Source organism: Helobdella robusta (assembly GCF_000326865.2).
Source record: "Helobdella robusta unplaced genomic scaffold HELROscaffold_12, whole genome shotgun sequence".
NCBI lineage: Eukaryota > Metazoa > Annelida > Clitellata > Rhynchobdellida > Glossiphoniidae > Helobdella > Helobdella robusta.
Window position 1 is genome coordinate 2,745,199 of NW_008703664.1, and position 72,089 is coordinate 2,817,287.

The window sequence follows — 72,089 nt, forward strand, 5'->3', positions numbered from 1 at the left end:
CACCTCCAGCAAGCATTAAACTAATCACACCATCTAAATGAACGTCAACAATTTTTCTCATTTATTATTTTAACTTTTAACTTTTTATTATTATTTCAATTCAGCTGCACAGTCTATATAAATAATTTTAAGCACTATTTATTTTTTTAAAAATTGAATTTTTGGTGGTTTTTTGTTTGTTTTTCCAAAAACTTGAAGTAAAGGCTCAAACAAAAGTTTATTATTTTTTTTATGCTGAATATAAAATTTGTAGAGCCTAGAAGAGCAATATGAAAACTACAAGACACAAGAGAAAGAGCAAATCACAATTGTGAAACAATCTGCCCCTGATGACAAGAAGCTTTCCCTTCTTGAAAAGACAGTCGAGAAACTGAAGGCTGGTCAGTTGTTCCAAAGTTATTTAAACAATTTATAATTATTCAACCATTGAAGTTTATTGCATTCACCTTTTGTTCAATTTAAATATCCTTTTTTATCTTTGGCAAATTCAAATTTCCTACTCCAGTCCATTTTGCAATGTCACCCATCTCTTTCTCTGTAGGTTCAAATTCTTCTTCTCTGCTTTTTGTTGTCAGAACAGTTTAAATAAATCTACCATCCAGCATACTGCAAATATGTTCAAATAGTTGTCTTAGTTTAAACTTTTCATATGTACTTCTTCATTTCCAAGCAGGTTTCTTATAACTTCATTTCTCACTTTCTGTCTCCAACTGATACCCAATGTTATTTTATGTTTGAAATGTTTTCCAAGTTAATTTTTAGTGTGAACATTTAAATTTGAACATTCAATTTTTAAGCCTATGAGAAGGTGCAGAAGATTGCTTCAGATATGGAAGACGAAATACACGAGTTAGTGTTCAATAAAGTTCTTGTTATTGTTAAACCGTCATAGATGATGTTGCTTTATCAACAAATTTGTAATTAGTTATAACAAATGAAAGCAAAATTCAAATGGCAGGATGCACAAGCAGATAGTGGAAGTGGGAGGGAAAGAGTTGAAGTCCATTGAAACAAAGATGGCCCTGTTAGATACGCAGATTGATCAGATCAATAACGTCATCGGCAAAGCAAGTGTCGCCATTACAACAGCTCAAAGGTTTGTTCCATTCATAATGCGTTGACCAATCACTACACCAGCTACACTGAACAAGAGCTGAAATGTTCAAATTTAGTTCGAAATATCAAAAGAAGCTTCGATGAAAACGTTTAAAAAGAAATCTATGATTATAAATATGCGCCAAACATCCGTTACTGAAAAGACCTCACAAGCAACATTATTTACATTCATATGTACCTCTGTAAATACACAGCACAAACTCAATCAAATGAAGATGCACAAAGTTTAAACTCTCAGTTTTGAATGTTTATTTTAAATTTAATGCTATCTTTTAATGTCTTACTTCATTTATTTTGAAATGTTCAATTTGCAACAGAAACGCAAAGAAAAGTGAAGCTAAAGTTGAGTCTTTGAAGCAAGAGGTGGAAGAAAATAAAGAGAAGATGGAGCAACTAGATGCAGAGAAGCAGAAAATTGAAACAGATGCCCACGCTCTGCTCATCTTTCTCAACAAAGCTGAGGTCCATTATTATTTATTTCTTTTTAGCTTCGATTATATCATCATTAACAACTCTTTTTATGTTTTAACTATTAACTATATATTTAACTGTGAATTTTAAACGTTAAAAAGAATTGTTGAATTGAATGTTCACTTTTTTAAATTAATTAGGAAGACATGAAAAATTACGAAAGTGAAGTAGCAAATGTATCTGACATCATAGCAAAGTATGAGGAAGATGAGCAGGCCATCAGGACACAGATAATCAAAGTTACGCATCGCTTAGAAAAGATAGAACAAGAAGAAAAAGACATTGCTGTTCAAATTGAGGGCCTAAAAAATAAGGTCACTTTGTTCTTAAGGAAATTAATATTTAAACTTTTTTTAATTTTTTCAACTATTAATTTTTTATTTTTTTATTGATGGAAATTTGCAAATAAATGCATTTTTTTTAAAGATTTCCAAATTAAAGCTGAACGTAATTGAAGAAAATGATGTGTTGGTGCTGCCTTCTTTCAAGAATCAAGAAGAACTTGGCCATGTTGATGAGAAAGTCTTAGTGGTGCAAATTGATATCGCTAATGAGAAATTATCCAATATGAAACCTAACATGGCTGCTATTGATGAATATAAGAAGAAGGTGAAATATTCAATTTATTTGTGATTATGCATTCATTATGCTAATGTTTGTTCATGTGTTATCTGTATTGATTGTTTCGTTTAAAAAATTATTTTCTATTATTGATATACTCTAATCAATTGAATAATACAGAATTGAAGTGTAAATAGATATAAATTTGATAACTGCAGAACGAACTGTACATGAAGCGTGTCGACGAAATGACCAGAGTATCAAACCTAAAGGATCTGCAGCGAAAACATTATGAAGATTTTTGCAAGTGTCGATTTGATGAGTTCATGTGTGGATTTGCTCAGGTGACAAACAAGCTAAAGGAGATGTATCAGCTGATCACCCTCGGCGGTGATGCAGAGCTCGAACTTGTTGACTCCCTGGACCCCTTCTCTGAAGGAATTGTATTTAGGTTGGCTTTTTATTGCTCTGAAGCTGTGCATAAGGGCTTTAGAGAAATGCCATATTATTATTATATATATATATATATATATATATATATTTATTTATCAATTTATATATTTATTTATCAATTTATAACTATATCAGGATTTATTATCATATTATGGTAGTTATAATATTACACTGTCAGTGTAATCGTAATTATAAGTTATTATAATTTTTAATAATTAAGTGTCTTTATAATGTTACATTGTAATTTTTCTGCTGTCCCCTCGTATTCATGTATTTACATCTTATTAATTTATTAAAAAAATGACATTCATTCAACTTTTAAACACCTTTTATCAGTGTCAGACCTCCAAAAAAATCCTGGAAGAATATATCAAATTTATCTGGAGGTGAGAAAACATTGAGCTCCTTGGCTCTCGTGTTTGCTCTGCATCATTATAAACCAACTCCGTTCTATGTTATGGATGAAATTGATGCTGCTCTTGATTTCAGGAATGTCTCCATAGTTGCCAACTACATAAAGGTTGTTTGATTACAGTTAATTGTGTTGGTTGTGTTATATGTTTTTTTTGGGGGGTTGAGGTCTGAAAAATTTCGAATTTGTCATAAAAATGTAACTCATTAAGAAAAACATTGTTTAGTAATAGAATGACTAACATTTTTTGAATGCAGGAGAGAACAGAGGGAGCTCAATTCATTGTCATCTCATTGAGAAACAACATGTTTGAGCGATGCGATAGATTGGTTGGCATATTCAAAATTAACAATTGCACTAGTTCCGTTGTTATCAATCCTTGTGAAATTGCTTTGAAGAACAAAGCCTAAATTTTATATTAATTTGCCATTCAATGTACCAATTAATAAATTCCCTTGTTTTATTTTTCCGTTTAAATTTTGTTTTAGTAAATATAGCACCAGACTCATTCATCATATGACTTTTTTGTATTTGTATTTTAATTCTCATGAATTTCTTGTAAAGGTTTATTCATAATGACTTGAAATTTTCCGCCTCTTAAAATGCCACAAATAGATTTTTCAATTTTAGTCAAGAGAAGGCATACGATCGTTTTTGTTTTATACAGTTGACCATGTCAACCAGGATGATTCCATGTCACAGCGTTTTGAATTGCTAATTTTTAATAGGAAATACTATTTGAAAAATAAATCTACAATAAAAAGTAAGCGTTGTGTTTTTTAAATATGGTCTCGCGACCCACCACTTTTTTGTTATCTGGGTGTAGCCCGTGCAAGGTTATTTTCTTTTGTGCCCTAATATATTTGACAATTTTTGTTTTCTTACTAAAAATGGTAGCCATTCATGCGAAATTGTAGAGAAATTTTGGGAAACAGGGCAGTCAATTTTAGGGCGGTCAAAGACTCAGGATCGTTATTTTGCAGATCTACATTTTAAAATTGAACTACATCATAAAACCATCATTTTCTATTATTTATCACTTGAATATTAACATTTTCTGCTAAATCCTCTTGGAATAAAGTTACAATAAAAGATATTTGTGTGGTGCTCACCCTGTCAACATATTCACTATGCATTGACCTGTATCAAACAACGCAATTGTTTTCTAGATGTTTTTTGCATGGATATATATATCCATGGTTTTTTGGCTCTAACCAAAAAAAGTTTTTCTTGTATAAATCGACGTTTTAAAATATTGCTGCATCTATCAGTTGTGCAGTACGGACTTCAGGTCAGAAAAATCAAAATGCGCAATTTACGTTTTCTTAAAACGAAATTTGCTCTGGAGTGAAATGGGTAGATGGGAGAAATCAATTGAAATGTCTTCAACAATTGTAGAAAAAAAAGATCATAATTTTCACGCCAGAATTTATTGGAATTATTTCTGTCTTAATCTTTTTTTCTACAACCGTTGAAGACATTTCAATTCATCTCTCAAGTTAAGATATGGTAGTGCACCAACAGTTTTTTCAAGATTAAATATCTAGAAATTTCTTGGTTTTTCAAAAGTGACTAGATAAGGTTACGACTGCAAAAGGTTACGACTGTTCATTGATGTAGCCCAAATGGTGTTCTCGACTTTTCATGAAGCTCTTGGGACAATTTATACCGTTCTTTACGCTGATTAAATGTATTCTTCAAAACTGGCTGCTTTCCTTTGGGACTTAAATCGGCTTTTTTAAAAAAATTGCAAAAAATCTCTCACTCAGGTAGAGTCTCGACTTATTCTAAGTCATTTATATAGAATATATATATATCATTATTAGAATATTTATATGGCGCTAATTAAAAAGTTTTTCATCTGGATAGACTAAAATTCCAACAGATTTATCGGGTAAACCATAATACATACTGTTGCAATAGTCCTCCAGCCGAGAGAGTGAATGAACACGTGCATAGATCCTTCGATCGTTCTTTTGTTCGATTTTCTTATTAAACGTTTTTATTTTATATAGTTGAGCAGCACACATTTTAGTTAGTATTTTGATGTGATCAATAAACGTCAATTTAGATTCAACGATCCTTTCTAGATTAAAGGCGCAATTTCAAAACTCAATGTTATGACCATCTACATGAAATGAATCAATATTGACCCGTGACAACTGCTGCCAACTTTCATCAGTTCGGTTTTACATAGGTTAAGTTTCAGTCAATTTGAGAGTATCCACTCATTTACCTCAGTTAAATAATGCGCTAATTTATTTACAGCATCCTAAAATTTATCGGCTGGACAGCTGACAATCATCTCAATATCATCTGAGTAAAAATGACAAAAAACCCCAGATTTATTTATTGCTTCCAGCACGTCAGACATGCATAAAAGAAAAAGTATCGGTCCCAATACCGACCCTTGCGGTATACCAGATGTGACGACCTTTGTAGCTGACAACTCATCATTGAACAAAACCTGTTTTGTTCTTGCGGTGAGTTAAGAATTGAACCATGAATGAGCAACTTCTGTAATTCCAAAAATTGAAGTTGATTCACTTCAAGAATATATCATGGTCTACAGTGTTCTTTAATTTTGTTTTTTTTTACATTACATTTTTGCTTTTTGATTTGGACCACTGCAAGCCCCATCTACACGGTCATTGTTGTCAAATCATTTTTCATCATTTGTTTAAATTTTGACGTAAAATTTATGTGTACTGTAAAAATAGTGAATTTTTTTAATTTTTGTAGTTTTTCTAATTTATTTTTTCAAAATCACTCGATAATTCTTTGATTTTGTTTATTTACATTACATTTTGCTTTTTGATTTGGACCACTGCACGCCCATTCTGCCTCTGGTCTTGAATGTGTTAATAAATATTGTGTTCTAATGTGTGTGTGTGTTTGTATATATATATATATATATATATATATATATATATATATATATATATATATATATTATTACAATATTCTATAAATTTTACCGAATGTTTGGCGTTAATATGTTTGTAGTTAGTTTTTTCGATTTTTCTCACTAAAGTTTAACTTAAGTTTAAATTAATTTGGTAGAATTTATAGAATATTGTAAAAATTATGGTCTATTATCAATATATATATATATATATATATATCTACAATATATATATATATATCTACAATATAGATATATATATATATATATCTACAATATTCTATAAATATATATATAAATATATATATATATATATATATATATATATATATATGTGTGTGTGTGTGTGTGTGTGTGTGTGTGTGTGTGTGTGTGTGTGTGTGTGTGTGTGTGTGTGTGTGACTTCTCCATTTCTCTCTGATAATGTTTAAATCCATCTCTCTCGAGAATTAGATGTTAAAAAGAATGTAGTTCAAGACTTGTCGAAAAACGCCAAACATTCGGTAGAATTTTTAGAATATTGTATATATAAATAAATATATATATATATGAAGTATAATGGCTCATAAAAATCTTTATAGCTTTAGTCTAACCTTCAAAAATATTCTAACTTGTTTACTTTTTACTGAGCTGAAATCATGAGGTTGTGGGATCTAATTCAAGAGAATTTCCATTCGAAAGCCGACAGACCAGCTGTTTGCTATGAATCCGGTTCTCGATGTTTGAAAATTAACTATGATCGTTTAAAAATTTTTTTAGAACAGGTGAGTTTTCTGTGTGTGTGTGTGTGTGTGTGTGTGTGTGTGTGTGAATGAATATTAATATTTAGTACATATAATTATGATGAAATAATTATAATTTATAATTATTAAATAATGTGGATGGCAGCATTGATAGATTTATTGAGTGAATAGTCCTATAATAATGTCTAAGTAATCATTAAAGATTAAAATAAAAAAAATCAATGATGTTGTTGATAAAATATCAAGAACTTTTATTATATTATAAAATTTATAATTATGTTATGGGTAGACAATAAGTTGCATGCAGTCATTGGTTAATGTTAATCATTAACAGTTAATAATGTAATGACAGTAATGTTAAAAACTATTGTTACTTCAGCTTCATTTCATGCATTACTTTTTAATTTTTAAAGATACTCATATTGAAATATCATTATTAGCATTTTGTTTATATCTTTGGATGCACTATATATTAAATAGGATGGGATAAGATTTTTATTTTAATAGTTTGGTTAGATAAGAAGATATTACAATTACATTATTTATAAGAAATATAATAAATTAAAACATACTTGTTCAAATAAACTATGATATTATTATGGTTAATATTAATTATTAATGATTAGTATTGTTGAACATTCTTTAAATCAATAATTCAATCAAACTAAAGTGTTTAATTTAATCATTTCAGTTTGTGGTGGATCTGGGAGATTATTTAGCAGATGATCAGCACCTTGTTTTTATGGTTTGTATGAAGTCTGGAGTTGATGTGATAACAGTCTTACTTGGGTTGGTTATTCCTTTTTTTTGCTATGTTTAATTGTAATACATTTTGTGATGACTTTGTTTAAAACTTTTTGTTCCTGCTTTTTACAATTTTTAATAAATAACATTAGGTTGCTTCATGAAATCTTGAAATTTTTTAACGTTTACACTAACAGGTTTACCAATTTATCTTTAACATAGAAGATTTATTCACAGATTTTTTAAAAAACACTTTATTGGTTGTCCTAATTTTAAATTCACTATGCTGACAATAATTTGCAATTCTGACAAAAACAAAAAAATCACATCATATGCTCAATAGTTATATAATAAATTTTTAGTTTTTTTTCTCAAATCAAATTACTTTTATTCAATGAAACAAAACAAAAAAGTATGAATGATTATTTTGTTAAGCAGTAATAATAATTTTTAAATATTATGAAACTTATTTTCACACAGAGTATTGAAATTGCAACATACATTTTTTTATATGAATCCAAGAGATGTTGTGGCCAAAGAAAGATTTTCTCATCTAAAGGAGAAAATAGGATTCACTGTCTGCATTACAGATTCTGCCGAAGTCATTTTTCATGTTTTACTGTTAAAATTTTTGTTTACCATTTTAAAACATTTTGTGTAACTTGGTAAGAAGTTTAATGATGAGTTTTGTAAAAAATAAATGATCACTTAGATTGTCCAATTGTTGAAAAAAACATACGATGTGAAAGTTGAAAAGTTCAAGAGCACTGATGCTTACTTACTTATCTTCTCCAAAGATACTTCAGTAAATTGTTTTAAAAACATGAACGAAGTGGCTTACATTGTAACAACATCTGGTTCTACTGGAGAACCTAAAATAGTTTATGTTCCTGACAGATGCATTATTCCAAACATCACTCATATCAGGTACTTTTATTTTACTCTGAGAAAACTATTGTTAACTTCATTCTATTCACATATTCAAATTGGTTTTAATATACATTAACAAATTAAATATTTACATGATCAATTAACCAGTGAAATCTTCCAGCAAACCTCTGATGATGTCATATTGCTATCTTCACCACTGACCTTTGACCCAAGTTATGTACAGATCTTCACATCAATGTACTGTGGCTCATGTTTGCTGGTCGTTGAAGAGCCAATCAGGTGGAATGGCAGTCAGCTGCTTTCAATGGTGGTGGACAGGCACAAGATCACCATTTTACATGTTCCAGCTTTTACATTTCATGTTCAACCATTTTCACAGTGTAAAAAATGTACAATGTAAAATGTAAAGTGTAAAACACATAGATAATCCTTCTTCACATTTTCTTGCCATTTCTTCACAATTATTTTTTTTAAATTTTTTGCATAAAATGTTTTTGTCCTCAATATAAACTTATTTTGATTATACTAACATACTTGTTTAAATATATGTTTGTGTATATATAGATATATTTGTTTTTTATGTCTATAAACATTTTTGCAATGTGAAAGAACTCACATACATATTTAATGTGTTTGCTGCACATGACGTTAATGTACATACATATTTGTTATATTTACAGGCAACCCCTTCATTGCTTTCAACAATGAAACCTGAAAGTTTCAATTCTACATTGCTGTCAGGAACTTCACAATTAAGAATTTTAGCAATAGGAGGAGAGAAGTGTCCCTCGAGATCAACTTTAAAAAGTTGGAAACATGAAGGGAACAGGACGAAAATATTCAATTTGTATGGGATAACAGAGGTTTCATGCTGGGCCACCTGCCATGAGGTGATGGGCATTGATACAGCTGATCTCCAGTTGAGTTCCAATGCATTATTTTGCTTCAATCTATCGATCAAATTAATCAAACTACTTGAATTTGTCTTGTGTGGTGATGTTCAGGCTGTTTGTTATTCATAGAATTTGATAAATTTTTAATATGCATAATTGCTTTTTTTCATTTTAATAAATTTATTTAATATTTACAGGACTGACGAAGAAGTTGAGTTAGGTGATGTTCTGGACAAGACAGTTCTTGAGATAAGAAATTTTGATGAAGATACAAACCAAGATAATTATGGCCAGGACACTAAATCAAACAGGAAAGGCATTTTATGGATAGGTTAGATGTTTTCATATTAATAAGAATCATAAAATAACATTTATCGGTAACTTTGTTATCTGTAGGTGGTCAAGAAAGAACTTGTTGGGTTGACGATGATATAGCCACTGAAAAAAGTGAATCCAGCACGGAACCAACTTCACAAGTGCTGACTACGAGGTTTCATCAAATGTTTTTTGCTATTTCCTTTTTAACTGGCTATATATATTTTCTTAGTATAAAACTAGTGTAAATGTAAAGAGGAAATAAATGCTGCAGATGCTCTGGGGATGTTGTCCAGGAAGTGAATGGCAAGATGTACTACATCGGCAGGTGCGACGATGTCATAAAGAGAATGGGGAAAAAGTTGAATCTTCAAGAATTTGAACCTGTTTGTAATCTTCATTTTTGCTTTTATTTAAAGTTTTCTTGTTGCTTTATATTAAATGATCAAAATAACTTTTTTGCAAACGACGAAATCTATTCATACTTGAAATAGCATTTTTTGGTTTTGTTAATATCTGGACCTCAATCGTTTCTTTACAGATTTTATGCAGGTTGTCAAATGTAAGCACTGCCATTGCATCAAATATAAATTGTCAGGTGGTTATTTTCATCAGATCATCACATGAGAATCAGCTTTCCGAACATGAAAAAACCTTCGATTCTACTGAGAAATCCATAATTTTGTTTAAAAATGAAGAAATAATAAAAAGTGTTTATTCATGTGTTAGTCATTGGCTGCCAGCCCACTACATTCCTGACGACGTTGTTTGTGTTAACATCATGCCTCTAACTCAACATGGTCCGTTTTTAGTTTTGTTGTAAAGAAAATTATTTTTAAATTACTTAAAATGCCTTTTAATTAATTTTCAATGTTTAATAACTATTTATTTACCTTATTATAGGTAAAGTGGACAGGCAGAAGCTGCAATTATTGTATATGGATTACATGAAGACGGCAACTATGTTAAAATATTCATCCTCATCTTTGCAAGAAGTTACTGATTATTTTCTAACTGAGTGCGCTGAAAAACTTAACGTTCTGAAAAGTAATTTACTTTCAAATTACTTCAACGATAAAACGTGGTTCCAAATCGGAGGTGATTCTCTCTTGGCATTGTCCATTGTTAAAGATATTTCGGCAAAGTTCACTTTTATTGGAGAATCGATGTTGGATATGTTGTTGGGTGGCAGATGTATGCAAGATGTTGTATATTACGTTGTACAATGTTATCAGAAAAGGAATGTTGGCTCTACGGATTCAATGGATGAAAGATTTTTCAAAAGTGACACAAATGTTGTTCATCATAATCATTGTAAACCCAACAGAATAATTCATCACAATAAAAATAGTGACGAAAATTCGCCCATTTTTATCATAAGCAGATGTGCAAAACTTATAAAACTTGCCTATTTCAATGAAACTGGTGATAACAATAATGATGATGATGACGATAACAACAGCAATAATAATAATAATAATAATAATAATAATAATAATAATAATAATAGTAATAATCGATTATGTGTTTATAAAACGATGAAGTTCAAAACAACAAAGGAATCATTGCAGTTGCCACGTAACATTTTGAAGCTAACCATTGCGTGGTCATACAACATCAAAAAATGTGTGGATGCATCTCCACTCATAGTCACTACCAAGTTATTTTCATTCATTTGCTATTTAGTTATTTCAACTGATGATGTTCTGTTTGTGTCAGATGTTGTTTTTTAGTGCTTATAGTTTGTTGAGATACTAATAAAAACTGGTTCAGTGTCATAGGCTTTCAAACTGATCAGAATGTTAATAATTAGAACAATTTTTGAAGCAATGATAATCGCTTGTCAATTTTACCAATGCGAACAGGTTTAGTAGTTCAGTGTACATCGGTTCTCACTCACACAAATTTGTTTCTTTGGATCTGCACACCGGTTCAATAAATTGGCTTATTGAATTGGATGATAGAGTCGAAGCATCTGCTTGTTCATCATTTTGTTTAGATTACGTTATCACAGGTGATAAATTGTTTGAACACATAAATATAATAACATTTTATAAGATATTTATTTTGTTCTTCTTAGTCGATTAATTATCATCTGTTCTTGGGATATCATTGTTCGTTAGTGACCAATGACCTGTTCATTTTTTCCCATGTTTATCATTTGCCTTTCCTACCAGTGTTCCGATGTCTTCACTTCTATCTACTATTATTTTACATCATTTTTTTGATAAGTCTGTCATCACACATTATAAAGATTTTGCCAAACAGTTCCGGCATTTTTCTCGTTACTGATTGATAAATATTTTCTTCAAAACGAACTCTGTTTCTTACTTTTTATTTATAATTTCACATTTCACCGATTGCACTTCATTTCAAATGCCATCAAGCACATTCCTGTCACCTTCACGCTCCAGGCTTCACACGCGTATGTGCCAAAAACACACGCTTGAAGCACATTTTGCTTTGAACTAATGCTGATATCTTAACTTTTTCCATGTGACTAAACTACCCAAGTAGACAAATTCTGTTACCTAATCTTGTTATGCCAGCTCTTTTTGCGATTTATCTGGATGAAACAACGTGGTTTCTGTTTTCTCTCGATTCAGTTTCAATCTCACCTGTTCTCCTGCTTGACACATTCTGACTTTATTTTGTAGACCACCTCTAGTTTCACTTTTCAAACCCTTATCATTTACAATATTGGATAATTAAACATTTAATTTTTATTAAACCTTAACTTTTAAAAAGCTTGCTATAGTGGAAACGTTTACAAAATATCGTCAAAAAATGGTGAAATTGTTTGGAAGTTTAAAACTGGCAATTCTGTAAAGTGTTCACCATGTTTGAATGTGAGGAATGCCATCGTCTATACTGGATCTCACGATGGATGTCTTTATGCTCTTGACATCATCGTTTGTATAGCATTTATTTTAATTTTATTAAATATTTAAATTTTGTAAATGTACAATATTTTCAACAAAATTTACTTGAATTATTCTGCTGGTAAATTGGTGACCCTTGAATGAATATGAGATAGGTGTGATTAAAATGCTTTTGTAATTTTTAAAATTTTGCTACTGCCTCTCAGATACTGCTCATTCTGCTTTGTAAATGAATGAAAGTAAAAGTGAATACATTAACAATTACCACAAGTTGACAGACTAACGAATAATTTTGTGAAAACTTAATGTTATTAACAGAATGAACGATGCGTGTGGAGTGTTGACTTGCAGAAAGGTAGCATATTCTCTTCACCCTGCATTGATTATTTTGAAATTCATGAAGAGATCGATAGAAAGATTGAAGATGACAACCGCCACTTTGATGCCCACTCCAATGCGAAAAGGTTAAAATTAAGTGCCAGTAGTGAGATTGATGAGAAAAGAAATGAAGATTGTAATACTGCGGGCGGAGACGATGCTAAAGTTTCAAAACAAGATGGAGTGATTGTATGTACACTCACTGGATTAATTTGCCGTCTAGACGCGGTTATTACATTTTTAGAGTTTTGCAACTCCAATTAATATGATTTTTGCTAAAATTTCGCATTTAACAACCACCACAAACTTTAATTTTCAGACCTCAGGCAAGGTACATTGGAGAGTCAATCTGGCAAAGCCTATTTTTTCATCACTAATTATATCAAAACTGTTTTACGTCGTAGGTTGTGTGGATGGGTTTCTCTACGCCATCGATAAAAGAACGCACAACATCGTAAGTCACTGTAAACGCATATTGGTTCAACAATTTATGTACCATGGGCAAACCAAATATCCCTATCATTTTTTCTTTTGTTTATTAATTCATGAAATATCTTACTGGGCAAGTTTCTAGACTAGCATTGTTGCAATTACTTATAAAATAGATTTTCATCTTACAATATTATGATCACTCGTATGCACATAATCTTATATAAAAATAACATTGATGATTTGAACACATTAAAACAAGATATGGAAGTACGAGACGAACGGTCCCATCTTCTCTTCTGCCATTTCATTCTCATCATTGAACAACGAAGATGAACAATGTGGTGAGATGTTGCTCATTGGCTCATACGATCATTATTTACATTGCATCAATGCCAAAAATGGAACAACGATTTGGAAGTCCAAGTTGGACTCTGAAATTTATGGTACGCCTTGCTTATTTGATATATCTAAATTAAACGATGACACAAGATATTCAGACAGTGTCAGAAACGAGAACTCGAACAGTGGAGTCATCACTGAAGAAGTCAATACACTAGCAGTTTGCAGCATCAAAGGCTGTGTATATATAATAAGTACCTTTGATGGCACAATAATATGTACATACAATTTATGTTCCGAAGTTTTCTCATCGCCTTGCTACGCCGAAGGTGTAATCGTAGTCGGTTGTAGAGATGACTGTATTTATTGTTTTACTTTAAAAACAGCTGATAAATGTCGTGATTAATACGATTTTTTATATTTTGAAATCCAAAAACAGTTTTTTAAAATTTATTTTAAAAACTTCAGTTATTAATCAAATAAATAAAAAAATTAAAAATATATAGAGCGCTTTGGATATTGCCACCTGCCAATAACGGGGTGTTCAAAAGGTTTTTCACCTTTGAAGTTGATTGTAAATTTCGTTTTAACCGGAGATTCCTCATCAGGAAGATACGGCCTCAAGTTTATTTCTCGATCGTGAGGCTTGATAAGAATCGATCTTAACAAGAATTCTACAAACTGTTTACTGAGTGTCTGGGCATTATCTGATGACTTGGAAAGCATACTGACTGGTTCTGATATCCACATGAGGTTTTGTAAAGGGTTGGCGTCATTCCACATTTGCAGTGTGTTCAATTGGTAGCATGCAAATCTTACATATTCTTTATTAACTATCACGCTTTGAGTTGTTATCGGATATGTCAAATCCAGCATGTCACAAAAACCTGGAAATGTAATTTACAAGCCTCATGACACTTCCATGCTTACAACATAAGTTAGAAAGAAATCGGGCTATTTTTTTTCTTATACAATAATTTAATCTAATAAATTAATCTAATTTAATCATTTATGTTTTTTCTTTTCAATATTTGATGCACGAATTACAAGCCATAATGTGTATAAATGGGCAAATGCCTTGGAGAAAACCCACCTTGGTTGTGAGCCTGAGCAAGACATGAGCCAAACATTGTTGTGAGGGCCATGAGCTCTTCTGCCTCCCTCAAATATTCACTACCATATTCGAGAAACTTATCAACAAACTGACTTGGCATCAGGTGAACAGAACACGTTGTGAACTCGCATGGACTGCCTATCCAGTGGCCTACAAAATAAAATAATCACGAATAAGAGTTCTGTACAAACTAATTGAAATGGTAACCTCAAAATCTGTTAGTAAATTTAGTAAAATAGTTTTTAAACTGATCTGTAAATTGATTCAAGACATCTTTCTTTATATTCAACATCTCCTTATACCTACAGATGCGGGACATGTGACTTTTTAAAAAATATAGTTATGATCATCACCTACCAAAAATTCTTTTCTGCGAGCATCAAATCATTAAAATTTTCACATTTTATAAATTTTACTTGCAGGTTTCTATTGATATTGTGCTATTTGAAATAAGCTAGTAGGTAACAATTTTCTAAATCACTTTCACTACGTGAAAAGGATTTACTAGAATATATCTAAACCAACTGATTCATCATCATTTAAAATTTATATATAACAAGCAGCAGCAATAACCTGGTTAGACATTCAAAAAAATAATTAAATAACATTCATGTTTCATTGAAAAACATTTGATAAAAGTTTTAGAAAATGCCATTAAAGAATCAGTTATCATTTTATATGCATTGCCAAAATGAAACAATTTTCTAAGTGAACAGTGAAAGTCTTCTAGTTTAGCAAGTTAAGGAAAGCATCATTTAAAAGTCAACTAATGTCTAACCAAAGTTATTTTCATAAAAAGCAAAAAGTTAATAAGTTTGAAATGGTATGAAATACTGTATTTCATTTAATTTAATAACAGAATGCAAAATTTGCTAACCAGAAACATTGACTGGCCTATCTTTGATGGATTTAATCCCTACAAATTCAGGAGCATGCATGGGAATGTATGGATCCTGTGCGATGCAAGTGTTGTCATCCATTGACACAAACTATGAAATTAATAATTTTTAGATATTGTTCAGTTATGGTTGCATAATATTTAATACATGTAATGACAAATCAATTTAAACCTGGTTTAGCGGCAGTTCAGTTCTGATTTGTAAATTAGCATTGTGTCTGTACTGGAACTGTAAGACTCCTGCATCAATATCATTCACTGTCTTGACTATATCCCAGGAACCATCACAACTTTTTTTATCCCCTTCAAACCCTGTCACTCTCCAAAATGATTCAACTCTAACATTTTCATCAATTTCACATCTCAATAAATGTTCATTTTTACCACTTAAAAATGCAACTAATGATTTGATAGATGAAACAAGGAAGTTGTGTAAATGTTGATCATCAAAGTTTGGATTTATAGTCCTAGATAATTTGCTGTAGCCATGGTTCACAGAAATACTTTCCAAGTGATGAAGGTCATCTATCAAAGACATGCTCTCACTAAGAATGTCCCCATTCACGTTTACTGATTTGAGCAAATTTGGATAATCGGGCATTATGTGTGATTTAGTGAGGATTTTTTGATAACTTAAATTATTAGGCCTGGGAGCTAACGGTGCAACAAGCCACAGCGTTCTATCATCTTCACCTGCTAAAAATTCCAGACGTTCTTTAGCTTTGGGTATTTGAAGAATACTATGTGAAATTTCATGTATTTTCCATGCAGATTCCTCACTTATATTTTTCCATCTACCCGCAGGATACTTTGGTTTAATAGGGGGGTACAACGACTCTTCTTCCTGAGAAACATGAGACACATCAGATACAGATGGGTCAGTAGGATTTGCTAGGGTTGAGAGGCTTTGGCTCTGCTGGTTACATGCCAAAGTCCTTGAGGGGTTCGAAATAAAACTGTCAATTCTGGTTTTAACCGCTTTGCGACAGAAAAAATTTAAACTCGTATTACTAAATTTAAACATGCTGCAAACTTGCACCCGTCAAAGAAAAATTAAAGTAATTAAGCCAAGAAGTGTACAGAAGATCAGAAACTTTATATCGTTCAACTAATCCTAAACATTGAAAATCAAAAAGTTGTCCGTAATTTATATATCTATGTTCGATTGCGTACAATCCATATACTTATATATAAAATTATAATTATTCGAAACTTATGCGTACAATTAATTAAAGGTTTAAAAAGGGTGAAGGTTTATTACACTTTTCCTAGGTTCAAATCACATATGAAGAATGATAGGTGAGGATCTATTTGTTATATTCGAACCCGGTCACTGCACGCAATGCAAAACATCACCAAGTGAACCACCTTAACCCCAAATAATAATTCTAAGTACAATACATACAACACGGCACACAGCTTCAAACTTTGCTGCTACTGGCCGCTTTTAAGTTATTGGACTTCATGCAATAAAATCAGCTTTCAGCGGCGGATCTTGACAATTTTAACCGGGAGGGGCCAAAGTTTTGAAAATGTTTAAATTTTTCAATTTTAACAGGGCCAAGGTTTGTTGTAGTATGGCAAAAATTAAGCTGACGACTGTTTTTTGTCGATTTTGTACATAAAACCGAGTTTTACTGGTATAAAAATTTCAATGCAAATAATGCTCACAACAGGGGGCCAAGCCTTTCTCGGCCCCCTAGATCCACCATTGTCAGCTTTACCTCCACATCATCTCACGCAAAAAATTAAATGAGTTTTTTTAAATTTTTTTTTATAAACATTCCAGTTGATTCAACGACAATTTTGTTATCGAAACTGAGCTATATAAACAGAAACTAATGTCGAAATGTTTTAATTTTTTGTATCGTCATGTTTTATGTTTTGTATATTACTTATATAACCGATCGCAACCAATATCTACACTTCATTCTATTTGATATTTCCTATGGTGAAGCTTATAATTAGGATAGGATAGGACATTTTCAGTTCGAGTTAAGGAAGAAAAGGCATAGCCATCTCACTGATATCTACCCGGGCGGCCCGTGTTGGCGCTAGCGGTTAGACAAGTGGAGTGGATAAGACATATGTTAGTTAGTGAATACTGTCAGTCAACTATAACATCTCTACTATCAGAATTTATTTTTTGCTCATTGCAGCAGCAAAAAAGCATCAAATACAAGTTTTATTCAATCAGTCTTTATAAAACATGGGAAATACATTTTTTGCTTTATATACACACACGTAAATTAGCTGGGAAATGTTTGCGTGAAATTTAAGGTGCTCCTTTGAAAATGTGCTTTACATGGAAAATAAGAAAATTTAATAAGAAAATTATCAAATAACTTTATAAAACCAAAATCAAATTATAAAAACGCATAAATTAAATTCTTTGCAACAATCAACATAAACGCGAAGAACGTTGAGTGAAGAGGATCGAATGATTCAGCGACGAGTATTGAAAACATTTCTTACAAAACACCTTATGATTTCAAATGATTGGAATTTCTCAATTATTTTTATTACCTACATACAATTTCCAAAAAGCAGGACCATTTCCTCAAATGTTGAGTAGCACAATATTTGCGAGTTAAACAGATAAATGGAAAAACTCAATTAAATAAAATTGCCAGTGTCTTAGTTAACATCAATGAAGATAATTCGAACTGTTTCACAAATGATCAAAATTTACATTACAATGATAAATAAAACTATTTAAATGAATAATTTGAAGTGGTTAACAGATGGAAGCATGGTTAAGTTAATGCTTGAACAACCATGATAATCCTGGTACACAACTAAATAATCAAAGTTGGATGATGAACGTTACAAAACAAAGTGCAGAAGTGGCACATGGAAAAAACAGCTTTCCACATTAAAGCCTAATAAACGCTGCATAACAACTCTTTATCATTAAGTGGGGTTCTGCAAACAGTATGCTACAAGCTGCACAACTTGAGAAAAAATAATATAGCGATAAATGTAATAAATATGCATAAATGTAGAAATATCGAAGAACATGAAACTTATGTGGCACAGATGGGTTAATCAATTCATCGGTGATCATATTGTCACGCCAATGTGTGCATCTATTACATTTCAACATACCGAGGAAAGCAATGAAAGATTATATTTGCACCAGTGGTATGCAGATTAGCCGGCGATAACACGAACTCTCACACATTGAAAACTAGCAGTAACATATTTGAATGCAATCATGGTTCAGACGAAGAGAACAACAAAAACAATAATAATATAATAATATGAATAATATGAATATTATTATTAATAATAACAATTACAATATAATAATAACATTATCGAGAATAGTGATTAGAACGAGAGCTGAAAAACAAAAACCAGGCAGCAACCTCTCCTAATTGAGACGGAGATGCAAATTTGTTAAGTACATACAACGAGACAGACGAAAAAATGCGGATGAATGTTTTGAAAAGAACTATCAGATGGATAATAATTATACAATGAGTGAGTCTCCTTGATCAACAATATAAGTCTGCTGTTAGTAATGCCAACTAGGAATAAATAAGGTCAGCCTCCAGTTCATATCAGCAATTACATTTACATTAAAACAAATGAAAATAAACAAATATTTAAATAAAGAAATACGAAAAAACTAAAACACCATTTAAACCGAAATAAAAAGTGCATCATGTTAAACAGTTATCAATAGCTTACCTAATGGTTTTTACAAGTATTAAGAATTTTCTTTTTTAATAGTTATAAAATAAATTAGACTATCCAAAGATAAAACCAAAAATAATAAGTAAAAATTTTTTCTTTGGGCGAAATAAGAATTAAAGTCTAATTTTTAAAAACAGTGACTGAGCTAATTCATTAAAATCTTATTTTCAATTTATTTTTATTACACACACACACAACACATACACAACACACACAAACACAAGCACATCAGCATCATTAGCATTACTGTTACTTATGTCAGCATTAATGCCTTTTAACGCAAGACTGATCATTTGCAATTTCATTACCAATACTTGATATCATAATAGTGGTCATCGACAGAATATATACAGCATCATCCACCCATCCTTACAATCATCACTGCCAGCATCCTTCTCTGCAGCATTAGTTTCTCTTGCGTCTGCACATCCTCTTGTGCTCAGTGTGCCAGTGATCCTGCTGGCACTTGATGGAGCAGTAACTCGTATTCCAGCAGCAGTGGTACATGGCCTCCTCCTCACAGTGGTAACACTGAATTGTTTGTTTCGTCGGGTTGGTGTAACTTTTACTTGTCAGTTTGCATTTCAAATGATTGCGTTTTTTTTGCGTTTTTATAACAGGTAGTTGCGTTGCATTGTGTTTGAATGATATTGAGTTGCGTAATGTTTTGAATTTTTATCAAGTTTCTACGAATCATTTTAATAATTTTGTTTTCATGAAAGTCTTCATCTAAATAATTTGATTAATTTGTAGATTCAGAGAGAACAATGAAAACTGAGATGTAATCAAACGTTCCCCACAAAATTGCTCAGTCAATTTTAAAAGTTGACATTTAATACTTTTTTATACTTATATCTTTTTGTAATAGTGATAGCAAATATCAAAACAAAATTTTAAGCTAACCCATTGTTTCTTCTTAGCTAAAGAAATTTCTTTTTTATGTTTGATGGAAAGTTGTTTTAATTCTTCCGCATGTTCTTCCTTCAATTTCTCCATCTGATTTTGAATCCTATCTATCTCCCTCTGCTGGCTGGTCATAGCTCGATTCAAAGCTTTCTGCTGCTCTTCACTTGACTCCTTCCACAACTGCAACGTAATTTTGCATTTAAAACACCTATAAACATTTATTAATGAGAGATATAAATAAAAAACCGCCTAATTTGCAATAAGAGATTAAGATGTAACCAGAAAGTAAAAGAAGAAACGAACCCTCTTTTCAAGTTCATCGAGGGCATCTTTTTTATCTTGTTGGTGCTTCCTCTCCAGCTTTTCCACCAGCTCTCTCATCAGACGATTATTTTTCACCTCACATTCGCACTTTCCCGGCTCACCCGTGCATGCCACTGACGAAGGTTCGTTCGGCAGGAGTGATGAAATATCAAGAAAATCAAAATTGCTGGCCTCGGTCTGTGTACTTTTTGTTGGAAGTCGTACTCCCAATGCCAGCTGCATGCCATGATCGGTTGATATGTAATTTTAATCAGGTAATTATTATTTAAATCTCTGTAGGAATCTGCCGTCAGTTTGCTAACATCATATTGTATGCAATTCTATCAAAATTATGATATCAATGTTGAGTCGCAGAAAAAAGTTGAAAGCAACTTTAAATAACAATTAAATGCATAAACAACATATTCGTAAATAAACAATGATTTTAAAATAAATAATAAAAATTAATGATGTAGAAAAACTTTTTTATAGGAACGAAGAGAAGCGTTAGATGTGTTGTGATCTGTGTTGACCTTGTCTTCACTCGAGGTCACCATGTGGTTGTCTTCAAACTGTCCCAACTTACATGTGTTTACATAAACGAGATTTAGAGATAATCATAATCAATCAATCAATCAATCAATCAATCAATCAATCAATCAATCAATCAATCAATCAATCAATCAATCAATCAATCAATCGATCAATCAATCAATCGATCAATCAATCAATCAATCGATCAATCAATCGATTTGTATTGAAGCGCATTTCCGCAATGTTCGAAACCGCTTTTCAATGAATCTTATAAAAAGATGAGTCTTAAGATCCGTTCTGAACTTCGTAAGTGATGGAGAAGTACTTAGAGAAGTAGGTAGAGAGTTCTAGGACTAGAAGAAGCAAACACAGATTTAGTGTGAAAGTGTTTAACAGGAATGAAGAAAAAGTGAGAACGAGAAGGTGATCGTACGTTTAATAAATACTTGTGAAATAATTAGATTGAGACTTGTACATAAATGTGCAAATTTGGAAAGTTATTATATATTTTATAGGTAGACAGTGCAAGAATATTATAAGTTTCCTGAACCATCACACTTCTGGACAACTTTCATTTACATTATTATCAATAAGAAGTCTAATGTTAATGGCACTATTTTCAACCTCATTTTACTAATTTTTCCAGTTAAATGTTAGCAAATTTCTAAAAGCATTTTTCTAAAAAATGAAGCAAATTTACTTCATAAATCTAAAAATCTCAGCCTAACTAAGACTTTGAGGAGACGGCCAAGCAATAGCAAGCAACTTAAAATTTTATAACATTTAAGTTAACAATCACTATTTCAATCGCCTTACAACAAACGGCTCAATAAGCTTACACTTTTACACCTAAACATTAATTGACCATCTCAGAAGTATAAAATATTCTGTAACAACTTAAACCTAGGTGTCTGACTCACAGCGTTAATTAAATAATTAGGAAATAGATTTGAAAAAATATTGTATAACTAATAATTAATTAATTAGACTAACGGAGGAGCATCTGTTGTTAGATTTTAAACTAGAGGATACAGATGTCTGTTCAGAGTGGCGTTTCTTATGAAATTTTTTGTGGTGGACCTTGGGCATTTTTTCAATTGGCTCATCTTTATCCTTTCATTTGTAAAAAATAACATCAACATAAAATAAAAACAAGTAAATTAAAATTCAATTTTCTGAAACTAATGTTTTCTATTTTGTATAGATGCTAACTGAACAGACCTGGTCATCATCAACGTCATTTTCACCATTGCTCTGATCATCTGCTTCATCCTGGTCTCCCATCTGCTCGAGAAGTTCCTGGTGGCGCGACAATTCCTTCATGGCCTTCGTGAAACCCATCGTTCGTTTCAGGGCCAAACTTTTTTGATTGGTTCCAATTGGTTTGATGTTGTTCTCAGGTATGACGGCCCTGGGAGTAGACAGAGCAAAATGATATTGACAATAGAATAAAAAAATTCATATGAAAATAATAAAGAGAAAAAAAATGTTAATAAGTGGGAATAAAGAGAATCCATTATTAAAACTCAACAATGATGATGAATAAAAGAATGACAATAACGACCATGACTTAAAAGTGACGACGATGATGAAGATGATTAAATAGCAACAATAGTTATATAATGATTAAAACTAATTCAAATTGAAATAAAAAACAGGATACATCATTTCACCAGAAGACTTCACTTTTGATTCATTAAAATTACAACTCAAGGATTAAGATAAATTTAGCATAGAAGACGCTGGGAGCCTGTGCAAACCTACCACATCATCCCACTCAATCATTCAAGGCACCCTAATTCAATTATTCTTAATTGATTTTTTAAAGCATTTACAATATTTTGAACAAATGTTTCTGAAAGATGATAATAATAATATAAGCAATGATGTGATCATCATAAGAGTAGGAACACGTTTTCTTCAATGAATAGAAATTTATTACCAGTTAAGAGAAGGAAGATGAATGACTAACAAACCTCTGGTGTTGAGATCCAAAGAATCTGACGTCATAACCTTCTGGCAATATCTTGATCACTTTAGCTGGCCAGTAACTAAAGCCCTTTTGCTTGGCAAATACCAGCTCATGTCGTGGCCTCTATCATTTTAAATTTGAACCATCACTGTCATCTAAGATAATCTCTCTATTGCATTCTACTAATTATAAATAAACAAAGTTGAAACATCCACATTATAGAATTAGTGTAAGATAATATCAACAAAAAAATGGTTTTTACAGAATTATATAATACAAATATGCATTTTCAATTGATCTAAAAATAATCAACACAAATTTTGACAATGGAGGTAAAAGCTGGAATTCGGTAAAAAATAATTTTGTCTAATTCCACACCTTCTAATTAATAATAAAAAATAATTTTGTACTCACGCACGGCTGACAGAACCAATCTTTTGGCTTTGCATTTGAGTGAAAGTAGCAATCCTTGCACTGCCTTATTTCATCCAACTTGGAATATAAATTTATGAATATTTAAGTGAAAAATATAATCTCCATTAAGCAGATCATAAGTAAAACAAGATAATTCACAAATGAAAATATCTGACAATTTTTTTGTTATAGTTATATTAAGTAAATAAACAAAAAGTTACATCATATTTGCAATCTCTGATCATAACCCTGGCCAAATGTGGCAAAATTCCATTATCTGAAAATAAACATAATTAAATTCTACAAAGATAAAACAGATAATTTGTATAAAAGTTCAACCAACTTGAATAAATGACCAACAAATATCACTTCTAACAGCCTACCAAATGACCAACGCTGACCCCAAAGTAACAAATGTGAACATAACAACTAGAATTTGACATGCTTATTTGAAAATTTTTAAAAATAAATTTCACAAACACGCTATTAAAACTGAAACACAAAAAAGACTGAGCTGTTGGTCAGCATGAATGTTTCAAGTGCAAAATTATCCAATCGTGTAATAAAATATCAACAAAATAAAAACAATTTAATAGAAGCAGCAAATTATCAATGATAAACTTATGAATCCCAACAGATCAGAAAATAACACTGAATTGCTGCAGCTAGATAGAGAAGCTTATCATTAAGCCCATTATAAACGATATGATATGTAACAGCGCAAAATTAGTTGAAAGTAACGCTGGTACAAACCTCCATAGCAGATGAAGATGTTGTGGAGTATGGTGAGGGCGTCAGCATAGAACTGCTCCAAATATTTATATTTGCGATTGTTCGCCTTCTCTTGCATCATGTTCAGATCCATGTAGAAGAAGACAAATCTGTTCAGGCCTTGATCAGCACCACAGAAGAAGTGCAGCTCTTTGGACTGTCAACAATAAAAAAAACCATTAATACAGGCAGTGGGACCGTTAATGTCAGCTGACAAACTGAAACTGAATGATAATAAAATTTAAAATGTGGCAGATAACAGTGATTGAATGGGTTCAAGGACACAGTTGTTGACCTTGTCGTCATTCTTGACGCAGGTCTTTTATAGATCACATAAAACTGCTCTATCAAAGATTTTTTATCAACTACATGAGAACGGATGAAACGAAGGGCTGATAGAAACTTTGGTAAACAGCCTTGTTGGCATCAAAATGATTTATGCAACTCTGTTCTGTTTGGTATTATTAACAAGCATCACCTAACATTCCTTCAATCGGTTTTGAACTTTGCAGCTTATAACTTGCTGCATTTATCACTACATGAAGAATGAACTTCCTTGGTTATCAGTTCAGCGAAAAATTGCTTAACTGAAATCAAACTCATCTACTAAAATTTTTCAAACCAACATCCAACATATGTTGGATGTTACAATTCATATCAGACATTATTGTGACACTAAATAATTTAGAAGCAATCACTTGGCTGAAGTATAATATATCTACGGTAGGTAGGCCATAACCAACATGTGCATTTTACTTTTGATGATATAGATATGTAGTTATAAAAAATTTTCAAAGATAATAATAACATTAACAATAACTGAATAAGCATAATTATAATCATAAAAAATTAATAAAAGCAGGAGGCCTGAAAATGAACTTGACTAACTTTGTCCTTCAAGCGAACCACAGTGAAGGTCAGCAACTTGTTCAACTCCTTCCTCTTCATTCTCGTCTGCTTCTTTACATCCTGTATCAAACAATTTTTTACTTCTATCTAATTGAGAAAAAAAATCATAAATGAATAAGAAAAAAAATATTTAGATACAAATTAGAAACAGAAAAGATCAAATATACTATAAAAAATTAAAGATAACACAATGCTATGATAATTTCAAACAAAACTTTTGCTGCCAACAAGATTATTATGAAGGCAATATGAAACAAAAAGACAATATAAATTTCTATTACACAGTCATGCTCCAACTACTTTCCTCCACTTGTTGAATGTACACTAATGAAATATTCCAATATCTAAAAAGAACACAAGTACATACTAGCATGCAACAAATATAATAAAATCTGTTACCATTAACTCCTTCATAAGATAACATCATTTTGATTTTGCAATTCATTTCAAAATTTTTCAAAATTAAAATTAGTAACATCATTAATAATTTTACAACTATGATACCAGATATACAGAAGCTGTTGCAGAGCCTCATACCATAATAGCATAATGATCACACTGACCAGACTACCAACATACACAACAACATAATGATCACACTGACTAGACTACTTGGCTCTCTAACATAATATTCTCTTTTTCAAATTCAATTACTTAGCATTCCTGACATTTAAATTTTTCATTAATTACCGGATACTTGGAAAATGCTCATAAAAAATTTTAAGGTTAACCAAATGATCACTTTTTAATCATATTGCCAGTAAGTTAGTTTCACAAAAGATAATATAAAATCACTGCACTGGGGCACACAACCTTCAACAAACATTTGATAGGATTACTTTGCATATGGAGCAGACAAAGGGTTCATCTCCAAGCTCTTCATGTATGCAACCTTCGTGGTAGACTCGCCAACATTCAGAACAATCAAGAACTTCACCTCCCTTGTGGCAATCATAACAGTACCAATCATGATCTGGCTTCTCCTTTGTTAAAAATAAATTGAAATAAATCACGAGAACATAGATACATGACAAATTTAAACTAACTGAAGCATTGGCATTATGTCATTTTTATTATTCTAACATTATATTTAATTCAATGTTTCTCATGTGCAAAACTATTTTTATAAATGTATAAAATCGATGCAGTAGCAGAACCAGTTAGTTAATTAGGAATAATAATCTTGTGAGCTAAAAAAGATGAGTGATAATAAAATAAAATATATTTCCATATGTTATCTTGAACAAGTACTACAATTTGCTCTACAAGATGGAAGAATGTAATAATTGGACACTGATATGCATTGGAAGTGAAATGTTAACATTATTCTAAAAACTCTATTCTAACCTGTTTCAGTCTTACTAAATCCAAAAACCTAAACATCAACATCTACAACTACTTAAATTCAATAGCTATCTTAAATTCATCTATAAATATCATCATTGGCTTACTAAAAAAATCCTTTAGCAAGACATAATCAACGTAGGTACATTAAATGCAGTTCTAAGGATGTAATTAAATTAGAATCAGGAAACATTGACTAGATAAGAAAAGAAACACCAATTTTTGAGTTAAAAATGTTTTATGTACCCGAGTTACATATTTGTAAATCTGTTTGTGGACAATTAACATACAGTTAAAATGAAACTTAAAAATGAATTTGAGACCTGTTCATTAACTTCTTCAAATGAACTGATTCTGAATCCATCCTGTTCCAAGCCAGCATTTGACCCCTTCTGTGAGACTGCCTTGTAGGCCACAATCAGTTCATCTTCCACACCAAACTGAAGCTGGTCCTCCACTTCTGAGCTCTTTATATCATATTCTCTCACCATGCTTCTTACAATCCTTTCCACATTAGCAACTTGCTTTTGAAGACGAATATTATTTATAACCGTCCATAATTTTTGTAATATTCTTGGATCAGACTTCCGTTTGCAAATGGCTTGATTCATCTGCAAAATTATTAAAAAATGATTGATTTTAATTATTAACAACACAATTTATTTAGCCAAAAATTAACATTCAAATTTTTCTTTTGACTACCTTCATATTAATATTGATTGGCTTCCACTTTATCCTGACTAGGTTAAGGTGCACAGTACACTACACATGATGTGTATACAGTCAGACCTACTTATAACAAACTTCTACACAACAAAGATCTCTATACAACAAACATTTTTTTATGTCCCTTGGCATTTTACATATAAAGCTGTTTCTTTATAATGAAAATAATTTTTCTATGACAAATAAAATTTATAAAAGTTAAAAAAAAAGCTGAAAATTAAAAAAAACAAATTGAACACAGTAAACTGTAAGTTATATTTTTGCATTACTGTTTTACGTATTATGCTTTGTATACATATAATGTAAGTATGTACACACATATTACATAATGTTATTTTTCATATTTTTTACAATTAAACTATGTATTATTACTTTTTGTTGAAACAAAATAAATGATTAAAAGGTTGTTTTTCACAAATGTATAGCATATAAGCACCTTTTAAGGAAAATAGAACTTTTTCCTGAACAAATTCTATATAACAAAATTTCTATATAGCAAATTTTTTTCCATGAACCATCAAGTTTGTTGTATGAAGGCTCGACTGTATGTTTAGGTATATGTATTACATGCATACACATAAAGTATATTATATGGAGAAACACATGCATGCCATAAAATATAAAATAAACCCTATCTGTCAAACATAAATGCCAAACTCACTGAATGAATATATCATTGATTTGATACAGTTTAACTTGAAAGGACACTAATAACTGACAGCACCCATGTTTTTTGTCAATTTCCATAATCATTTTGTAATGTCATCCATCCATTTCAAGACAACCTTTCTCTTCCAGTTTCTTTTTCTTATTAGCACCATTCTAATTAGCTTGTCATTAGCATTTTATAAATATGTCCAATGAGAGTCCTACTTTTCATACTTTTACCACTCCAAGTTGGTAACCTTTAGCCTTTGGCTGATTCCCAATAAACATCCCCAAAACTCCATTTCAAATAATTCTAATCTGTGTTTCTCTGTTCTTTGTCCAAATTTTACATGAATAAGCAGAGTAGAGTTATGTTATATAATATATATAGAGTGTCAGTGTATAATAATTATACTTATATAAAAAAACTAATTATTTTTTAATTTATATTTTTTTCACGCTAAGCAAAAAGTTCATGATAATAATATAATAATAACAATTATCATTATTATTATAATGAAGGTAGTCAAGCTGAAAAATCACAAATTTTACAAACACCCACTGTTTTAGCAAAATAAGCTAACCTCCTTATCACCACACCACACACAGTACCAATACTTCAATAACCAAGTCAGGCAGATGGAGAAATGGAAAGATCCAAGTTTTCAATCAAGCAAGCAAGATAGTAACTGCAAAAAAATGTTTGCAGTGCAGCTAACAAATTACAAAACTTAAGGATTTTTTTCTTAAAACTTATATTTCTTATTACTACGAAATAAATTTATTTAAAATTTAATATAAATATTAAAATAAAATTGTTTGCAATTTTTAAAAAAATTTTACACAAAAATTATATAAGAAATTCATTAATTAGCCAACTGCAAAATTATGCTCGGAAACAAAATCGAACTTTGTAAAAAAAAAGATTAACATATACTTCTCGAGTTTGTATTCTCTGGATCGGATTTGTTGAATGGACAAATGCGTGAGGAGTTAAGCGCAAATTTACAAACAAATATGTCTATAGAAAACGATGTCTCTAGATGAAATCATAGACATCAAAACAACCATCTCTCCATATTATAATGAAAGTGTACAAATTATCGTTCATTTAGCGTTTTCGATGTTCTTCAATTTCATAATTTGAAGTTAGGAGTTAATTATTTTCCTGAAGTTTGTACTCAGATATTTTTTATGTTAGACACCATGACACGCTCTGCACTAATCTCATTTTCAGATCAGCTCGTAGAATTGCACTTTCGTATTTTTTAAATTATAAACTTTTACTTGGAACCAGGAGAGCAAACATTCACAATATTTTATAAAGGGAATCAATCATCAACATGCAAATGAATAGTGGTTGTGGATGACTACATACGCAAACACGAGGTTGTTCAGTCGGTAGGAACGCCATCGTCTTGTTCTAATGCTGTCCGTCAAAAACTGGGTTCTGGCATAACTGGCAAAACCGGGGATCCGTCCTGAATCTTATATGCATATGCCCTAACCTAATTTTTTTCGATATTGCATTGATTAACCAAATGGTCACAAAATCTCTTGCTTGTTTTAAGCTAAAAAAAATCTACTGCAAACCTTACAACCATCAGAGTGGATCTCCGCGGTGATCACATGCCATGCATGAGTGTGATGCGGTGCTTGCGCGTGCATACATACGCGCAAGCACCGTAGTGTGTATGTACGACGTGTGGTGTGGATTGTATTATAACATTTGTGACACAAAATTTTAACTATAAGTATAATGGCATTTAAGCAGTTCTGCCTTCGACAGCGCTATACAATAAAGTACAAAAAATTTTTCCAATACCCTTAAGTTCAAACATCACAACAGAATTTCATGAATTAAGCGTCAGGTCACCATTAAATTACATGCTAAATATAAACAGATTATATTCTAAGTATGGGACCTCACCTATCACATCACCAAGTTTATTCATGTACCTAATTAGTGAACGTTTGCTGTCCATCAGAGCTTTTTAACAAATCTGAGTAACCTTATATTTCTGTGAGCTGTGAGTGAACCGTCCAGAAAATTTGTTAAAACTTAAAACTTACAGGGTAGGTACTATAATGATGTCTGTGTATGAATGATGTGTAAACTTCTTTTACATTGACATAACAAAAGGAATAAACGTTACAGATGTTTTACTTATCATTTTAACAATTTTTCTTCATTATATTGTTTAAAAATTTCTAACGACTGATAATAATAATAACTATTATTATTATTATGTTATTCACTGTATTGACATTCCTCGGAGGATAGTACTGTGATTAAATGCTTTGTTGAATAAATAAATGTTTATTCTATTCTGAAATCTTTTTCTGGAACATTTGCTTCAATCTTGCTGGAAGATCATTCCATACCATGGGCAGAGCAACCTGCACACATCTGTCACCCAGTTTTATCCTGGTCCTAGGAATTACCATCATTTCTGACGAAACCGAACGCAATGGATGTCCCATATCAACTTCAGTTCTTTTGCTAAAAACCTCCTTCAGATATTCTGGGCCACCACTATTTACTCAACCATGAGCCATAATAAGCTTGAAACACTTTAATTTTAAAAAATATTTAAAAAAAGTATAATTTTCTACATTAAGTTTTTAAATGCGGTATTTTATTTCAACCATAAGTTCAGTTATTTTTATTTTAATTAACGAATGTGATTTATGGTGGTGTGTGGGGTGCGACCATGGAAATATATAATATTATATTTTATATATATAAATATATATATATTATATTATAATATTATGTCCATGGGTGCAACTAATAAATAGATATTGATCAGTTAGCGAGAACAAAATAGATTGCTTGTGTTTTGTCTAAAAGTATGCTTGTATAAAAATGTCAATAAAAGTTTTTGCAATAGTAATTTTTTTATATATGAGATAGGAGTAATTGAAAATGCATCATCTTAACATGGTGCTCTGTGCAACTAATCAGGCTTACCTCCATTGCTACACCACTGGCAGCCACACAGATGGTTTACAGACGCAAATTAAGATGACACAGAAACAAGATGGTTGTAAAAATGATGAATTCAGACTGTCTTACAACCAGCGTCTCATTTGATCACAAAAATTTGATATATAGCTATTTCCCAAGGAATGTTTACATCTCCGAAAAATATTTGGATAAAAAGTCAAAATGAATATAAACCGGTGTTTTTTTAAATGTTGGGTTCTTGTTCATTTGATATGGAGTGTTGTGGAAAGTTGCTGAAAACCAACAGGAAGTGAAAAACGTAGTTATAACTAGAATCAGTTTTGAAAAAATAGAATTTGTGAGAAATGTGAGAAAACTGAAACTCTTCGGACATAATTGGAAAAAGAGCGTGGAAGAAAAATTTAATAAGAGATGAGGAACATACCAATTCCAAATTTATCGTCTTGGAAAATAATCAGTCTATCGGAAGCACATGTGTGTAACAAACATAAACATCTGACTAAATAGACAATAGGTCTTCTTAATGCATTTTATATGAATCTGACCCTTATAAAAGCCTTCTAATTTAAAATAAAAGTTTGTTAAAGGAAAATGTAATAAAAATGTGATGCTTCTTGCATTGTGTAAAACGATTTGTGCGTGCGATAATACATGACGCTAACAGCAAAATATGCATGGGCAGCTTGAACAAATAAGTATTCAACTGTAGAATCGCATTGAAAGAAGTGGCACAATCCAAATATCAATCAGTCGATATTAAAATACAAAATAAATATGAATATTTATGAATTAAAAAAACGGAGGTAAGGGCCACGGGGGACTATTAGAAGTCTTCGAGTTACTCATCGAGGATACAACAACCTCAAAAGAAAATTTCTTTATTCGCTAGCATGTTAAAAACAAAAACATGACTTGAAAAAGTATTCTTTACTTTTTCTTACCAATCTTAACGTTTGTTCATTTAACTGTTAGCAATCATGTTTATAAAATAGGATAACGACAATTCTGACCGAAATACAATGATTTCATTTTAATTTTTTTCATATCGCAGTTCATGGTATTGTTATAACCGTGCTACCGAACGCACTAGATTCTAGCGTATTCTAGAATGTTCTAGTGACTGGAGAATTCTGGAGTATGCTAGAATCGGACCATCTAGCTAGAAGAATCTAGAAACGACGCTTGCGAAGAGTATAAAAGCGCACGTCGCAAAAATTCGTGATTAGTGATATTCGTGATTAGTGATATTCGTGATTAGTGATATTCGTGATTAGTGATATTCGTGATTAGTGATATTCGTGATTTAGTAAAATTCGTGATTTTGTGATTTTGTGAATAGCGATTCGGTGAATTATTTAAAGCGATAGTTGATTTGTTTGTTGACGTTGTCATAGCGATAGATTTTGAACGATTTAAAAGTTAATTGTTGCGTTAGTTTGAATTTGCTGGAAATAAACGATTAGTTGATTTCTTCTGTAAATAAAGTTTAATAACTAATAACTGTTTGGAGTATTTTATTCAATCGAAGATTTGAACCCGTCGCATCGTAAATCGGTTACGACAGCGAGTATTATAACAGTATCTTTGTATCGCACATTTATTCAATCAACGTCATGTAGTGTTGAATATGGTGTCATTATTTTTTTTTCATTGGAAATCATGCAAATTACCAAATATTTGTAACAGTACATTGAATTTTATTAACTTTATTGCATGAATTTTTGTAATGGAATTTGAGTAGGGATATGCTATTTAATAGAAATTTATCAAATTTTCATTCAAAGTAGCTCCTATTTTTGATGAAAACTTTATCTTTAAATAAATACAATAAATAAATTTGCGCCAAACAAAAACCATAAGACGACCACATTTAACGATATGATATAATGATAGCCACAACAATGAATGGAGTGTTGACGCGTGATGTCGTATTCTATTTATGACGATACGAAATTTAATCGTTCATTCATATACCCTGCTTATACGTAGCGATGTATGGCAAATACAAAATGTCATGTACGAGTCGGTTCTATCAAACATTTGTCGATGATGAATTCATTTGATAACAAAACCCTTAAAAAATCTATATTCAAACATGATTAAAACTCTTCTAAACTTTGAAACAGTAGGAATTAATATTATATCACAAAAATTTTGGCCTAAAAAATAAGTAAATTTATAGTTAAAATTTTGTGTTGTACGTAGCTTAATTTTAATTCAAATTATCACATAATTATTACATTCGTGGCGCCATTGAACTCATAGATATAACTGAATTATGTTAATGATAAAGTTAAATTTGATCAATTTTTTTAAAATGTATGAAGTAATCTTTTTAAAATGTTTTTTGGTACCTTAGCAAATAGCAATGCACACACATGCTTTTTTAAGACATTAAGCAAACGATAGTATGAGAGGCTTTCTTGACATTTAAAGCAGGTTAACATTACTCGATTCAAGGCTGTTCAAGAAAGTATAAAATAACAACAACCACGTCATCCATCCTCTACTACCACCAATCAAAACTACAACACACAATCTTCGTCAGCGCTAACATAACTAACAAGTCGTCGCCCAATCTACATATCAGGAAAAGACCTTCATCACAAGACACCTCAAACATATTATAACTCACTAAAACTTTATCAATCACAGATCTAGCTTTTATTTATCGATCACCTCACTAACTCACTAAGTCATCATCTAGTCTATTAATTTGCCGTTACTTCATTTTATATTTCATTGTCAATTACTTTTATTTTATTTATTTTATTATAACTTATTTTATTTTTCATGTTTTGACATTTTTCTTCCTCACTTTTTGTATTTATTTACTCACTTATTTGTTTAATTTTGTGCTACTGCCTTGCATGTTGTTAAAGTTTCTGCGTCTGTCAGATCCTGATTTTTAAAGAATAAAAAAAACATGAAACTGACTAACTAAAGATAAAAAACATAAAATATTAAATAAAAAAGTTAATAAATAAATAATTGAAATATTCGTCATAGAAGACTTACAGGACTTAATTTAAAAAAATCTAAAAAATTTATTTTCAATAAAATATCATAACCACATATTTGATTATTTCAATTTATTTAATCACATAATGTAAGGCAAGGTCGTAAAAGAACAGATGAGACTGTTTGAAAAGAGTATAAATCAAAAACATGTAGCGAGCGGAAAGAAATTAATATCATTTTACGTGGAGAGGCATCGATGGACGCCCACTTGGCACATGTAACCCAACTCACGTGACCAATTTATGACCCAACATGTTTACTTGCTATGTGCAGTCCACAAGTCATAATGAAAAGTACTCTGCAATATTTCAGTGGCGACGGGCGCGCGCGCACGCACACACACACACACACGCACACACACACATACACACACATATATATATAAATATATAGAATATTTGTATTCCTAATATAGTGGCTCACTACATCTCTTCAAAAATAAACTGAAAAAAATGTTAGTTACATTGCAAGAAATCCTGTTTATAATCGCTAATTATAATGTACGAGTGTGTGTGTGTGTGTGTATGTGATTTTGCATGGTGCTATTTTGTATAGCGTTAATTCGTTAGAGATTATATATACTATACATTATTCGGTAGTTTCGCGTGAAGTTAAAACAGCGTCATATTGTAACAGAATGAATTTTTCAATAAAAAACATTCGCACTTCATAACAAATAATTATTTTTTGCCGTGAGTTGTCAAGTGGGTCTGTTCTATAATTCAGCCGCACTATTTCTGCTCAGTTCATTTGTTACTCATTACTACACGCGAACATGTTGGCATACAAAATATACTTCAGGACATTTATATTTTATGAACGTGATGGCATACAAACAAACACAAGCACACACAATCAAACAAATCAACAAATTTTTTTTAAGAGCTTCTTCCACCACACCACACACATACCACACAAACACACACCACACACACACACCACACAAACACACACTACACATACACACTACATACACACTAGCTATCTCTTCCTCTTTCTTTCTCTCTCTCACACACACAAACAAGCACATACACAAATGCGGTATGAAAGTACACATACACACAATTAATTTTGGTATTTGTGGAATAGCACATACATGGCTCCAATTACACCACATCAATCGTACACAACAAGTTCAACATAAAAATGTTTTATTTATCATTTATCAATTTGGTTTCGTGTGGAATACCCCAGCGCTTAATAAGAATTCATAGAAGCATCATCTAGATCATATTCTAAATACATTTCAAATTAGTTAAAATTTGTATATCATTAATTCATTCTAATATTGAATTAGTGTATTTTTTTGGTCTGCTTATATAATATAATGCACAATGCACATTTTTGGTCCGTAAATGTCAAAACTCTCTGTATTCACTTTTAACCTCGTTGGGTAGACAACCAAATACATCTGATAGGATAATTAATTAAATCAACTACATTTAAGTGAATTACGAAACCGTATCGAAATTGGTTTATTTAGAATTTTGCAAAAATGTCAACTATAAGTTTAAAAAATTATTTACATTCGTTTCAACCAACTAGATTCAAATGTTATGTTCGCATGGAAATTTCCTATATACAAAAAATCTTTCAAGTTCAATCACAAATCATGAATGACGTTAAATATTTCTGTTTTTGAAACACTACCCAAAAGATCTTTGTATGTACAAACCATTTTCTTAACTAGACTTTAATAATTGAAGTATCCTGATCAAACCTTTGCCCACCTATAACTACTGCATTTGCTCTATTTTGTACGAAATGTAATATTACTATTTTATTTGTTCACACCCCCTAAGAAAAAAGTTGCAATAATCTAATTGTGAATAGATAAAAACGTAAGTTAAAGCCACTAAGGTGGTTTTGTTTAGACACTTTTTAATCTGTTGTAGTTGATGCAGAGGGCAGAGTTGTCCGTAAAAAACAGCGATAATTGAACAGAATCAGTAGCGGATCTAAGGGGCTAGAGTGACTGGACGTGATATGCATAAAAAAGATCATCAGCTACAAATTTTAGCACCCCTAATTATTTTGGCCCGTTAAAAATTTGAACATTTTCAGAATTTTGGTCTCCGTCAATGTTGTCTGGATCCGCCACTAAACAAATGGTTCAAATTTGTAACAATTTAGAAAAGGCTCTATTTTGTCGCTGACACTCTTCCTTATACCCGGACTAAATATTGCAAAAGGGGAAACAGAGGTATTTGTTTTCAATGAACATGACTCTAAAATGTCTTTTTTAAAAAACCTTTCAATTATATTGGCCGAATGCATGATCAGTGGCGGATCTAGACAACTTCGACGGGAGGCAAAATTTTGAAAATTTTGATGGAGTGTCAATATTTGTACGGGGTGGGACAAGATTTGTGCTAGTGTGGCTGACGACCTTTTATTTGGTTATTCACATACCCAGCATGATCTTTTTATTAAAAATGTTGCCAGTTCTGGTTTATTGTGTAGAAGCCTAAGGTTATTTCGTTTATTTTAATTAACTGCTACTGTAGGGCCTTCGATAGTTTCGTTTTGTTCATCTGCGAGCCATTATCCGCGACCTTGACCCATGAACATATCTGATGTATGCACATCACAATTTCATCCCAAGATCGAAGACCGATTAAACATTTATGGACATTTATATTTCTATTTAATTGAAATGTGCTGGTAACAAGCAGTAATATTACTGCTGGGTGGATATTATTTTTTTTTACAATCACACATATGCAGTGGCGTCACTAGGGTTGGTGTCACCCGGTGCGGTAACTCATGGTGTCACCTCTCTCATGACACCCCATAGACATACAGCATTCTTAGCAAAATTTATAAACACGAACAAGTTAAATGTGCTCGGCCGCGGCGCTTAATAATTCGGACGTCGAATTTGAATGGTATAAATGTCGAATACAAAAATGATTTGAACGAAAAAAATTTTATTCATAATACATTTCTGGGCGCTGGGCGGGTTAGGCTGAATTAATGATAAGAATAATTTCATGGAGGGACATAAAAACATATACAGTGATATTTTGGTGTCACCCCCTGTGAGGGTGTCACCCGGTGCGGTCCGCACCCCCCGCACCCCCATAGTGACGCCACTGCACATATGCACGCACATACATATATGATACAGCAGTTATGTGTGTGCGCGTCTGCGTACTGTTCATATACATGCATGCACACATCAGATGGAGATAAATGGAAAAAAGAGTAAGAAAGAGAGAGAGTGTTGAAAATATCCTTAACAGATGAGATTAGTGGTCGTCCCATTTTTTACACGGCGTAATGCAGTTAAAACGTAGCCCTGCACAGCGGGGTTCAGCAAATAATAAATGAACCGAGTGCAAATATAAAACTGTTGTAGTAGATAAATCTCCGACGTGCATGAATGTAGCGAGGTACCTCACCTCGGCAGCACACACCATGCATATGCATGTACACACTACTTATGCATTATATTCATATGCATTGCGCATTATTGGTTCCCTCCATAAGTCACTCTATCGAATGAAAATCTATTTCTCTCTGTGCTGACATGCACACCATGCTTCATTAGGACAATAAATCATGTGGAAACGTATTAATAATAAGCAACGGACTCGTATAAATATCAATACAAGCTGAATAAAAAATTCTGCCAATTCGTTCATTCAGTCCGAGCGTACGTTTGGAACAATGCGAAATTACCGCATGCACGTACCGCGGTGGGTGAATGAAATGACTCTCTTATATGAATGTATTGCAGGGAGTGTTGCATCTAACTAGTTATAACAAAAAAGTTCTCCTACTAGATGCATGTAAATTTTCCGTAAAATGTTTATAACATAAAGATGATGAACGTTAAATATTATATACAATAATAAATGATCTGATATAAAAACATTAAGTAAAAATGAATTTTCGGGTCATACCTTGTCTCTCTTAATTTCATCTATTTCATGTCTTTATGTTTCAAGTTTTAATTACAATGAAAACAAAAACAATCTCAAAGTAAACAGTTTTTACTTTAGTGAAATTTTTAACTTAGCAAGAAAAATTTATGAACCATCTGCTACACTTCAATATCATCACCGCTTGCCTCGTCCAGCTGTTTGGTTATTTCAGTTTTACATCATTTACGTCTGTGAAGCAAAAATTTCCCTCAAAGAAAGTTCCACGGAAGAGGATGGCCCTGTGAAACGAGGAAGGAGGGGTAAGGGGTACTTGTTGGTTGTGAGGGGGCACGTTAGAGGACTAACATACCTTTGCAACGGGTCGTTGTCTTTTAGGATGGGAGGTGGATTAAAATAAAAAAAATAACAATTTTTACAAAATGTCTTTATGTTGATAAGATGAAAACCACGGCAACTCCAGTAGGACATTTATTAACTAATAATTTTTATAATTAATAATCTAAAATATAAATTACTTTTTTATAATAATAACAAAAATATACTGCGGGAGCCGGCCAAAGAAAAATTATGCTAACAAAGTCAATATGAGATAATAAGCAGCACAAATTCATGACTGTTTTGTTTAAAATCAACATTGGAAATTAGCTTCAACACTACCTGAAAAACATTTGGAACTACTTGGTGGGATGTTTTTTGCATTTATTCATAAGCAATCCATTCTGCTCAACTACCTTCTTATACCAAGTTTCATTCTACATTGACTTGCTCTACGGTCGCTTACTCAATAAAAAATGCCACACTAACACACTCCATATTAATACACTCCCTACTTACGCAACGTAAGACAATACACACTAACAACACATTTTATATTAATACACTCTACAATAATCCGATCCATATGAAAAAAACTCTTCATTATAGGCCCCAATAAAAACTCACTCAACATTAACAAACTCCAAATAAACACGTTCCACATCAATCAACACACTACACATTAAATCTTTTTGTAAAATTTGTATTTCTTCATAATTTTTACACGTCTAAAACGCTAAATATCAACCACAAAAACTGACAGCCGAAAATTTCATCCAGAAAGTCAATAACAGCATAAACTACATCATCAACAATATATACAAAAACAACCATCATAACAACATCTACAACCACCATAACAACGTCACAGACATTCTCAACCACATCAAAAACAATGACAACATCAACTACAACAATAACAACAGCAGCAACAACCACAACAACAACATTGCTTATCGTTCTCTTCCATCGAAGCTTTCTTTTATTAAATAGGTTCGGCTTGAAACAATCTTACCTCGTCAAACTGATAATATGTTAATGAGATGCAACTGAATCATTGTAAGGCGCATATCCTTTTTGTGTGGTGCTTAATGCTTTTTCTTCAAAATTGTTAACCAATTAAAATATCTTTTGATAGAATAAACAAAAGAATTAATTTAGTAGAGTATTTATTATGTGTTATATTCCGGGTTTGGTTTCATTCATTTTCTAAACACTCTAATGTTTACAATCTTCAAAAAATGGGTAGTCACATCCGTTTGACAACCAAATGGGCAGACTATGTAAATAATCTTTTTTTTATGGATTAAAAGGTTAAAAGGTCTTTTGTGCACTTGCTTCAGCTTTAGAAGTATCAAAGACAAACACACACACATCATAGTGAAGACCACGCATCACTGATGTTGCATGAGATAGGCAGAGATCTCCTTCTATTCGAACCCAGTCCCTGCAACAAGCAGCAGAACAAAAGAACCAGACGCCTCTATCAATTACTCCATCACGCCACCCTTTTTTGAATTTTTTGAACTCATACTTTAGAACAGATAAAAATAAATAATGGTTCACATCCTATCCACGTTCTTCTTACCAAAAATTATAATGAAAATAAATAATTCACCAGATGTTGTTTACCAGCAAGTTTTGGATCAACAGGTAAATGTTGCTTTGCTGACTATGAACAATTCTGATATCCTACGTAAGATAAAATTCATTCAAATTCATGATTCATATAAAACTTAAAATTTGCACATCAAGCTTTTTAATTTTCAAAATATAATATAATCTCAAATGTTTTGTTATTTAGGGCTAAATAATTTTTTAAATCATTCCTTGCTTCATTCAATGCCTTAAAAGACCAACAGGTTGATTTAGAAATGTAACTTTATTCAAAGTTTTTGATTATTTGTACCCTTTAAATAGATTCATACTTTAGATCATTAATACTTGCAACGTATCTCAAACAGGGAAATTTTTGATTTTGTGTTTTGAAATTTCAAGAAATAAGTGAAACTATGTTGCCCAATGTGGGCCGTCTTGAACGCCTGTTGTTTCGATGGTCTTAAATGTTTGATAAAAGCGCACAAGTGTAAACCAGTGAATACTTAATCAGATTTTTTTTTTTTTTTTTCAAAGTTGTCGTGTGTCGCCAAAATCTCGTGAATGGCCAAAAAAGTGGCGGGAGACCCTAGACCGTAAGTTCTGGGATGACTGTTTTCATCGTCCAATCGACGAGTCTGCTTTGAAAATTTGGTTTGCAAATTAATTTTTGTTTGTTTAAAATGTAAATATTATTATTAGACATTATCATCACATTGACGGAATAATGTCAACATACAATGTGTTATTTGGTCTAAATTAGTTTAAGATGATAAGAACAAGAACAAGATGCAGTTAGTGATGTTGTGACGTTGTGACGTATTGATGTGGAGAGAGATATTTTAACTAAGCAGCATCTGTGCTGGTCTGATTTCTTCATCTCATGGAGCTCACCTTAATTAAAACATCTCCTCTCTACTCAATATTTAACGAAAGAACACAACATCACATTCAATGAATTTCGCTACCGATGCATTGTTATCATAAAATTTGAGTCCCTTTAAAATTAGAAAAGTTAAGAGAATTTTTGGTATCGTAGCAAACTTTAAAAGTAATGTTTACAACAAATTGTGATTAATTAGGATATTTAAAACAATAACAAATATCTTTGGTGGTTATATGCACGAGAAAAAGAACCGTGTAGATAAAGTAAACAAAGGTGCACGCAAACAACTCCGTTCGTGTCACTGAGTGCAGCTGGCTGGCTGGCTGCGGAGAAATTTCATTCAAATTGAAATGGAATGAATGAACGTCCTATTCCGGGCGAACAAATCTTCATTTTAAAATCTTTGTACTCGTTCATGAATGACAATGGACGTGAATGTATATGCATTTCTGATCCAATGCCAACAAACCAAAAACTTTTGAGTGCACAATGCACATACGTGGTGGACAGGAGATAAAATGAGTATTACATATACACACACACATACATATATATATATATATATATATATATATATATATATATATATATATATATATATATATATAAAGCCTGCAAATTATCACGCTTATATAGAAAAGCACCGTTATTCTACGGGTGCAATTAATTCAGCATTCTTTGAAAGCGTGCGAGTTCACTGCACAAATACACACGCACACATATGAGGTTCCCATAAACACATGAACACACTCATATTTAAAATTTGTTGATACTTACCTACAATCTTTTATATAATTCAATTATATACGGATAGTCGGATACTCGGGTAATTGAATTTATTTTCAAAATGATCCAAAATGAAATGATAACTCTGCAAAACAACAAAAAATTATTTCATTTTCTCACGTGACTTGCAGCATTATTTTATAATTTTTATTTAAATTATGATTCATCATTCAAGTTCGATCGATCTGTTAGGTTCATTTAAGTTCTCTTTCGTAAAAATGAACAAAGGTACTGAAATGTACACAATCGAATGAAACATTGAATCCTTTTTAAACAAACAGTTTAAGCAATTGTTGAATATGGTGTTGCGTGTTTATGATGTGTGCCTCATCGACAAAATAGATTTGCAATTAGTTTCTGCAAGTTGTGTGCTTGTTGAACAGCTCTTTACAACATGCCACACGACAACACGCCACACGACACCTTATGACACCACAATAAAACGACATCCAACGACTTCACACCATGCTCTTGCATCCCAAGATATATTGTACCATATCAGGGTGTGTATTGATTGGCTGGCAGAGATTTCAATTTGCATACGTGTCATATTGTACAGCGGCGCCATTCAGGAACGGACAAAAGCAACATACAATATTCAAATATCCTATGCAAATCTATTCACGCTGGCACATGTACAAGCTCGTGCATCCCTGACAAGTGCATGGATGCATGGATGCATGCAGCGTCAAAACATGAACATCACCTGCACACGCACTCCACCAACTTTATCAATGCGCCTTATTCAATTCGCGCTTTTTATACGTTAGTCTGCTAATAAATACTTTGATCAGGCAATTAAATTAACAGTTTCAATCTTCACAATTCGATTACGTACGTTTTTCCTCTTTCTAAGTCAGTCAGAAACGTTGAAAAGTTGTTTGTTTTGTATCAAATGTAGTGAAAAATTAGCATTACCTCAATTGATATTAACGCATTTTTAAACCTTCAAACGAAACGTAATTTAGTTATCTGTGTTTTGCAGTTTTGATTCATCTTCATGAGCTCAACTGAACTCGCTTTAATTGTTGCACGTTAAAATTTTCGAAAATATTGGAATTTTGGAAAAATAGAAAACAACAAATTTGTTTAATCAACTAGGACAGTTAATGCCAATCTACTTTTTAAATTTAATTCAAAATTTAAATTAAAAAAAAGAAATTTGTTGATAAGCCAGCAACATATTAACGCCACACCAACCAGCTCAACAAATTACCAAAGAACCACAGAAACAATCAAATCATTATAAAAATAAAATTGAATAAAATATTTATGTTTATTCATGAATAATAATAACCAAGGTAGAATGAAGATGAATAATTATTGCTATGTTAGTAAAAATTTATTAAACTGTAAAATGCCACCGAATGTTGGTTCGCACGTCCCCGCATTTAAACATTGTAGAAGTTGGTGAGCTGATCTGATTGGTGCCCGTGTGAATGATGGTGCAAATTGTCCAACAGCAAATTGTTGCCAGTGCATTTCCTTTTGCAATCTCGTCACTGCTGTCTGCTTTCATTTGTTTTGCTGCTCCGCCTGTCATCATGTTCTGTCATACGGGGTTGGACCTCTACACGGAAACCTTATCAGGAACATATATATATATATATATATATATATATATATATATATATATATATATATATATATATATAACTTTTATATATTATTCTTAATCTACACGTAATATGTATTCAATATAAATCATCATCATGGTTTGGCTGGCCATGCTTATGTGGATAATGTCCAGGTTATTGTCTCTGGGTCCTCGTCTATATTTCAAATATCTTGGTGGATCGTTTGGCTAGTTGTTTGGTTGAAATATATGATTGAATGGCAATAAATAGACGTAAGATTAATCAATCCGAAACAATTTTTTCTTTTTGGTACGCGGTTTCAGTTATCTCAGAAGTCTGATTACCTGAGGTATCAGGGTGTAAATGTGATGCGGATATCAAACGAAGAATAGCTATGGCCAAAAATGCATATTTTAAAATGAAAAACCTCCTCACCAACTGTAAAACCAGAATATCAGCAAAATTATAACTGTTAGGGTGTTACATTTTTCCTGCGCTCACTTATGGCTTTGAGTCCTGGACAATTTCTAAAGAAATGGAAAAAAGGATTAACGCTACTGAGATGTGGTTTTTGAGAAGAATTATGAAAATTAGTCGGATATCTCATACTTCAAATGAGGATGTATTAAAACAGTCGGGTTATGAAAAGAGGAAATTACTACAGATAATCCGAATCGCTCACATCATGCAGAAGGAAGGAATGGAAAATCTATCAACCACTGGAAAGTTTCGTTATTGATTCAAATTTATCAACGCGAGTATAAACAAAAACTCTGTTCAGCGCTTCTACTTTCCAACTGTATGAATTAAATTGATTAAAAAATCGCTCGACAAGAATTAGCTGAATGTTTGACTGATATTTAAAAAGCGTTGGAAAGAGAAAAAGGTTGGCATTTGCTAAAAGTTGTTGAATGAAGGTAGCCTTCCTGACAAATCTGAATAAGACCCCCGGTAAGCCAGCTATGAACTTCAACCTAATATAGATCTCTGAGATATGCTCCTTAATCGCTTAAACTATCATTTCTTTCTTGGCTCCGGAGCAATGACATAGGAATAAAATCGGATTCCTGTTGTCCAGCCAATAGTGCTTAACGTGTTGGTTTAATGTCAGCTGAATCAGGAAGGATGCTGTCCATTATGACGTAACTGTTGTAGGATTCATTCATTTTATTTCTTCATTAACGGGCGTCTTGAAATAGCTGCGAAGTTTAACTCTGAACGCTTCCATCTAATAGTTAATGATCTTACATTCAATCATCATGATTTAAAAGGGAGTGATAAGCACTCCGAAACTCAGCTGACATTAACACTACTACGACTTGTACTACTAATACTTCTACCGATAACAATAATAATAATAAAATAAAATTTTTATATATTATGATTTAATAAAAGTAGCACCAATTGCAAATAGTACTTGTACTAATTGGAACCTTTTTTTTATTTCGCAACGTTTTTGTTTGAAATAAAATAAAATTATAAATAAAAATATTTATTTATCTTTATAAATATATATTTATTTATACATGTGTGTGCGTCGTATATGCAGTGTTTTTTGTGCGTATCAAGTTGAGTATACTCGAGCATGCAACAAAAGTTTCCGCAAGGAAATAATGAATCCACATTACCGGTAAGTATTTGTTATATTAATATATAAATGACAATTTATTGACAATTTATTGACGTAACCGCAACGTCTAACTGGATTTATATGCAGATGTAAGTGACAATGATGCCAGCAACACTGCAATTATAATTCGTTGAAGTTCATCTTCAATATAAGACTGGCGCATGCATTTGTTTCGTTGCTGCTGAATGTCGACGATCCTCATAGGCAGGTTGCTCTGTATTGCGTGGCATGCAATCGACATTTCTACCGTCCGATCATTTCATAACCCACCGTTGAACCGGCTGCTGTTTGCTCTTTAAATGTACGTTAATAGCTTTTTAGTAGAATAAATAAGTTTTTAAGGATGTTTTAAAAATTATTTAATAAACTTTTTTTAAACTTTTTTCATTTTTCAAAATTTGACGAACTTAATTAAATAATTTGTATGACATGGTTAACTTAAAAGAATCGTTAACGTACAATAATAAAGATATGGAATATTAAAATATATAAATAAACCGTAAACTTCAAAATAACGTGAAATTGAAGAAATGTGATGATGGGTGTCCTTAAAAGCAGGACACCAACACCATTCACGCTACCACCTAACTGGAAAAAAGATGCAATTTTCTAGCAACAAGATTATAGAGGATTCACGAAATGTTATTTATCGCAGTGTTGCTATTAGTTGCAGCTATTGGTAATGTCAACATCTTTGTCTCGTGCACTGATGCAGCAGGTATCATGTTGTCATTTCAATCCCTTGTTTACGTCATTTCAATTCCTTCTCGACATGAACAAACATTCAAGCGGGTCGATAAATGTTAATATACAAAAGACAATTCATTTTTGAGAAATGCATTGTTCCATTCACAAGTAATTTCATGAGATTGATCAATAATGAATTGTATGTACTGCACACATGCATTGCGCAATGTACATTGTAAGTAGGATTATTCGTCTATCTGTGCTGAACGCTGATGTACAAATGAACCGACACAGACATAACCTGGACGTGTGTTCTTCTATGTGCACCATGCCTACATTAATGAATTTATTCATTTTTTGCGCTATTGCGGTTTTGAAAACAATTTTATTCTATAGGAGCAATGAATGTTAAAATAGTGCCAATTTTATATTAACACGACAGACGGTGGCGTCCACAACTTCCCTTCTCGTCCCGCTCATCATCATCAACACCACCATCATCCTGATCACCATCATCAACATCACCACCACCACCATCTTCATCATCCTAATTCCGTCTTTCCTATTCCTATTTCGAAGAAGACACACGCCTGCATGGACGAAACATTCTCCATTTCGTGTTCATTAACGTCCAGCCACCGCATCCTCTTCCACCAGGCTTATTTCGGTCTCAATGATTCATCGCTGGCCGACGCTTGTGCCACAAGGTAGTCATATTTCGCACTTACAAAACTAATATCAACTCCAAATATCATTAAAAATACAAATAAACACATATACACACCACACACACACTAATATATGTATATATATATATATATATATATATATATATTTATTTATTTATATATAACTACAAACATACTAACGCCAAACATTCGGTAGAATTTATAGAATATTGTAAAATATATATTTATTATATATATATAAATGGAAGAAAAGAGAAACATTGAGAGAAAGAGAGAAATATTAAGGTGGAGAGATTTGGAATGAATGAGTGATTAGTGATTGAATGAGTAGGTGAGTGAATGAATGAGTGAGCGACCGAGCGAGCGAGCGAGTGAGTGGGATGGATGTTTTCAGTGCATAAATGCACGTGTTTATTTTGAGCGCAGGCAACCATTTTTTATGGGAAGTATTTTTGAGCGCCAGGATACGATAATTTTTTAGCACATAACTTTGTTATTCTTTGTAAACAGCAAATCATAAAAAGTACAATTCATGTAACATTCTCTTTAATTGTTTCAGACGATTATTTTATTAATGATTGAATCAATCATTATGAGATTTAAATAAGAAATTGTTTTATATATTTATAAACATGGTACGTTCAACTGTTCATATTAATTCATTATTCAAACAGACGCAGCAGAGCAATTTTATAATGAATAAAGGCAGTTCATGCACTAGAGGTGCATATTTTGTTGCGTGTACTTACGCAACATGCGTGTAACGTTAAGAAACAAGCTCTTTATTAAATTTCCGACATTTCGCACGACAGACTTGATCAATTCAATATATTTTTATTTAAACTGTCTCTGCGGAAAAAATGAAATATATATTTTAATTTAATTTTTCAAGTTATTAATTCTGTTAGAAATAAAAATCGGTTTCGATGAAGCAGAAGTAACAAGCACACTGTTGAATTTTAACAAAAGCTGTTTTGTAACATTTTCTAACAAAAAACGAAACGAATTTCAAATCAACGAGATGGATGAAGTTGATTATGGATGCGAAAATTAAGTTTAGAGCTGAGAATTGAAATTTTGCGTCTAGGTGTAAAAAAGCAAAATATTAATAAAAACAACAAACAGAACGTTTTGAGAAATTTAAAATAAAAAAACTTAATTTACGTGAATAAACTGTTGTATTTGCGACAAACAAGTTTAAAGAAAAAAAATAGAATAGAAAAATAGTTTGTTTTTGTCTTAATGATGGCATGCGATACTTGCATTACTTTCTGGAGGTGACGTTCTGAGTGACTTCAAAATGGAAAAATAAGCTCCATCATCATTGAAGTGATGTACTTTCCACGCTCCCACGAGAACAAAGAAGCACACACTGATGAATGCTTCTGGTTCATTATTTACTTTTCAAAAATTTCTGTATTCAATATAAACAATTTGGCAAAATATGGTTCCAAAAACAATCACCCAGATGTTATTAGCGTCATTTTTTACTCAAAATGTTTCTCAATGTTTTACATACAAAAAAGTGGTAAAGGGTACTTCAATTTTATTATTGTTAACAGCAGGAATGTTAATAAATAACCAAGTTAATGCAAATAGATGAAAATGTTTGAAAAAATGCTTGAAAAAAATTACATTTGAAGTTACAATTACTTTAAATTCACACTTTGTCGATATCAAACAAACATCAACATTAATCCAAATTTTTTTCTCATAATTTTGAAAAATAAACTACTTTGTCGTTTTGGCTGTTCTTGTGATCTGGTAGGACTGCCCTAATGTTCAATTGCGGTTACAAAAGCTTCGATTTGGTTTAAGGGCGTTTAAGCACTAACGCTTTATAACAGATAATTATATTGAACTCATATCTATAGAATATAACATATATACTACATGTTATATTTCATATATATGTGACTGAACTATACTATGAGTACAGATTTAAATGTAATAAAAATTGTGCATTTACTTATTTGAAGATTTATTAAACGCTCTATGTATAGTTCACAGAAATGTCGTCTAAATAATTTACAACGATCTTTTCATCAACGGGTCGTGTGTAATGGTTTTTAAAAAATTTGTTTGCTTCATACAAGATGCAGCAAAGTTGCATTTCAAATCATCAATCAGAATATTTCAATTTTCAAAACTAGAAACTGAAAAGGAACGACTGATCAATTCTTTGTTACGGCTGATTGCTTCCAATGTTGTTGCCAAAATATTCTGTAACGTAATGTAAAGTTGATGCAACCAAATTATTAGCACCCAAACCAAAGTACTTGCACTTAAAACCTAAGTACTTGAGTACTTACCTGTTTTCGTACTCAGAGATGTTAAGTTACATGAACTCCACCTCTTCTTCAAAGTGCAAATATTATTAGCAAACAGCAGCGTCTGAATTTCAATATATGTATTTTGCGGTTGATTGCCTTCTATTATTTTTAATTGTTTTTGTTTAGAAATGCACTGAGTATGTTTACACAGGCTACTTTGAATTCAATCCATTCTAATAAGGTCGCATGCTTGTAACATCGGAGAGATGCAAAATTCAGTTAAACTTCATTCAGTTGTCATTATAACTCTCTGAAGTAACAAACTCTAATCAAACAATTTTGTTTTACTTATCAAAAGGACATTTTAGTTCACAAAATGTACTTCGCGGTAAGTTAACTTTTGCAAGACGGAATTGATGCAAAAGCTAAAATTGAAAAAAATTGTAGAATGATAAAAAGTAAAGCATAATGGAATAATAAAACCATGGATATATATATAGCCATGAATAAAACTGACATAATTTCTAACAAAAATACAAAATAAGCATTTATAAAATTAAACTTATTACAAATAGGTTGCACTAATTTGCCAAAAATAATATTAAAAAATACTGACTAAAAAATTTACTAAACTGATAAAAACTTACTTTTGAATTGCTAAAAATGAATGGAATAGTCTCTCTTTTTTCTGAAAAATTTTCAACTTGCAAAAGCACATCGATCTTCAGAATAATTAATTAAACGCAAATGAAACTGCAGCATATAAGTGCAAAAAAGATAAATAATAACAATAAATGCACGAAACAAAGCAACTAAAACATCAACAAAAATATCAATAACAAAAAAGACGAATGTAGGTACAAAATTCATCCCTAAAAATATGGCATTATCATTTTAGAACATTTTTTCAGGTATTCCTTCAGTTGCAGCACGGATGTGACGATGATCCTCAACCAGAAATGTTCCGGTAAATCATTCTGCCACGTGCCAGTCAAGTTGGAAACGTTCGGTGACCCTTGCCCCTTCCACGAATTTCTTCTGGCGTTCTACATATGCGTGCCAGGTTCGTGCTCACATGCCTTGCTCGCAAACATTTTTTTGAAGTTTTTAAAAAATATTCATTTAAAAATTTTTTGTATTGCCAAATATCGTCAAATATTATCATATAAAAAGTAAAAGTTACATTTTAACTTTTTTATTTATAAAGAAACTTAAAGCGTGAAATATATCTTGGTGTTTTACAATAGTGGAATGAAATGACATCGGTATATTTAATGGTATCCATGCCTTATGTCATATTAAAGTCGAAATAATAGAAACGATGTGCAATGTTTTTTATCTTTAACTTTAACAATAACATGAAACTATTGAATAGAATGCTACTTAAGTCGTCTTTTTTACTTTCACCTGGTTTTTACATATTTTTTTTTATAAAAATGCCAGGATAGAGTCTGTTGTATACATTTGGAACAAATGATAAAATCGTACTAAAAATAGAAAAATAAATAAAAAATAGTAAATTAGTTTATAAATAATTAAAAAATATTAATATTCAAGTTTCACAGTGACAGCATCAGATAACAATTTTCTTTCCTTATTTGTCGAAGCTTAACACCATGCAAAATAAAACGTGTCAATGAGATGCAATTCTTTACACTCTACAGTACATGAAATTTGAGAACAAGACAATGTGCTCATTTTTAGAGACACTTTTAACATGGATTCACTATATTAGTGCTCAAGCATCCGCCCGTTCAAACTAAAAAATTGATGCATTACCGACTTGAAAGGTGTATACCAAAAATGTGTGTGCATTATGACATAAATGAAAATTTTATCGAATTTAACTATTTTCACACAGATAAAAACACGCGCACACATAGATACACAGATACATAAATACACAACTACATAAAATCACAGATACATAGGTCACTGATATATAGTACACAGAAACATATATGCAAAGATACACAGATAGATAGATACACAGATACATATAAAAAGGTGTCAAGCACACGAAGTTTAAAACAAATTTATTGTTTAGATATCATTCAAACCATATGTCATATGCAGTTAATGTCACATGCAGTTTTATGCTGTTTTTGTTGAAGAATTATTTCACTGCGTTTTTTAATTTTTCGTTGACTGTTAATAATTTTTTTTACCTTCTGTCATATTTTATTGATTTATTCCACAATTAAAATTTAATTAATACTCGCTTATTTATAATAAAGAAGGCAGTAGTATTGATGTGAAAAATGCATCCCTACTGTGGAAAAGCATTCTTATAAGTTCATATACTTGTTGAAAAGTTGAATGCGGGCAAATTAATATCATGCAAACTCTGCAAAAAGCAAAAGAAGACTAAAAAAATCAAAAAGGTTTTCGACTGCATCGGTTGAAAATAAGTCTGCGTTGATTTACAATAGGAGGACGGGGTAGCTGATGGAATTGTTCATACCTACACTGATGCTTGCTTAATGCCACATGGTTGCCAACCAAAATGTAATCTGCGTAAAAACAAACGAAAAGACTAAGATGAAATAAAATTGTGGAAATCCAATTTCAGGGATTAAGATAAATGCTCATAACGTAATAATGATGCTTCTGCCACAGGTTGTCACATCTATTTTAAGCCGACGTTCAATTCACGAACCATTCAGTAACAACGAATAATCTGTTTTTTTTGAGTAGCTAAACATTTATGTTTGTTAATCAAAATTTGTAAACTGTTTGACAAAATTCTCTGACTGAATATAACGTTTCAAAAGTAAAAGTAGCAAATAAAATAATTTTTTGAATAAATTAATTGGTTTAAAACAATTAATAAATCAATGCAGAACGTTTTAAAATAGGATTTTCATGGAAACCTGCGTGTGTTTGTTTGTTGGGTATGGTTTTGATGGAATAATGAATGGTTTGTTTAATGTTAAGAGATGACGAATAGAACGGACGACATTTGTTACACAATGAAAGATGATGTTTCCGATGGGCTGAGGAATGTTTTTAATAATTTTAACTTTCCGTGATTGATAGAAAGTTATTTATTACGACTGCCTTCCATGTTTTATACAAACGTTCTCAGTTTTTAAAAATTGCTCTCATTATCTCAATGGAGTGTGACATGAATATTAATGGATTAATGTTTGCTGCTTAATCGCGCACAACATTCCACCTCTTTTTATGTCTACTTCACGTTGTTCGCACAACGTGTAAAGTATATATATATAAGATGGAAAAATATATAATATGTATATATTTTATTTATAATTATGTATGTATATATAATATGTGTGTGTATATTTATATAACGAGAATTTTCAACAAATCTACCAATTTGTGAATTTGTGAGGTATTTTTGACAGCAGATTGGGGCTGAATGACCACATAATAAAGTCAATGTCTAAATCATGTTCATCAGAAATTCTAAATCAATCTGCAACGCTTTTGTGCACTGGCGATTAGATTATTGCAACTTCCTATTCTGCGGGTTGCCAGACAAATCTATAGCTTCCCTTCAGTTTTTTCAGAACGGCAAAGGGGATCATAGGGAGTAGAGAATATGACCCTATGACGCCATTTCTAAACAGCCTTCATTGGCTAACAACAGTATAGAGAGAATTTTCTACAAAATATGCGTCTTTATATTCAAGACCATAAACGTACTGCTGTCTGAATACCTGGCTAACAAAATAATGAAAAGCCGGAATATTCCGTTGGCAGATACACGTGACCAGATGACGTCAACTTGTTGAATGTTCCAACTGCGCAGCTACAAAGAGCATCCATGGACCCTGCAGTGTCGAGACCAATCCATCGTCTGGAATGCCCACCAATGTCTGTGAGATCGTCGAGGATGAATCTCGATAACTTTAACGAAATCTGAAAACATATTTATCGACAATGAATGACTGAAAGTGATTGTATCGTATTATTTTATATCATTTTGTTAATGGAATGTACGTGTCACGGCTGAAGTTGCACTGGTTAAATTTTAATTTTAAAATTTCAAATTGCAAACGACGTGTAATTATTTGTTTCATTTGAACAATAAAAAATTTTTTACAATGACCTTTGAAATAATTTGAAAATATTTTCACAACAATTTTAATATCATAAATAAATAATGAACCAAATTTCAGTCCGTTCTAAAAATTTAAATATAAAAATGTGGTTTTGTTTGTAAAAACTCCCATGCCTGAGTCGTAGAAATAAAAAAATTATTTAATTTTTTTACATCATATTACGTCACATTATGAAGTTGACAAATTCATCCTTTCGAGCTAATACTCATTTACATGCTAGACAATATTTTAAAGTGAAAACTAAATAAGCAGAGTATGAAGGTTTGAACATGGGAATACATTTAAATGCCCCAGTGTGCTGTTGTATATTCTAACAAGTAACAAAATGAATGAAATTAGATATTCAACTAATTTTGGGTTTTGTTATATATACATATACCGATGGTATTTGTAGTTACTAGTCGAAAGACCATACGAACAATTAACTTTCGTTTGTGGTTATAGACTTGAAATCAAATCTTTTAAAATTTTTTCTGGAAGACAATCTGAAATTTCTACATCTACACATTTTGAGATATAGTGGGAAAAATATGATGTAATAATGCCGTTTAAAGTGATGCATTCTGATGACAAGAAATGCCTTCCTGATGTAATGAGAGTTGGCAGTGGCACGAGGCGTCACTAAATGATGTTGACAAATTCGTCCTTTCGAGCTAATATAAAAAATTTGTTGATAAAATCATTAATATTTGGAGCGGTCTGGGTGACGATGTTGTTAGCGGTGATGATGTGGAGGCATTTTACAAAAGTTTAATAATTTTCAGGATTAATGTTTGGTTTAAATATGATTGGAGAGCAGTTTTGAGATGATGTGTGTGTGTGTGCTGTGAGTCTGGTGCATCTCTTTTTATTTAAGCGCTGAATGACGGATACGTATATGGGATAATGTGCTTGTTGTAATTAAAAACATGGGGTACTCATGGTAAATTGTATTTTTTATTTCTTCTTACTGTACTCTGCTATGTATAGTATGTATGTATTATCTTTTTTTGCATGTGTGCATGTATATATTTTGGCTATAAATGCATACGTTAATAAAATAAAATTTGCTATATTTTGAGAATTTTGTACGGGGGTCAACTTAATAATAATAATATAACACAATTATACAAATTTAACAAAGCAATGGGCTATAGGTCTAAATATTAAATTTGTAACGTGTTTGCGTGATGTGATTTTATTCACGAATAGGTATTACACGAAATTATAAACTAATATTTCCATTAAATCATTTACTCGTGTTTTTCTTATTATTATAATTTTTGTATTGCTTGTTAGTTGAAACTGTTGCCTGTTGTTGTTTAAAATTTTCTATAATTTTGATTTTATTTCGCCGTCTGCTTTTAGTCTCACGTTATTAACAATGAAAATGATACATAGCTACATTCTTAAAAGCATGATATTAAAAATATTTTTAGAATAAAAGATATGAAAAGTTTTCAAATTCTTAACATTCTTAATTCTCTGAGTCGGATGAAAAACATCCGACTTCAGCCTCTCAACAAATTCTGACTTCGATTCCGACAAAATTTTTCGTCTCGACCGACTTTGACTCCGACACTCTGAAAGTTAGTAAAGTCATGACATCATTGAGAATTTTGAATAATTTTACAAAAAAACTCGTTCTTCATTTAAAATCATGTTAATCTAGATACAACAGAATGTTTATCAAAAATTATTGTCACAGGTGAACCCAAGTAGCGACTCTTACAATAAAAACTTGTTTAGCGTAAACTCCGATATGAAGCATAAATTCAATTTTTAAAGAATGAAAATTCAAATTTTTCCATCAGCTTCTTTTCATAATAACAAACCAGTGCCAAACAAGATGAGACGGAAAACTTTTGAAAAGTTCCTTTTCCACAGAATCACCACATTCGTCCACATTTTAAACCTCAACTTATGCAGGCACGCCGTGAAGCATTCTGCTCAACATTATTATCAGGCTCGACATTGTCATTAATACATTGTTATTAATTGGATAAATATAAGAGTGTATATATATATATATATATATATATATATATTTCACTGTTTTATAATGTTTCATTTTTTACATCATGTTATCCTAACATAACGTTACCATATATACATACACACACGCACATAATATATATATATATATATATATAAATACATTGTATATTAATATATATATATATATAATATATATTAATAATTATTATTCAAAATTAATTAATAACTGAAAATTACTTAAAACATTGTCAACATTAAAAATTGGAAGCAAATGGTAAAAGTATAACATTAAGAGTGCATTAAGAGTAATTTTCTGTTTGATTGATGTAAATGATCTGCTGGCATCACATAATGATGTGATCGATGTGCCAGTGACTTGCATGCAGATGAAGCCGGCCTAGTCTCACATTCACTTCTGAAATCTTATAATGCCAAATGAGTCTAAAAATCGCGATTTTGAATTGTGCATACTGTTAAAAGTTTATCTTGAATGTTGTAAATCATAAAATCACCAACTTTGAATTTGGCTTGAATAAAACGCAGATGCAAATTTTCAATCTGGGAAAGCTTACTTAATATTCATGACTTTTCCGCTCAAGATAAAAAGCAATGTCATCATTACAGTGTTTTCCGACATTTCTTCGATGTTTTTCTGTCTTCGTAAAAAAATCCGCTTTCAGCCTCTTGTGAGAAATTTTATATCAAGTTGCGTTAACAGTTCTTACTTATTAACGTTATAGCTATTAGTTTATAACAATTTCTATACAGAATCAACTTATTGTTGTCTTGTCTACTATTTTTTAGAATGTTATGAAATTATTTTTTCATTCAAATTAATCATTTTTATAAACATATCTGAGGTATGAAGTTATATCTTATATGCGGTTGTGAAGATGTGCAGAGTGACGAATAAGTTTTCAAATTATTGAAATTTTGTTAATCATCGCTTTTGAACAGTTTATAAAAAACGCGTTATAAAATCGTTTAATACAATAACAGTAATTAAAACAATGATAATATGTCTATGAATATATATAATATGTATATAAATGCATAGATACATGCCCATTCATAGATACATATACACATTCACCTGAAGATTACGAAATGTTCTAATGTTTGTAAACGTGCGTGAGTTAGTGCGTGCGCGTGTGCGCGTCAGTCTTCGTCTGTGTGTCGTCGGCAAATCTGCAACCTGCATGTACGTCTGCCTTGATGTATTTGTTTCCGCAAAAATGTATGATTCAATTCTTTACACATCTTATTTATACTCACGACCGCAATGTTTTCTTATCGATAAACACTGGACTGACATGCTTGAAACATGCATTGAATATTTTTCAAGAAGACTTGCCTCCTTTACATTCACGCATTTATTTTGTTCGATCAGATGATCCATCCTTCACGACACGAAAGGAAAAAGTGCCATGCATTGATTGTTATGCGAACTTTAAAAACTGACCAGCAACGAAGTATTTTCCTTTAAAGCAATCAATACAGGGCACTTGACAATGAATTTCAAGCACCTTTTCAAAAAAAACTTCCATTTATGTTTGATTTTGTTTGGCGGAATAAAAAATGCTGATCTGACTTGAATGCAAACAGTTTTCCATATTTTGTGCCTAAGTTCAGTAATCAATAGTTTTATGTTGATATAATATTATATAGATAGATAAATAGATAGCTAGAAATTAAATGTAATAAGTTTTATATTCGTCCGTGATAAATAAGTGAAAATAACAGTACCACTGTTTGAAAAGCATTAAATATAATACGATCACTAAGGTATATCTGTGATTGATTCTGTTCATGTTGGGGAGAAAATGTTCCTCACTTTCTTATAAACACAATCACTCGAATACACATTTGCCGCACTTACATACGTAGATTTATTTATATAGATTCACAATTAATACTTTGATGTGCAAGTACAATATATTTTATTAGTCCCCCACAAGAAATGGTTAATGAGTACATTTAAGGTACAAAATGACTGTAACTGGCCGTTAGCCCCCAGACTCAAACATACACACACACAAACAAACAAACAAAAAATTTATATATTTATATTACGTAGAAATATATTATATGTATATTTATTAATTTTAAAAGTGTGTGTGTGCGTGTGTGCGTGCGTGTGTGTGTGTGTGTGTGTGTGTGTGTGTGTGAATGGAGTATTTTTGATTGAATGTAGGCAGCGTGGCACTGCAGATAAGTTCAAGATATTCGCGCTCCGGCATGTTAAATTGTGTCAACGCTTTTTGTGTCCTCTGTCAAAGAGCCTGAATTTATCTGCTTGTTTGCACTCGTGTGCAGGTGCATAAATATGTGAAATATGTGAGCACAAACTCACAAATATTCATTTTGTGTTATTTATTTGTATGTTACATGTACACTTATTAACACATACACACATATACACATATACATACACGATTGCGTTAACCATCGAATTCTAATGTATAGATTATGTTATGACTACGGTGTTTTCAGGGATGGCAGCCACTTGGAAGAACTCAGCAGGTTTACTTCAAAAAGTAATTATCTAATATTGCAGTAAGGACATCTGGAGTTCATAAACTGGAATTCGGTAGGGAATCGGGAATGTCCCAAAAATCGGGAAAAAATTGGTAACAAATTCCAAATCTTGCTCACCACTTTCACTCAATTTTTAAAACAATTCTATAAGTTGTAACATATTTTACGATAAATATTTTAGTTTTTAATTTTTTGATTATATATGCTTATGTTTAGTTGTTCAAAAATAAAAATTGAGTAAAAATGGAAAAGTTGACAAATTCAAATTATCCGTCAGGCATAATAACAGATAATTTTTTTCTTCACAGGCTTCGAAGTGAATGCTTTCTGTTAAATCATTTTGTAAATGTAGATAGTAATGTCTCGTTTCTAAAATTAATACTATAGTTTTTGTTGAATATTTATATTCACGATTATTGTGAGATAAAAATATATTATTCATGAAAAATTAAATTTGCAATATTTTTTAGTTTTCTGTTTTATTTAGGGTATAAAGAAAACGGTATTAAATTTAGATCTAAAAAAGAACAGTATTTAATAAAAGAGTTTTTAAATAAACTCGCAAACATCGGACAGACGACGAACACAACATATATCACGGCAATATATCAAAGTTTTATTTATTGCCCAGGTTTATAGTATATACGCACACAACTCCTGCATCCGTTTATTTCTGCTAGAAAGAGCAAGGTGAATAAATTAGGAAGACGTTTTCTCTTTTTTCGAATAATGTATGAAAATAATTTGGAAAATTTCAAATCACTTCCTGCCTCAAGACGAAACTCGCCGATTATAATTTCATGGTTAATTTTTGTAATTTTTTGAGAAATGGTTTACAGAAGAGAAATTATTTTACTTTTTCGTCAAATTCTGAAAATAAAATCTTCTAAAAAAATTATTTATGTAGTTAGTGTCATGATGACCAAGCGAGTAGGTTAATTTACAAGAAAATAAAAAGGTTTGCCTAATTAAATCTATGACTGAATAGTTTGAAGTATTAAAACTTCAAAACATTATGATATTTTAAACTTTAAATTTTTTGTTAAGTAAACAAATTTTTAAATTTATTTGAATAAATAATAATAGATTGTAAAATTCAAAAAACAGTTCGCAGATCAAAACATTTGTTCAATTTCATTATAACTCCATCTCATATAAATCAGTGACAATCTTCGTAACGAAGGAAAAAATTTAAAATAAAGTAAAACTTGACAACGAGTTATGAAGGCGCTATAAATCATAGCATGTTTCTAAATTTTTTGAGAAATAATTACTCAATAAGCTGCGTCGAAAAAGAAAATGATGTTGCGCCTTTTTATTTCGTTCACGGTTCGCTTGTGCAGTTTCAACTTCGTAGATATTAGCATTTAAATCATTCGTAGTCCAACTGTTTTTCATATTTCGAAAGAAACGTTACGGGACAGTTACGGTTTGGATGCAGTCGTTTCAAACGTTGAGAAAAAACATTGTAATTCAGCGGCATCTTGCTTCTTCATCAATAAATCAACAAATGATGGATGCCACCTTCCTGCTAAGACAAATATTTCCAATTCATCAGCGTTGCTTCGTCGGTTACCAGAACGTTTCGCATTGCCATATTATGTCCTCAACCAACTGAATCTTAATTGCTATCTTTATCGTGATTCATCGTGTGAATTATTATATTATTAGCGGTGTGTGTGTATGTGTGTGTTTAAATGTATGTTGTGAATATATGTATATATATATATATATATATGCGTGCGTGTGTGTATGTGTGTGTTTGTATGTGTATGTGTGTGTCGTGTATGTGTGTGTATGTGTGCTTGTAGTCGTGGTGCGTGCGTGTGTGAGGACTTACCATTAAGCATTTGAGAAATAAACATAAAATATTAACCATTTTAACTTTAAAAATGCATATTTGAATGTTAATGTCTAAACCTCATTGAAAAAATAAGTTTATTTGTTAGGAAGAATCGTTGATTGTTGCCAGAGTAGCTAAATAAGAAATAAAACGTTGGTGAGTGAGTGAATGAGATGGAGGGATGTAATTACCTCGAGAAGAATCCTGCAAAGATACAGGCACCCAAAATGTGAACAAAATTGAAGCCATACATGATCTCTATCGCCAAAAATGTGCTTTTCTTCTCAAAAATATTTGACATCTTTATAAAGCCTGCGTAACATGTAACACAAACGTTACCTGTTACTCGTACGACGTGTCACACTTTATTTCTACATATGACCCATTAAACGTTGCATAAAATGTGTTGCATGTAACATGCTATAGATAGATCAAACGATACAATAAATGAATATATCATATATATATATATATATATATATATATATATATATATATATATATATATATATAATTAGCTATTTGTAAAATGTTATGCGTTACTTATAAAATAAAAATACGTTTACACATGTGAAATGTAACGCGTGTTATCGGCAGTGCATCTTACCGACACTGGTGCAAGAAATTAAAAGAATTAACCGAAAAGTAGAAATGATATAACATGTCGTATAACATGAAACAAAACCTTTCATGTTATACGAATACACAGTACATGATTGTAATAAACTAAACTCTGCGATATGAAGCTATAAAACATAATGTGCAATGCTAAAGGATTATAAAGTGATATGACATCAATGAACCAGTGAATACGCACATAAAATCATTCTAGCGTACCAAATCCACGTGTTATTACTCCATGGAAACTTCTTAATTTTTATGCTGAGATATTCATGCCGTAAGGTTTCTTCGGAAGTTTGTGAAAGATGCTTCTGTCTCAGGATTGTGATGTTAAACTGCCATCATATGTGATGCTTATAATATCAATGTACATTTTTTTTTCAAAATTTTATTGACATCAAAGGCAATCAAGAAGTTATAATGAAAACTTGTGCTGATTACCTTAACTGAGGTGCAAGATGTTCAATATTTGTCAAATTAAGCAATAAATCAAAATGTTATATTTAACAGAAATAAAATATCAATTCTAACATCAATTCTAACATGTCGATGTTGAATTAAAACTAATATAAATAAATACATGTATGCTTGTTTTGGTCTTTGCGTACCGAAAACACTTATGAAAATGTAAAAACATTATTGTGTCACAGTTCATCATTCACATATATTGTTTGTGTGTCTGTCCGTGTGTTTGTGTGTTGTGTGTTGCGTGTGCTGTATACTATTCGTGCCTGGAATAGCTTTTTTGCTATTTCTCTTTTAATTTTCAAAGTTGACCATATTTTAATTAGCTCTTTGTTTTTTGTCAGTTATTTTTAAATTAAATATATTATATATGATTTAAATTGAATTTACTACACAAATATGGACCTTAAATATGTCTAAATTATAAATAACTTATTCTTTAGGTTACTTCAACTTGACCGAAAATATAAATTGTTTAATTTGATGAATGAGCATTAGTATATAGATAGAGAGATTCAAAATTTTCTTTTTTGAAAAGTTATTAAAAATATCTACAAGCGTCGGCGATATCAACACAGATATTGTTACTTCATCTTTTTAAAAAAATTAATTTCAGAGCATTGTTGTCTAGCAAACACTGAAATATGAATGAAGAGGGTCGAAATAAAACCATCCATTCAAAATATTTACGCCATTGAAATACTTCAAACCATCCCCCGTCTACACGGCTGCATTGTGTTGGCTTGTCATCATTATTATTTCTGCTGTAACATTTTACAACCACCGTTTAATTGTAGTGTTTTTCTATCAATTTTTACACACACGTCTGTAGATAAAATATGTCCGTAGGCATATATATGCGTGTATACGTTTATGTATATGCGTGTGTGTGTGTGAATGTGTGTACGTGTATGTGTACATGAAGAATCGGTCAGTCCGACCTTGGTCGAGATCTGAATGATGTATTTTTGATGTTATTTGTATGTTTGTGACTGAGGTGCATTGAATCAGCATACTTCACCGGACACTGGCGTTCGTCAAAATGAAGTGCGAGAATGTAAAAGTGAATGTAGAAGTGGTGCATTGAATGTTTTTGGAGTCATAAAGTAGTTACTGTGTGTGTGCGTAGAAGATGGGCTTAAAACTATTACATAATAGTAATAGGTAATTTTGATGATTTTTGAAATTTACGAATGTACTGATGATGTACTCTATTAAAATTAAAATAATCCGAAAATAATCTACTAAATTCTTCAAATCAACTAGAGTGACAAATTTTTTTAAATATTTTGGCGAGTTCGTTCTAATTTTTAATTTAAATAAAATCTTTTCATGTTAATTTACGAAGTCAACAACTTTTAATTTTACGAAACTAAGAACGCAAAGTTATTTTTCAAGAAATTTTTGAAATTTACGAATAGTTTGCAAGGATGAGACATGTGATACGACATGGCATCATGCAACGAATAGAGGGAAACAAACACACACACGTATATACATACCTATTTTTCAAATTTATGTTGATTGATGATGAAACACTGTGTATGACAGACGTTGATGAAATAAAGCGCGGATGGAATGATCTTGTTTGTAGGGATGCAATGAAATGCACTTGCATCCATTAGGTAGCCAACGCACTTTACCGATAATTGCGCATTTGAAGCCGTGATTGATTCGCCATTAGCTAAACCAAATTTTAATTTTGGCTTTCCATATTATTATTATTATTTTACTTGATTGCGGGTCATGTGAATTTGTGTGGCTTCAAAGGGATGGGTGGTTCGTGGTTCAGATCAATGCTTATAGTTACTCAACTAGTAAGGGAAAATTGTTACAAGTATTTTCCATGTTTCGTAACTTAAAAATGTCACTTAGAAAAGATTAGTGAGTTTTTTTAATTATTTAACAGATCCCACAATTCAAAATGCAGGGAGTTACTATTACATTATTGTGATAAAGAATAAAACTGGACAAAAAAAGACGTTTTCTCGTCTAAATATAAATATTATTTCACACAATGGATTTAAAAGATTGTTGTTTAAAATAAAATCGGTGCAAGCATTAACATTTTTTTTAATAGCGGACAGTTTTGCGAAACTAAATAAAATTTCTATGGAATAAATTTCAGAACATTACACTGCTAGCGAAAAAATATCGTGAAAAATGATTGACTTGTATTGAATAGAGGCATTGGTTTCCATGGAAATGACATGTGCATATTCCAGCCGGCATCGCAAGTTTTTAAATAGAACGTGTGCAAGTTCGTGTTGCGTCAATTTCGTTTAATTAATAATTTCATAAGATTTCAATTATTTCATTTTTGGATCAGTTTATTTAAAATAAGATTGTTCTGCGATAACTTTAATTCAAACCTAATATACCAACAATATAGTAATAATAATAATAATTTGAATTACAAATATGATAATAAAGAAACAGTAGTCACATTATTAATAATGATGACTATAATATTTATTAAGAGTAATTATAATTATATTATTATTATTCATTTTATTGCATTAATAATTTCAATATCATTATTATTATCATCATCATTATTATTATTATGACTATGACTTTGAAGGAAATGGCACAGAAGCCAAGAAAATGCTAATTGGTAAATTGAAAGGCTTGTTGTCGCGACTACATCTAAACGTAAAATATGGAAAACCAACTGCTGGTCTAATACAAAATGAACTTCAAATGCATGTCCGATATTTCCTCTGCTATGTTATTTAAACGTACATCTTCGTTGTATCTCATTGTAGATTTTTGTCGGGAGACATTTGAACTCCGCACCAGGCGCTCCCAAACCGCGTCCGCATACGAATGTCTACTCGGCGGACTCTTTCCTGGCCGGGAACCGCCACCCTACAATAGACTCCCTCAGGATCTGAAAACACGGGCCATTGTTTTGAACAAATAATTGAGCCCAGCCAGAATTACAAGTACATTTATAAGTGTATATACTTCTTTTATTTAATAAAAACAAAACAATAAAAATCAAACTTTTGTCTTTATATACATAAAAAATCAAAAATGATAATATTCAAAATCGCAATATATTAAATTTAACCCGCAAACTATCAAAAATCGAACCTGCAGACTAAAATCTGAGCGTCTATGATCGAGAGTTAAAACCTAAGAGGACTTGCAGCCTTATATATGTTTACATAACAACTTTCTATACTATAAAAAAATCTATACTTTTTTCTGTACTCTCTATTTAGAAAATAAACATACATAAAAATGTCCATTCAAATATATAAATATATGCAGGCTGCAAACTTCAAAGGCGCAATCATTACTATATACATATAGGCTTCCTGTCACAATTTCACATTTAACCAATAATTTATGCGGGAAATAATTAAAGATACATTTTTCTGTCTTTGATTTTTTAATATATTGCTGTTGGTTTTTAATCATTAAAACTGGCTAAATATATTATAAAGTTTTAATAATCATTTTCAAATATTACTATGTCTCATGCTTTGTTGTTCAATGCTTCAGTACTCTGGCGTAACGAAAGAAAAAAAGTAATAAGAGAACTGCGGCCAGCAAAATGTTGAGCGGAGAAATGAAGCATCTGAAACATTCCGTCCCGAGCAGGCGAGGTTTCTTTCAATAATTAAAATTATGAGGTCCATCTGACGCACAAGCCCTATTACTTCCGACTGATGAATTATAACTCTATGGTCCAAGCTTATGCTTGTTTCTGTCAGTTAACCTGGCTTTCCACATATTTTAAACTTTTGAAAAATTAGCAAACTCTCAGATCACTCAAATGGATTTCGGTTTAAAACTTAAGACCACTGTGACTGTGGTGCGGTGGTTATTGACTGCAATGAATCGTCTAGTAACGCACCTCAATAAACATAAAGTTTTGTAATTTATCAATATATATGATCAGGGTTTTCAGATTAGACGATTTTTGTGAACATAAAAATTTTTATTTGCCTTTTATGCTGTTGAAATTTTATTTTGACGATTTCGCAACTTTATGAAAAACTTGAAACAGAAAATAACTTAACAATGAACAACATTTCAAAAGTTTTTTTGATATTCCGGAAAAATTGTATAATTTTAAATTAATCGATGATATATATTGAAGATGACATCTAGTCAGCTTCTTTTATGCAGATCACGTTTGCAACCTGTCTCAAGATTAGATGAAGCATTCGCATTATAAATATCCTAATAAATTCCACCTTTTTAGGTAGCACAAAAGTGTACAAAGTTGTTAATTGCAAAAAAATATCTGCCGATGTTTTAAGAATGTTGCTGGCATATGCACGCGCATGCACACGCACAGACATGAACAGCCAGCAAACGTGGGCAGCCAATTTATGCGCAGGTCTTTAAATTTGAAACGCTCCCTTGCGAATGTGCATGCATGCTTCGTGTAAAAGTTACTGTCGAGGTTTCGAACCAGATAATGATGCGTTAAGCTGCTCATCATTTTTATTATTTCGCTGTTGCTACTGCTATTGTTTCTGTCTTTTATGTTCTTTCTACTGTTTGTTAATTTTTTTTGTTCCTTTCCTTCTGACATTTTTATTCGCGTTGATTCGGTTAAAATTCTGTCTCGGTGATTGAATAACTGCCTTCATTCATCTTAGTCTTTCAGGCAAATCATTGTGTGCGCTTGATTATACGTGTGTGCGCGCCTGATTATATTGAACAAGTTTTCATTATTGTGGCACTTGTTACCTACAATAATATTGTCGCCAGATAAAATTGTTGTCACTTGTACGCTAATGACATTAAACTCTACGGGTTGTCATTGCCAAAAAACCCCATCCGAAGATTTCTACCATCATTTCAAATGCAGTATGTGAAGTGGGACATAGGCTGTTGTTGAAACACTGAAATTCAGCGTCAATAAAATGCAGTGTGTGTGGATGGGAACCTCGAATGACTAAGCTCATATAAATTGCTAGTAACAAATCATAGAGTAATACTAAATTCTGATCTCTCTTTTGAAAATCATGTAAACCAATTTTGCCAGCAATGTCTCTATAAAGCGCACATGTATTTTTAGCGTGCGATATTGCATGATTGTGGCTTTCTTATTTGATGGCATGTTGAACTGCGCGTAAGTAAACTGTGTCACTTTCATGTGCCAATGTATGAAACTGAACTGCTGCAGTCTTACGTTTGTCTCTAACTTAGCATGGTAGACGTGTGTTTAAAAATCTCTTAGAAAAAATGTAACCAGATGTGATGTGGATCATGTGATATAATGATGTGATAAAAATAAAATGTAATGTGACATGATGTGGTATGATGTGATGGAAATATCATGAAGGTGAGAAGTAATAAGTTGAAATGCTTCACAATTATTACTTAATTATTTAACTTATTTTATTTGTTGTTCAGAAGTTCAGCTAACATCGGGGTGCACCTCATCGTACATCATCAGCAATCAACAACCATTTGGCTTTCTTACCAGTCCCAATTATCCCATGAACTACCACCACGGTCAGATTTAAATTAATTATGCGTTAAATTTTTATTTTTACTCGAGACGCTGTGGCAATCAACACAAACACATTTCAGGCGCATCCTGCTCGTGGAAGATTCAGGTACCACCAAGTTATCAAGTTGACCTCACTCTCATGGATTTCGAACTGGATGTCAGACGAAACGGAGAGTGCAATGATTACTTGAAAATTATTGAAATTCTTCTCGTTGATGAAAATGAAGATGATTACAGATTTTTACAATTCTTAAACAATCCATCTGACATAGAAAATCAGCAGCCCACACAAGACAGACTCTACGTCCACGATGATGAAACGGAATTGAAGAAACGAGTTCATTCACTTTTGCATGCACTTCCGAAAAATCAAAATAACTCCAAGCTGCAGAGACGGCAACAATTAACTTTTACTGAACCTGCTCACGTTTTCCACAATAATCGTTCTCGTCGCAGTAACTTTAAATTTCACTCGCCGCATGAAAATATTTTATTTTGGGAGTGTGGCGTCATCGGTAAGCAGTCCATTTCTTTGAAGTCACCGTCCGAAGTTGAAATATTTTTCAGATCTGGAGCTTGGAGTTTTGCCCAGCGAGGCTTCGTTATTAGCTATAAATGTTGGTTACATTTCTTAACAAGACCGTTCAATAAAATATATTATATTAATTTCCACTTAAACATTCTTTGTGCAACATTTTTTAAATAATTAGATTAATGCGAGCAAAAAGGACAAATTTAATGTTATATATCTTTCATTACATTCGGTAATTTTCATTTTATACCCAAAAAAGGAAACAATTTATTTGCTATAATATCTAATTTGAAGCAAAATAAACCGCTCAAGTTCTGCTTTTGCTGATCGCCTTTTACAATATCACCTCAAGGGACCGATTAGTGCAAAAGTGAGTGACGCAAAACTGCAATTCATCACCACCGCTACCTTGTATAGCAATAGCAGCAGATCTTTCAATCGTTTAACGTCTCACTTGTCGAAAAAATGTAGAAAAATAATTTAATTTTTTAATTATAACTCTTGTGTTTTGAATTTTAAAATTTATGATGAACATATTTTATATAGCAACTCAATTTGAATATGTTTCCACACGCATTCATTCGATTCAGTTCATTCAAAGATTTGTACCAGGGTGAGCACTAACAACCAACGCAATTTTCAAGTCAGTTACACGTTAATAAACAGCCAACTACACGCCAATGCATCGTGCGTCGAAGGATTTCAACCTGACAATGGTGACTCGTACGCGCTCTACCCCGTGCCGGATTGTGCCGACGATCCTGTCAAAATGATTTCGCTTGAATGTGTTGGTATGTTATTTTTTGTAATATTAAAAGTAATTACTTACTAGTAAAAAAATTATTTAGTGTTGAACAATTTGGATGGTGGAAGGAGCAACTGTCATTTGGTCTTTGTTTATTCATCCATATAAAACCTAATTTTGTTTTCATTACATAGAAATATCATCAAAGGTCGTATATTTGAACGCATCAGCGGAAACACGTGAAGAACATCAACTGATGTCCTACGAATATTCATCAATCGCCATCGGTGAATAAGTTCAACTATTATTATTATCATATTATTATTATTATTATTTGAACACTCTTTCATTTCATTCAGCTTCAAATTAATCGAAGTCTAAAATTTAAAATACTACCCACCCAGATCTAACATTGCATGAAGAAGGATTTTTATTCCAGCATATTATACGATAGCGTTATAAATATTTAAGCGTAACGATTAAAAAGGTGAAAGTCTTTGAATATGAATTGTTGTTTTAGTAAGAGAAACACACATTAGCATGAGGACATAAAACAACGCAAGGCCTCAAAACAAAGGCACGATAAAGAACGATTATCTGCTATGGCAATCAGGCACAGATGTTCTTCATGCAAGATATTATCTTGAATAATATTTAATAAAAGTGCCCATCTTAAACATGCTCCGAATGCGTCACGATTTATTTTTCATACTGATATATAGGTATATTTGACAACAGCGTTCAGACCATTTCTTCGTTCGTTCCATTATAAATATTCTTCGGAAATAACATGAGTCTGAAATAAAAAAATAATTATATTTGTGAGTTTCTATGAAATTATCCATAGATTATATAAAACTAGTTTTCTATCACTGTGATATTATTTTACAAAAATTATTTTGCAATATTTTGCAATGTGGATCGAATTTTGTCTACTATTTATCTTTTGTTATCTGTTTCGTCTAATTTCCAGCCTCCTCTGTATATGTGTACATAAGTAAATGAAAAATAATAATATACGCATACAATTTGCTCTAAATACTCAACACAATTAACACTGAAACCACATTTAGAAAATTTAAATATCGGTTACTGCATAAGATATTCTTAAAAGTGCGGCCTCTAGATTCTTATGTCCTGCTAAGCCAATTTAACCACCCGTAACATGCAGGAAATCATCATTTGCCGACACTAACTTTGAAATCGTGCAAACATCACAACAGACGTAAGGTAACAAATTCCTACAGAAACCAAAATAATGGCTAAATTTTTATCTCTCTATGAAGCAAAATAGCTATCGCAGATATTTTTATTGTAATAACCAATATACAATTGTTGCATATGTTGAAGAATTAAAAAAATAAGTTAAGCAAAGGCACACCGTAATGATATTTCGTTCGTCCATATTATCTTTTGCGAAGTAGGGTTATAATGAAATGTTGAAAATTTCGGATAATATGCGGTGATGAATTTCAGGAAGTGAAATATTTTGAACTCGTTATGCGAAAACGTTTCAAGAGTAAGGTGTGATAACTGAGAGGTAGAGGAAGCGTAAGTTTGAAAAGCGAATGAAAGCACAAGTGATTCCTCTATTGTTTGTCGCCTATTCTAGTCGGAATCCATTTATTAATGAAAAATCTTGATCCGCAAAACGAGTCGACACATTTCCTTATATACTATCAATATATTCATAATGGTTAATCTATTTTAATTTACCTTTTCAAACTGCCGATTACTTAAACTTAACAAGTTTAAAATTTAAAAGAAGTTAAATGTAAACTAGTTGACTTTAAAAATGAGAAAGTGGCGGATTTAGGGTAGCCAGGGAGGCACTGCCTCCCCGTTGTGAGCAGTTTTTTAATAGAAGTCAAAAAAAGAACCGTTTTATGCAAAAATTGAACGTGATAAGCAATAAAATGGTCGCCAGCCACACTAACACAAATCTTGCCCCCCCCCCCAGTGAAAATTTAATTATTTTCAAAATTTGGTCTCCCCTCTGTCAAAGTTGTCTAGATCCACCACTAGAAGGGGATTACAAACTAGACGTTAATTTAGAGATAAGAAAAAGAAGAAAAACATGGCATGACATTATTTCGAATCATCGAACAAACTTGAACATTTGTACATACTATTTCAAGGCTAACTCAAATCGAAATAAAACAAAAACGAAGACATTTTTCTCTGATATGAAAACATCGTATAATACGTGACGCTTTCTGAATAATTCAAAATATCTTGGATGAAAATTAACCCACACAAGGTGTTGGAATTACACGAGGTTGGTGAGGATATGAAAACAAATCACGATTTAAAGGATCTAAATGGGAATGAAAAAATAAGTTCAAGTAAATTCTAAGTATGTAAAAAATAGATACATGACAAAGAGCAACTCCAAAACTTGAATTAATTTTCAAATTATTAGTCAATTCATAATTCTATATTCATTAAAATGTCCATTAATTTATTTGCAGGTGTTTTTGTATGGGTTCTCATCACACTGTCCATCTTTTTTATAATATTGTACATACATGTCTACCAAACAAGAGCAATGTTAGTGCTTCAATGCTTTTCCACATTGTATGCAGTGTCGGAGTCGGCCGGAGATGTTTGCCGAGGCGGATATTATTCATCCACCCCCTTTTCCAAAAATATGAATTTTAAACCAATTATTTTTTATTCTGAAAATTTTTTCAAGATCGCATTTTTTAGAAGATAAATATGTGTAGCAATATGCAATCTGAAGTAAATGCTAACAATGTAAAAATCACAATTTTTCAGTATGTTTTAAAGCATAAATATAATGAAAATTTGACTAAGAAAAACAATTTCATTGACTGATTTCAAGTGGTTTTTAAAGTGTCTCATTTTTTAGTAGGTAAAATTATGATGCCAAAGTTGAACATTTTTCCGAGAGCCGGACAATTTTGACCCGGAGTCGAAAATTTTTAGGTTAGAGATTTTTGAGGGGCCGGAGTGGGAATATTACTTGAGTGGCCGAGTCGAATGTGTTTCACCCGACTCCGACAGTCTGATTGTACGGACTTGTGAACTTATACAAAAAGTTTAAGTAGCTCATTGGATAGCTTAACATTTTTTCGGTAATTTAGATATTTGTATATCTATATGTGTGGCCGGTGTAAGTCTAGTGGTTAAGGTCGCATGGTGCTGTTTCAGTGCGTGCTGTGACCGGGTTCGAACATGACAAAAAAGACCCCACAATTCATGTAATGCATCGTTTTGCACATATTCATATACGCCGTGTATTGGTTATTCCTTTGAATCTAGAAAGGGTGTAATACACCTTTGACCTTTTTTAGCCTTTATATTAAAAACGACGAGAATACAAAAATTAAATAAATTTTTATGACAGAAACAATTTATTTAGCCAACTTCTCACAGCAAAAAACGCATCTAGTAAATATTAACTTAGCATGTCTGGAAACAAAATTATAAACAACTATTTTGAAAAATTTTGATGAAGCATTCAATTTGCAGACGAACAACTGACACCAATCAAGTCAATGAGAAGGAGCTTAAAGAGGAAGACCCAGAAAAAGAGAAGTGTGAACAGCCAGACATAGCACCAAAATCAGATATCTATAATAATACAATTGTAATGACGCCAGATGTTCATGAAAAATTCGGAAAAGCCACCTTTGAAAATTCTTTTAAAATAATATTATGTCCACATTGTGAAAATTTTCAAGACAATATCACATTAAACAATTTTGTACATAACATATGATTAATTTAACACAGTTAATTTTGAGTAATTCTATTTTATAATAAATTTTCAAAATCGAATTTAAAAACGAAATGCACAATTGTATTAGTTCGTTTGTTTAATATTCGAAATTTACAATATTTAACTGTTTTTCTGGCTATTTCTACCTTGGCTGAAGTAATGGAAAGTGATTTGTAGAAATCTGAAATTTCGAAAGTAATGTTTCACATACTATTTTAATGTTAAAACGTAAATCAGTGATAGAAAAAATATATATCATTGTTTTCATTAGAGCTACGAAGCATTTGTTCAAAAACTAAACTGCTGATAATCAAATTAACTCTTCATAATGATTTATTTCCTCAAATTACGTTGATCTTCTCGGACTAGTTATATTCCTCAAGCCAACCTTGAATAATTTTGCATGTGTCGCTTTAAAAATGCAAGATTATTACTTTCGTTGTCTACCTTGCAACAATTCTATAAAAATCCTCCCCCAATCCTATAACAAGCCCGAATTTATCATTAGTTGATAGATTTAAGACTTTTCTTGAAGCTTTCCTCTCACCCTGACTTAAGTACAGAACTAGAGAAACACTTTCTGATTTGAAAATTTCGCTGGTTTGAATTCCTTAAAACGAAATTCAAAACAACTTTTATAAAAAAAACTATTAATTCTAAAAATCTTGAACGAGTGAGTGAATGTGAATGATTTAGCTACTGCAACTTTATAATTGTTGTTGTCTAATTGAAAGCGATTGATCTAATACTTTTAATAAGCCCCAGTTTTGTTTTTGCAGATAATTCGATAATTCTAGAAACATTTAGGAAACATAAACAGGTTTACTCGTTTAAATTATTAAAATTTTTGTATAAAAAACACAAAAATGTTCATGTTCTAACAAGGTGCCTGGCTTGTTGCTTATTTATTGCTTGCTATTCAAATTTTATAACAAAATATGTACTTTTTTCGTGAGTAATCCTTTCTGAAGAAATGAGCTTTCGATAGTCTCCAAAATTTTTTTTCATAACTGCTCTTTTTTTGACAAGAGAGGAAGTTGGGTTTGAAAGAATTGTCAATATCTTAAACGCTTCTGCAAAATTTTATATTAATGAAACATTCTGTCACAAAAGTATTAACCAAATGCAAAATGAACCTAGTTTTTTCTTGTCATTTGATTTATCATTCATAAACCCATTTTCTAATTTATAAATGCACCATTTTAATTCATCATCAAAGCTGTCTTGATTCATCTAAAAGGGAGGAAAAAAATCTAAGTTTATTTCTTGCAAGGAAATGAAAAGAAATAATAGGATGAGAAACGTGAGCACTTTATAACAACACATTGACAAATCGTGACACTCAACATTAATAATGAGAAATCAAATTAAGTGATGTTTGAAAAAATAGCTGTTAAAACCTGTTTATTTACCACACATTGTCTTGTTACAGAATTAAGCTGGCCTTCTGAAGCAGTCACGTCATTAATTTTATTAAGAGCATTAAGATATGAACTCCAACTTGCAATAAAAAAGTTGTATGACTACTAAGCATCGAAGATGTTACAATGTGGTTAAAAATATCTGAGCAGCAACTGCTCAGATAAATTTCGAAATTTCTTGTAACGTACACGTAAAAGTTGGGCTGAATCCTTAGCTCAAGAGCTTTTTCACTTAATGGATGATAACTCCAGCAAAAAAGCCAACATAACACCACTACCAGAAACACTAATTTTAACGATTGATGATATTGGGTAGGAATTGGTCATGATCTAACAAAGGAGCAGAGAGAAGAATTTAAAAAATGTTTGAAGAAGCATATGAAGGAAAGTTTAGATGAGGGGCTTTTGTTTATCGAGTGAGGGGGAAGCCAGGAAAGTACAGAACAGTGAGAAAAAAAGGTAATTACTTGATTGAAAAAAAGCAAGACAATAGGATTAAAATTTTGTATTCCAATGTTAATACTATATTTAATAA

General features: G+C 31.6%; 3 protein-coding genes across 3 annotated transcripts; 1 reads left to right on the top strand and 2 right to left on the bottom strand.

Annotated features, from left to right (window-relative positions):
- Positions 1-6,556: 6,556 nt before the first annotated feature.
- HELRODRAFT_167931 (hypothetical protein) lies at positions 6,557-13,941 on the top strand (the record flags this gene model as incomplete). The annotated part of the gene is made up of 16 exons (XM_009013649.1): positions 6,557-6,682; positions 7,353-7,450; positions 7,886-8,006; positions 8,118-8,332; positions 8,444-8,636; positions 8,977-9,215; positions 9,387-9,520; positions 9,586-9,679; positions 9,779-9,890; positions 10,103-10,304; positions 10,408-11,164; positions 11,370-11,518; positions 12,253-12,416; positions 12,705-12,953; positions 13,084-13,218; positions 13,456-13,941. The coding sequence occupies 16 exons, from the start codon at positions 6,557-6,559 to the stop codon at positions 13,939-13,941; spliced, it is 3,474 nt and encodes a 1,157-aa protein (XP_009011897.1).
- Positions 13,942-13,991: 50 nt separating this feature from the next.
- On the bottom strand, positions 13,992-16,571 carry HELRODRAFT_190373 (hypothetical protein; the record flags this gene model as incomplete). Its single annotated transcript, XM_009013650.1, has 4 exons — positions 13,992-14,422; positions 14,629-14,799; positions 15,527-15,638; positions 15,720-16,571. 4 exons carry the CDS (start codon positions 16,569-16,571, stop codon positions 14,028-14,030), a joined length of 1,530 nt encoding a protein of 509 aa, XP_009011898.1. The 3' UTR covers positions 13,992-14,027.
- A 2,883-nt stretch (positions 16,572-19,454) lies between these two features.
- Positions 19,455-27,013, bottom strand: HELRODRAFT_109431 (hypothetical protein; the record flags this gene model as incomplete). The annotated part of the gene is made up of 13 exons (XM_009013651.1): positions 19,455-19,780; positions 20,153-20,335; positions 20,459-20,695; positions 20,941-21,039; positions 21,986-22,105; positions 22,214-22,403; positions 22,969-23,087; positions 23,379-23,456; positions 23,600-23,655; positions 24,132-24,306; positions 25,038-25,118; positions 25,898-26,041; positions 26,726-27,013. The coding sequence occupies 13 exons, from the start codon at positions 27,011-27,013 to the stop codon at positions 19,655-19,657; spliced, it is 1,896 nt and encodes a 631-aa protein (XP_009011899.1). The 3' UTR covers positions 19,455-19,654.
- Between the last annotated feature and the right edge of the window lie 45,076 nt (positions 27,014-72,089).